This window comes from Phragmites australis, chromosome 11 (genome assembly GCF_958298935.1).
Source record: "Phragmites australis chromosome 11, lpPhrAust1.1, whole genome shotgun sequence".
In the NCBI taxonomy this organism is placed as follows: Eukaryota; Viridiplantae; Streptophyta; class Magnoliopsida; order Poales; family Poaceae; genus Phragmites; species Phragmites australis.
In genome coordinates this window covers 6,960,794-7,032,623 of record NC_084931.1, presented here as the reverse complement: position 1 = coordinate 7,032,623, position 71,830 = coordinate 6,960,794, and the positions used below count along the sequence as shown (strand labels likewise).

Genomic DNA, 71,830 nt, shown 5'->3' with positions numbered 1-71,830 from the left:
AGCCCCCTAAGTGGGATTTGGATAATTGATGATAAACGATTAAGGGACTAATGAGTTAAATAAAAACATGAACATGTATTAGTCCTATTGAAGATGTTAAAAGGCGTTGGCGTCCCTCAAAAAGAAAAAAGAAGCGGCATGTAGTTACTCAATAGATTTAATTCATTTTATCTTTGAATTTGAGTATAGGTGTACCGTACTATCAAGAGGGATGTGTTTAGATTGATTTGAAGATGTTTCATTGCTCAAAGTACATATTTAGACCTAAGATGATAGACACAAATCACCCCACGAACACCGGGATGTTCTAAGTCTTTGTCTGTACCCGGATGTTACGGGCTGACCCGGATACTCCAGGTTGCCGAAGTCTCCGAGTTTAGCTTCGGCAAGGGGTGCTCAGTTTTGGTTTTTAAGCCAATCCAGATGCTCCGGGTTGACCCAGATGTTCCGGGTTACCGGAGTCTCCGGACTTTGCTCCGAGCAAGGGTACTCGGTTAATGTTTAAATGTTTTACCCAGAGGTTCCGTGTTGACCTGGATGTTCCGGGTCCTGGTGTTTCATCCGGACCCTCTGAGTTGAGTTCCGGTCAAGAGTTCTTGATTACACATTCAAGTGCCAACCCGGAGGTTCCGAGTTGAACCCAGAGTATCCGAGTTAAGTTAGGAAAGACTGTAACGGTTAGTTTTTGGGGGAATGGTATAAATACCACTTCACCCCCTCCTTTCATTTGCTGCTGAACTACCTTGAGATAAAAGCATTCATAGCCCTTAAATAGCTCTTCCCACTCCTCTAGTGCTTTAATTTTTGCAAGGATTTGAGAGTTGGGTGTGAGAGCAAGAGATTGAGTGCAAATGAGTTGGGTGTGAGAGTTTGTGGCTGCAGGTATTTGGTGAAAAGCCTCTAGGAAATCTTTGGAATCTGTGGTAACGTTTAGAACCAACTAGACTTGTTTAGGTGTTCTTAGTTTTCAATTTTGTGTTCCAGCCGGACTATCTGGGTTGAGCTCGGAACTTCCAGAACCCAGAAGTTCCAGATTGATCCTGGAGTATTTGGATTCTGTTAATCCGTTGTGAAGTTTTATTTTCAGGGAATGCCTATTCACCCCCCTCTAGGCGACATCTAGTACATTCATAAACATCAACAATGATTAAGTAAGAATGAGGATTAATGCAAATGAGTACCAATGCATGACTTACTTTGATGTGTGTGCAACACTTGGGTCATTGCTCACATCTCCTGATGTATTTTCTGAAGATGAGAGCCTCCTCTTTTGACTGGTTGTAAGACCTCCGTAGCAATGCTTGGATATATGGCCTAGTTCATGATATTCAGTGCATTCTCTTCTCTTCCTAGTGCCTGCCTTGTCAGATGCATTGATCCTCGATACTCTTGGTCTCCCAGGTTTCCTTCGCAATTTAGGCTTCTTGATTTTGTAGCCTAGATCAACACGTGGCCGTTTATGCTTGGATGTCATTGGATTGAAAACACCTGCTTATGCCTTTTTAAACCTCTCGACAGAGAAGTATTCATGGACAAAGTCATCCATCTGTACCTTCCTACTAATCTTTGCAATGAAAGCTAAAGCATGGTTACAGGGCTTTCCAGTCACTTGCTAAGCCCTACAACTACATGTCTTCTGCTCCAAGTTGATTGCATGCCTGATGGTGGACACAGTTACTTGAGCTATTCCAGCTCCACATGTTAAGACCTCATGGTCCTTCATAGCCTTGCTTTTAGCATTCAAAGCCTTTGTAGTAGCTAGGATTATTCTTCCCTCCATGTTACTACCAATCTTGCCGCTCAAATTAAACTCGGTTATGATCATCTGTCTTATCTTGTTATGCATGTCCACAATCTGCATGTCCTTAATTTTTGACACCTAGTTATTGAAACATTTAGAGATATTATTATTGATGTAATCTACCTTGCAGTCATTAGAGAATTTGCTTCTACTCCACACATATGGATGATTGTTATCCAACCAGGAAAGTGCATCATGACGTTTCTCCTCTATCTTCCCCATGTGGTAATTGAACTTCTCAATTGTGAAGCTCTTGGTAGCTGCCCACATATTCGAGCAAACAAAGAACCATAGTACTTCTTCTTCATGTTCTTCCACAAGTACCTCATACATTCTCTATGTTCCACTCCTGGGTACACATCATCTACAACCCCCTCTATCCTTTGCCTACATCTGTACTGATGACCAAACTTGTATGAACACAATAGTATTATGTTAGTAATTAAAAGATGAAACTTGAAAAATGAAACTTGATAGATGAAACTTGAAAAATGAACAAACATGTAGGAGTACCAATAGCTTTCTTCAAGTTCTGGATGAACTATGTCCAACTTTCCTTAGATTCTGTCTCAATCACTCCATATGCAACTGGAAATAGCCAATTATGAATAACCACTGCAATAGCTGATGCCAGCTGATCTCTTGACCTTCCTGTCAAGTGAGTGGAGTCTATGGCAATGTAGGACATGCATCCTTGCAAAATAAATGCATGGTTTAAGAGCAATAAAGAACCTCCTGAAACACACCTCCCCATTGTGCTCTTCTATGTCTAACTCAACGATACTACTCGGTACTGATTTGAGAAGCTTAGCTCGATAAGTACGTAACAAATCATAATTGTCATCCCACTTCCCATTTATCATGTCAAGTGCTCTCTTTGCCTCTGTAGAACCTGCCATATGGAACATCCATCTTGTACTTCTTCTTTAGCTCATCCTGCAACTCCTTAGGTCCCATTGTGGGTTTGTCCTGCAACAAGTCCACCACTCTGGCAGCTACCCATTTATTTGAGGCAATCGTGTCACCACACTTGTTGAATGAACCACAAGTGTGCTTTGGTCCACTCGTCTTAACATGTAACAAAAGAATACACAAAAGAACTATTTTGTGAGTAATTCTCATGTCAACTTAATGAACAAATCTTAAATGCAAAAAAACTACATATATGAATTTACCTTGTATCTAATGTACTTCTTGCTAGTAGATGCATAAAACTGCCACTTGCAACCCTTATATGTTCTCTTGCAAATGGCTCTAAATCTTTTCTTGTCTTTCTTGACGATATGGGAAGTACAATCATTCAAGATAGCATGATGGGTAACTGCTGACTTGAACTGATCCACATCTGGGAATGTCACATCATTATCAACACAGGGATCATCAACATCATATGAAAAGACAGGAGCATCGTCCTCGTCATCCTCATCAACTATTTCACCATCAGGATCATACTCAGGGTTAGAGCAATCAGAGTCAGAGTCAGATGATGCAGCCAAATAAGTGTCATAGCTGCTATCACTTGGTACCACAAGTGATTCAGTGTTAAAATAAATGCCCTCCTCATCAACTCCTACCGCCTCCTCATCATGTGCAACTTTTCTTTTGGACTTCTTGGCTTTCTTGGTAGGTTTCTTGGTTGTATCTCTCTCATTGGTGCTCTCTCATTTGTGGCTCTCTTAATTGTGGCCTCTCTTATGTCTTGAGTGGACTGGGTTGGATCAACAGGAGGATCCAAAGCTAGAAGTGGAGTACTTAGAGTTTCTATTTCACTATTTCTCACTATAGGGTGGCACCTTTGTTTTGTGGGTGAAAACTACAATGGACCTTCAAAATCATTGATCTGGGCATCGATGCCCACTACTCCCTTCTCTAGATTTAGTTAAAACCACTCTTGCAATTGTTCATCAGTTTTAATCTCAACAAAGGCATCATCTAAAGAATGCTAGAAAGTTATGTATTGCTTAGAACCCCACATAAAGTGCTCCGCTATGCGATCAACTAACTGCAACAATCCAAAGTGGTATCTATCAACACGTGGTGTTAAGGTTTTACTTTGCAATATGTCTTTGGCCCCCTATCCAGCAAACTGAAATATGACCGAACTTCAACAAGTTTCAAATCACTATTAATTGGCCTACAAATCATAGCAAAAGATATACAATTAGCTAAATCATCCTAAAGACCCAAGCTAATTCATCCTACAAACCGAATTGAATTGGCGTCCATGAGATCTAGGAACAATCAAAAGAATTTACCTAGCCTCTCCACACTCCATTGCTTCACAGCTACTGTTTCCTTGTCCTAGCAAAAAAAACCTGTATAAGCATGTTGTAACGAGTAAGTAAGTCCACATGCATCGTCCTAAAGTTAGCATGTTACATGTTTGATAGTTGCTCTGTAGATAAATGCTAAAAGTATGAATATTTTGATATACAACAAAAACCCTGTTTTGAATAAGTTAGGATCACAACACATCAGTTATTAATGATGCGTCAGCAAATCAGATGACCGAGCTTTGCATTCCCAATTTACAAACTAGGACAGTGGAGATACAAATCATACCGACAACATGAAAGTATCAATCCCGAGTCAATTTGAGTTGATCTATTGTTTAGCAGCAGCAATGAAGTACTTACCGAGATGATGAAGTCGACAAGCGCTCGTGCTCGCTCCGCGTCGCCGCCTGGCCTGCTCGCAAGCTACTGATGTGCCGCCGCTCGATAGGATAGGGTTCGACTGGCTACAACCGATGAGGAGAAAGAAACGATAAGGTTCCACACTTGCACATAGGCATTTTGGTCTATTTCTATCCCTTCCTATTTTCTAAAGGTTTTTTTCTTTTCTTTAATCAGATAATTGATTTGTACCTGAGTGCGTGAAAAACAGGGGCAGACGATCGGTTCACGTTCCAAAAATGAGGACAAAGTCACAAAGTTGTAAAAGTAAAGGTAAAATCATAGTTTCACTCTAAAGTAGGGGTAAGAATACAATTGCCACTAACCTATAAGGTTGTTATGTAAGGCCAAATTTAGAACGTTGAAAATGAAAAAATAACACGGATTGGAAATTACAAGAATTACATAAAAATGTCAGTGCAGAAAGTCGTTCCGAAAGGGTGTTTAATTGTGTGTGTAAAAGGTGTTTAGTTGCTTCATACAATATTTGCAAATTTGGAGGGAGAGGATAAGTGCAAGACAGCGAGCACGTTTTTTCTGTGATTTTTGTAAGACTAGCTTCTACTTTCTTCTATGAATTTGGCGTCATGTTAGGTTTCCAATTAGATTCCTTTGAAAGAAGCCGTCACATCAGAATTTCATAGGATTCCAAAGAAAACCTTTTCATAGGAATTATTCCAAACTGAGCCTACGCAGGTACGGTACGCGATTGGAATAAGCAACTGATACTCTGCTCTGCTGTACTGGACGCGTTTGAGATCAACATGTGGCATATAAATTTTTCCCAAATTTTTTTCTCAAATCTTTTGAGCAAATTTTTTCGTTAACTTTTTCTTAAAAAATTTTGCCCAAATTTTGTTCGTACACATTTTTTTGACAAAACTTTTCGAGTAAAACTTTTCTCATGCAAACTTTTAAAAAACAGAAAGATGCGGGAATTTTTTTAAAAAAACGGAAAGAGTGGAGGCTATTAGGAGGTTCGCTAAATAGAAACGTCCGGTCCTCCGCACCGTGTCAAAGCCTGCCTAAATTCATCCGCAGCTTCTGCTCTGCTAAGTTCCACTCCGATCAGCGGGAATTATTAGCAGAAGCCATCGACGAACAAACAGCAATGCGTGAGTGCCTTGGTCATGTCTGCCTCCATTTAACCAACAGCGAACAAACTGTGCTCATCACCACTCGCCATGGAAAATTCTGACAGAGAAGAGGGGAAACAAAAAGAAGAGTGCACAGAAGAAGCATAATCTACTCACGGCCAACAAATCGATCGTGCACGTATGCGAAGAACCTCATAATCAAACGAACCCACGAGGAAACAGAAGAACAAGCGTATTAATTAATAATCGATAAAATTGACCAGTTCAGAACTGAATTGACCTCACATACACCTTCCTCGACTGCCATAATCCACGGTACATGGAAGAGGCATGAAGTCCCGAGTCTGGTTGTACTGGCTAGCAGGGTATCTTGGAGGTGAACCAGGTGATGACATGGAGCTGCGCCTTGATGAGCTCCACCGCCGTCTCCAGCACCACCGTCACGCACAGGCAGCACAGGCAGATGCACGAGATCGGCAGCCTGCATCACAGCACAGCGCACGGGTGGTTGTTGGAAAACTCACATGGAAGCATGCAAAGAAAGATCGGTTCTTGAGACTTGTGTAGCCGATGATCCAGATGATGGCGCCGACGATGGAGATGAGGACGGCGAGCAGCGCGAACGGCAGGCCCAGGAGCCATCCCAGCAGCCGGCACTCTCCGTCGCCGCCGCAGCACATCGCCGCCCGGCCTCTCTTCTTCCCTCCCTCCCTTGATTGCTTGATTAGTTTGGTGCTGCGTGCAGTTGCTTTTCATGCTAATTCTTGAATGCGATCCGCCCTAATGTTTAAATTGATTTTGGTCACTGTGCAGTGTTACTGAGATACGGACATAAATATTGAAATCTAATTTAGATTTGAGTATTCGATTTGGTAAAAAAATATTTAGACATATAAAATACAACTCAGAATCTCATACAAGTGTCGAAATCTGACTCGGATTCTATGTGTCTAATTCGGAACGTGTGTCGCAATCCGACTCGGATTCAAAATATCTAATTTGAAAAAAAAAATAGACACGGATGTCAGGTAATATTGCCACGGTGGCCTGGTTGCTTTACATTATATGGCGGTACTTTGAGTGTGCTACTGCTGTATGGCCTAATTACCAATTGAAAACATGCATGCGTGATGGAGCTGTTTCCATGTCGCTTTCAGTTTCAGGGTACCCCCTTGATGTCAAACATATGTCGTTGGACAGACGAGCTAAACTGCAAAACCAAGAGTTGTACTTCTATTATTAAAAAAACGTTTGTATTTGCAAGTCCGTATTTTTCCAAAATGGAGAGCACTAGGTGGGGGGAAAGAGGACTGCAAACCAGAGTTGCCTGAACTAATTTCGTGAACTGCTTGCTACCCTCATTTTCTGAAAGTACACAAATTCCACTAGGTGCACCTAGATTCATAATATTCCTGTTCATGTTTTCTGGCGTTTACAGTACATTTTTGCCAACAAAGCGAAGCGAACCGCCTCTTCCACCGAAGGGTCATTGCCTGAATCTCAAAATGAGATGGGCAAATGTGCCGGTATTATTTGCTGTGCTATACATACAGTACAATTTACATCTATAGAGAAATGTACAAGCAAATTTTGGTACCTTCCCCTGGCAACGTTTAGAGGGGGAAAAATTCCTACAACCAAGCAAGGTCCAGGCCTTCATCAGGCAGCGGACAGGGGAGGCATTTTCCACCAAACTCTGAACCAAACAGCCCTTGCAGCATCATTACGATGCATCAGGGTTTGGGCTCGGTAGCGCAAGAGACGGGAGCACTTGAATATTTGGGTCTGGGGAGTTCAACAAATGGCGGTTGCCTCTGAAAAATGACTGCTGCGGCACGGGTCAAAATGTGTGCGGTTAAGCCCCAAATCACAAACTTTTTGCCCTCCGCCTCGTAGTCGAAAAACTGGACGGGGATGTCCACGCCCATCCAGTTCATTTCCTTTGTTCTCCGGTGGTCGTCCTGTGGATGCGATAGATTTGAGAACTAATCGAATCAATGTTCTAACTGACACCATCTATAAGAAGAATCAAACAAGTGAAAATGAACATTTATGAATTAGTTACAAAGCAACAAATGACAAAGAAAGAAATACCTTCAGAAACATCTCCAGAGGTGCGTCAAAGATGTCTTCCACTTCAGCTTTATTTAAGACAGGCTTGAATAAAGCTTTATCCGAAACCATGCCAATTACAGGAACAACATTGAGACCATTCTGCAAAATAAAGGCTGCAGCATAAGTTCTTGCCAGTGTATTATAGCACAAATATAGGAAAATAGACATGCACAACAAATGAAATTCTCTGTGAACCAACCTATGCATGAGTGACTAAAAATTTCCCTTATCCAAGGATTACAAATAGTGGAGCCAAATAATGAGTTATAGATGAATAGATCTAGATTGCATGAAACTTACAAAGAAAAGTCTTATGCAAAAAGCTCAAAGTTTCCTCCAGCTGCCAACAGTGATCAACTGACATAGGTAACAAGTAAACCTCCGCAGGTTGACTAGAGTGAAGAAGCACTCAGTATGGGCATGTTATGTTCATACCAAGCTTGGGTGTGATTTCAATGGACTTTGGTGGACTAATGCATTTGAATAATTAATTTGAGCATCTCCTCTGAGACACCAGCAACAGAAACACCTAAAGGCCAAACTATGCAAGAGGTTAGGATGCATTAACAGTTGAAACAAGCCACCCCATGACTACATATTGCCAACTTTGGCCTGCATCTACTTTGGTTTAAATTTACATGACGGCTGCTAATTGCAGACCAGTTTCCGACACTAACTTGTACCAGCTCACGAGCATGAACTAATAACTGGTTTGTGAATGCCATCCCCGGACTAAACAGTTTTTGAAAAACTGTTCCTCTGCCAACTTCTCCTTCGCTGGTACTCCCTTGCTTCCACTGTTACTTCGCTGCTTACTGTAGGCATAGTTTGGATAGATTAGCCAGAACCGTTCTGTGCACCCTGATTCTCATCAACCTAAACTAGTAAGCTTTTAAAACTTGCCCCCTGAATTTTCAGATAAAATTCTTAGGCCCTTATACTTGTCCTTTTAATATTTCTAGTCATTTACCCAATATACTCAATGACATGGCATCTAGTCAACAAGGCAGCAATGACATGATGTACAATCGATGAAGGAAAGCATCATGGGATTAAAAGCTAAACACAAACTGTATAAAGAAAAAGGAAATTGTACTCCACCACATATGCATCTTCCATATTAAGACCTACAAGTTAGTAGATTTCAGTTTAAAATTTTAATTTAACATTTTAATCGAAACATTGCACTATATTTGTAAATTTGATTGCAGAAGTTAGATTTCCGAATTTTGACCCTTATTTCAACATTTAATTTCTGGTCCAAGTTTAAATTGTGATTTTTCTGCAAAAATGGAAATTTAAAAGTTCAAAAATTCTCAACTTCTATGCCACAAAAATAATAATTCTGAAGCTTACAGATTTTGAAATTTTAAAATCTTAGGTCCAAATTATTAAATTTTCATAACATTGCAAAACTACCCTATGAATTTTCTCATAACCAAAGACCAACAAATCTAAGTCATCTCATCAACCAATAACGTTCCACATGATCATACTTATAGGCAAATGACCAATCAAGTAAAAGTAAGCTATAAGTTCAGTGGGTGAAGCGATACACATGCTTGCAAGTTTACGAGGTAAGAGCTCAAATTGCATGTTTAAGGGGGCCAAATGATACAAGCTTACGAGTTTAGGGGCGCAAATATGTGATTTTCTCTTTTCTCCAACAATTCATTTCTGGATCATAAATGTTCAACATTTTGTCCCAAGTGGACATGCATGTGTATTGTTCACATAAGTTGATTTGCAATACAAAATGTCTTGGCTTGAGCAATGTGGCCACAAACGATTTGCAATAGATGCACCATAAGATACTTGAACAGCAAGATATATCAAATCAACCAACAAGAATATTGTTGCCTATCTCTTTCTTGAGTTATTGTCTCTAAAAGCATCACGGTCGCGCATTGAACAACAATTTCCACAGCCCTAGTTTCATTATCGGTAGCTAACAGTAAACCCAGAAAAATAACCATGAGTTACCATAGTCCAAGCAGCAATTCAAAATGTTGCAATTGATGTTTTTCTTAACAAAAAAAAAAATCAAGCATAGATCTCAAATCCACATGACTTGCAAGATTCAACATCACGATACCACTGAAGTATAACTGCTGTTCCTGCCATTCCAACTTCTGCACTGCATACAGAATACAATCCAGTGTAGTCTATTTCAGGAAGATTTACACTACAATGACTAGAGAGCAATCCTCTTGTATTATAAGTAACTTGACTTCAATGCTTATGGAGTACATTATCAATCTATTACGCCATTCTTCATCAAGAATCGATTGGTAAGATCTAACAGCTCTTGCACAGATTTCCTGATACTACCAGAACAAGAATTATGATTTACCTTGGACAGGAAGGGCTCCAGAACTGTCACAATAGACACAAGCGCCGGGTCCAGCCCAATCTCTTCCTCCGCCTCCCGCAGAGCCGTAGCCTTCACGTCCGCGTCCCCCTCCTCCACTTTCCCTCCGGGCAATGACACCTCCCCTGACAATTTTCAAGAAATTGAAGAACTCAAATGACGGAATTGGCCAACACGGAGCCAAGAAAGGTGGGATCTTGGGCAAGCAAGACAGCTCCAAGAAGGTCACAGCGTTAGCCAAGAATCGTAGTGTCCTACCGGAGTGAGAGTTGAGGGAGGAAGCGCGCTTGGTGAGTAGGACACGGAGTCCGCTGTGAGGATCCTCGAAGAGGCAAACCAGAACGGCGGCGTGTACCTTGGAGGAGGCCGGGTTGCGGCGCGCGGGGACGGCGTCGGCGGCAGCGGCAGGGGCGCCCACCGAGGTGAGCTCGCCAGAACAGGAGGCGGCGGAGTTGAGGTGGCGGGTGATGTGGGCCAGCCGTCGGGACGGATAGGAGGAGGTGGGCAAGGAGGCCATGGCAAAGTTAGTGAAGGCGAAGACGCGGGCGAGGAAAGGTCTCATGGCTGCGTCGCAGCGGCGGCGAGACCGAGGTGGAGGTTTATAGGGGTTGCCGCCGTCCACCGTACCAAAGATTGTGACTCGCAGCTGCCAACGCCTTTGGGTCAAGGACGACGACAGGCTATCTAATCGGTACTCCCTATTGTACCTCCCTTTTCCTTTTGTTTTAAAAAGGATTTCACAACCATTAAAAAAAAATTTACAAATGAACTGTCAAAAGAATAACTCAATTTTACACCTGAACTAAATATGGCCAAATAAACCATTCGTGCCGGCTATGGCCCAAACGGCCTATCTACAGTAACGGGCTGTACCGTGCTGACCCGCGTGCTTTCCTCTCGGCCCACGGCACGGCCCGTCGGTGATCGTGCCGTGCCGGACTGGTCCAGGCACGATTTTGGCCCGACGGCCCGGTCAGCCCGACGGGCCAAAATAGATAAAAAAATATATATAAAAAATGAAAAAATATATAAAAAATAAAAAAAAAATATAAAAAATAGATAAAAATATAAAAAATAGATAAAAAAAATAGCTAAAAAATTAAAAATATATATATATAATAGAAAATACGTGCCGGGCCGGACCGTGCAGGGTCGTGCCGGCCCGTCGTGTTGCACACTCGGCCCCGACCCGGCCCGTCGGTGATCGGGCCGTGTCGTGCTTGGGCTGTGCCTACAGTGCCGTGCCTCGGGCCGGCCCAGTAGACACGGCCCATTTGGACGTCTTTACCCTGAACTATCACGTTTATCTGTTTAAAACCAGTTTTGAGGGCGATGTTGCCATTGTGGAAGGTATGTCATCTCTTTTTTCTTGTCACTTACATATCCACCAATGACGAAACCATCTCAATGCCAGTTTTAGGTAAACAAACCTAGTATTGGTACTTTAGCTCTAAAGTCTCTGTTGTATAAAACACGAGTTAATTTTTATATTATTTCTTCTTTTTATTCTTTTAGTCTCCTTTTATCTAATAAAAACCATTAAGTTTAAATAATTTACTCATCTTTGTTATTCACCCTCGTCCTCCAACTCTCCCCGCCTGCTACGGATATGAGACATATTTTACTAATAAAAATTAAAAAAAAATTAGAAGAAAAATTAGCAGATAATCTCCTCCTCTATTTTCGGATCAAATATGAAATCAAATTACGGTATCGCTCCTAATGTATTTATTGGACAGTGCTTCCATAACATATCCATATCTACATAGCTTGAGTTTATGCTCAATATTGTCCTATCTAATGTTTATATTTTCGTTGTAACACGGGTATTTAACTACTATAAAAAATACTTTAAGGGTTAAACGGACAGAAAATATAGTCAGTTCGAGGAGTAAATTTGCCACTTATCTGCCAATGGCAAAACTACTCTCAATACGGTCAAAATTTCACTCACCTCAATATTAGGCAGTCCGATTTTGATTTATGTAAAGCAATATTCATCTGTGTTTAAATGCCAGTTGAACTGTAAATGAAGCAGTAATTTACCAAATCGAAGTACAAAAGAAAAGAGGGAGAGAGATCAAAACGTGGCGCGACCAACCTATTCTCGTCAAATGGGTTCGCCGTAGCGGTCAATGCATCTCCCCTCCGCACCCCAAGAGCGCGACCTCTCCGGCTCTCCCCCGCACTTCCCTCGCTCGCGCCACACTCCCGAGCCAAGGCATGCAACCAGCCCCTTCAAAAGCTCCGCCCGCGCATGCACCGCCTCCTATTGACCCCCACGCGCCCGCAATGCCATCGCGACCACCGTCCTCATCCTCCTCGTCGTCTTCTTTTTCTTCTTCTCCGGGCGCTGCGGCCCACGCCCCCGGCGGCGCCATGCCCGCGGACGCACGCAATGCCACGGCGGGCGCCGCGGGCTGCCTCCCCGCGGACCAGTCCTGCTTCGCGCTCTCGGTCTCAGCCGGCGCGCCCTACTCCTCGCGCCGCGACGCCACAGCCGCCGCCGCCGCCGCGCGCGCCTGCTGCACCACCACCTCCTACATCGTCGTCCTCGGCATCAGCTTCGGGTCCCTCCTCGCCATCCTGCTCGTCCTCTGCGCCATCCGGTGGTACCTCGTGCGGCGGTCCGCGAGCCGGGAGGCGTCCGAGGCCGCGGCGGCGGCGGACGCGGGGTCGGACAAGAAGCGGTCCGGGGGGCTGGACGCTGACGCCATCGCGGCGCTGCCGGAGTTGGTGTACCGGAAGGAGGAGGAGGACGAGGGCGATGAGCGGGAGTGCGCGGTGTGCCTGGGCGCGATGGCGGAGGGCGACGCGGCACGGCGGCTGCCCCGGTGCATGCACGTCTTCCACCGGGGCTGCGTCGACGTGTGGCTCAGGGAGCACTCAACGTGCCCAGTGTGCCGTGCCGAGGTGGTCGTCAGGCCGGTCGGCGAGGGCTGCGCCGAGAAGGAGCGGGAGGTCAGCGCGTCGCGGGCGTCCACGTCGACGGCGCGGCCGCAGGAGAGGCGGGTGGACGACGGGGAGAGGGACCTGGAGGCGCAGCAGTAGTGTATATTACAGGTGCATGGTAGGGATTAACATTATGTTGTTGTTTTTCCTTGGCTGAATCAGGGATGTGAAATAGCAATTTGGATGATTTGTCTGGAATTTGGAGGATACATGTATGTAAGTTGGTTCTGAATATTACATATAGCACTGCTGATGAGAATAAATCAAGAGGAGAAAAAAGAGGAACATTCAAGAGTTTCACATCATATTTTAAGTTCTATGATCTTGTTTTTTATTTCACTGGAATGGAGAACCTTCCATGATGCATGATTCCGTAAAGTCAATTAAGCAAGTGCTGTGTAAGCGTCGAAATTTAGCAAATGGTACGTACTAATGAGGTCTAACGCTCCTTTTGTCGCGGTTTAGAAAGCGAGATTCATATGTATTTGAATTCTGTGTCTTGGATAAAAGAAAAGGATTTGCTCGTTTTCAGGCAACTAAAAAACATCGTATGCTTAAGTCAACCTTGTGATTCGCATTCAGCATGTCGTCTTCCGACAACGGTAGCATCTTGACGGCAGCGAGGGAGGGAGATAGGGTGGGATTTTATTTTATTTTATTTTTGAAGGTCAAACGCCCAAAGGGCTTGTATTCACTTAAATGCAAGAAATGGTACAAAGTTTGGCCCAAGAAGGCAAATTACACATCATTTCTTTCATAGGGCAACATCCATTATGCTTAAAATTAGAGCATGTAAAAGCAGGGTAAGCATCATCAGTTCCAAGTACACTCCTAGCTAGAGAATCTGCAATCAAATTTTGCTCTCTGGGAATGTAATTTATAGATCCTTGAACTTGATGCAGTAGATGTTGGATACCAATTGTAGTGTGACGAATTCTCCAATCCGGCATGTCTCCATGAGGATTCTTCAGGAAGTTCACATGAGTCATGCAGTCCGTGAAAAAGGTACATTCTTTTACCTGCAAATTATGAACAATGACCATTCCTAAATAGAGGCTTAGAGCCTCAGCATGGATTACAGAGTCTACATGATGGGTCTTTGCTTGAATTTGTAGAGACCATGAGGGCTGGTCATTTAGATTACTAATGTAAATGCCTAACCCAACCTGCATGTCCTGAGAGATAGAAGCATCAGTTCTGCAAAAACATTTGGAATTTGAAATCAACTCATCTTGCTCAACAATTGTTGGGTTTCCTAAATGGGACATCAGAAGATCCTCCTCAACATTGTAGGCTTCATATTGCTCCTTATGAGCAGCTTTGGCCTGAAAAATGACCGAAAGGACAGACCAATTTTTGTTGTGAAATCTGTGGTCATTCCTGGCTTTCCAGATATACCAAAGCATATAGAAGATAAGATCCATGTGCTCAGAAGAATTGGCATTTTTAATGATAGAGCTGAGAATTTGAGCGCAAGAGCCATGAAGGCTATCAGTTTTTATGCCAAAAGGAGAAGCAAACCAAACAGCTATTGAATAATCAATGAAAGAACAAGTGCTCATCATTCTCAACATTATAGCATCTAGAGCAGAGAGATGAAATATTATTGATTCTTCTATTAACTCTTTTTGCCGAGGCAATGTTCTTAGTCATGAGCCTCCAAACAAACATTTGGACTCTGGGGAGAATCTTATTGTTTTTTCAGTTAAGGTCGATGATTTCTCTAGCTTGAGGAGAAAAATTAAGTTTACTTACAGTGCTTTTGAATTTTCCTTTGATGGATGACGTTGTAAGCACTTTGTGCTGTCCACTTCCCTGACTTGCTTGGCTTTCAAATAAGAATGTCTTCTTCGTCAGACTGAGTGAGAGGAATCTGCATTACAGAGTTTGTAAAAGTTGGACCAAAAATAAATTTCAACTTATCTGCATCCCACCTTTTTGGTTGAGACAACCATAAATCCGAGATCTTAATAGGAAGAGTAGAGTTCATAGCTTCCGAAGTAATATATTCACGAACATTAAACCAAAGAGGGCACCATGGTTCATTCCAGATAGAGATATTACCACTAGAAATGTACCATTGGACTGAATTAATCAAATGTTTTGTTACCTTTAAAATTGAGTCCCAGGTCCAAGATTTGGGGCCATTGGAATTTGCACTCCAAAAAAAAGAGTTAGGAAAATAGTTACCTCTAAGAACTTGTGCCCATAAAGTCTCTGGCTCAGTCAGTAATGTCCAGGCCAAACCTGTAATGAGAGCTTCATTCAGGGAGCAAAGATCTCTAAATCTTAAGCCTCCAGCTCCTTTTGGAATACAGAATTTCTCCCAGGCTGAGAGCCATAGGGATTTGTTATTATTTTCGAAGCTATTGCCTTTCCACCAAAAGTGTCTGATGATGCCATTTAAATCATCAATAAGAGATTTAGGAAGGAGGACATGAGACATATAGTAAATGGGGGATAGAAGAAAAGACTGCTTTAATGAGAGTAGATCTTCCAATCACTAAACTTAGCTCTGAACTTATTTCTCAAAAAAGCATAAACCTTGGATTTAGGAAGGTGGGAGATAAAAATAGGATGCCCTAAATGTGTAGCATCATTATTCATTAAAGGGATCTGGAAAAGATTCTTAATGTCATTACAAACTTGAGAGGGGGTATTAGAACTAAATAAAATAGCAGATTTATCCCAATTAGGAACTTGACCTGAATCATTACAAAAGTCCTGTAGAATATGATTAATTACCTGAGCTTCCTGCATTGATGCTTGGCCACATATGATAAAATCATCTGCAAAAAGGAGAGAGTGAATGGGAGGTGTTTGATGGGTTAGTTTAATGCCAGATATTCTCCTATCAAGAATAGCGTCCTGCAACCTGCATATTAGTTCATTTATTGCAATGATGAAGAGATAAGGGCGCAGGGGGGCATCCTTGTAGAAATCCACTTGAGCTTTGAAAGCTTCCAAAAGATTGGCCATTCATAATGACAGAGAATATTGGCCATTCAATGCAAGCTGCAACCAACTCGATGAAGTGATCACTGAAACCAAGACAACACATAGAATATTTAATAAAGCTCCATTCAAATCTATCAAAAGCTTTTACAAGATCAATCTTTAGCATAAAAGCATGATTATCCCACTTTTTAAGACAGAAAGAGTGGACGATTTCATGGGCAATAATAATGTTTTCAGAAATTCTACGACCTCTGACAAAGGCATATTGAGAATTATTAATGCAAGATGGCATGTAAGGCCGCATCTTGAGAGCTAAATTTTTTGCAATGATTTTGTAAATGACATTACAAAGGCTAATAGATCTATAGTCGAAAGGGGAGATACAATGAGCCTTCTTAGGGATAAGAACAATGTTAGTTTTATTAATACATGGGGATAGATGTTTGTTGAGGAAGAAAGAATTAACCAGGTTGAAAACATCATCTCCAATCCAGGTCCAGGAGAATCTAAAAAATCTAACATTTAAACCATCTGGCCCTGGGGCTGCATTAGCCCTCATTGGTTTTAAAATTGTGAAAACTCCATCCTTTGTTGGTGCATCTGTCAGGTCTTCATTTGTTGAGTTTATACCTGAAATATCTCTACTTTCATGCAGGTTAGTTGTTAAGAGATTACAAAAATAACTAGCAAATCAATGTGCAATTTTTGCATTAGTTGAGACAGTATGTCCCTCTGAATTTTTGATTGAGCTGATTCTGTTTTTCCTTCTCCTCTTAACCACATTGCTATGAAAGAAGGAGGTGTTCCTGTCTTCTTGAGTAACTCATTTCTTCTTGCAACATTGCCTGTAGTACTTAGAGATTTTATTTTGAATGGAAGCATGTTTACTGGTAAAGGCATCGCGTCCTCTAGAGAATGATTATAAGAGGTAGGAGGAAGTGCCTAGAGATTAGCAATCTCATCCTCAACCTGCTTAAGCTGATTATTAAGAGATTGCTTATTCTTTTTGGACCAATTTGAAGGTGAAAGCCTAACTGTTTGGTTCTTTTATGAAAAGGAAGGTGAGCATGCCTGTTCCAAATATTATTACCTCTTAAAAATCTTTCTCATAAAGCCACCAATTCTCAAATTTGAAGCTTTTTCCCTGCGGATAGCAAGAATAGGAGCATGATCTCCATACAACAAAGGCAAATGATAAACATTAGTATTAGGAAAGATGTTGCACCAAGCATCATTTTCAAGGCACTTGTCAAGCCTTTGAAAGGTGGCTTTCGAAGCAGGTCTCCTATTAGTCCAAGTGTAAGCAGGACCATTGTAACCAAGGTCAATCCGGCCACAGTTATTAATAATAGAATAAAAGTAAGAGATGCGATTATAATTAGGAAGCTTCGAGCTTAACTTCTCATTAGCATTCAGAAGCTCATTTAAGTCACCTATACAAAATAAAGGGTTGTTATCAGAAGTAGCAAAAGCAGCCACATCAGACCAAATACTTTTAGTTCTCACATGATAGGGATCTCTATAAACACATACTAATCTAAAAACTAAACCATGATTAGTACTTACATTAGCTAGGCTATAGTTAGGACTAGACTTGACTATTACTATGTCAACATCTTCAGTCCACAAAAGCCATAAACTACTAGAGATTCAATCAGCAGAGACAATGTAACTATCATGAACAGAAACGTTGAGGATTAGATCATTAACTGAGAATTTATTGGTTTTTGTTTATGATATAAAGATTACCTTAGCTTGTGTTGAAGCAATGAGCCTTTGCAGGTGGCGCATCCTAGAACTGCGGAGGGAGCCACCACCCCTCTGCAGTTCCAAGAAAGGAGATTCATGGCGCTTGTGGTGCCTTAAGGGCTGGCGCCAAAGCCCCATCATCACCATGTTGTTTAGAAGCAGACACAGGAGTACCTCCATAAGCACCCAAAGTTGGATTACCATGACTTGCAGCATTGAATCCATCACCCCCGGCAAGAATACTACCCGGATAGGAATGAGCGACAATTCCATCATCTTGAGCTCGACCACTATGAACAATAGGCTGTTGAAGTAGCTTGCTGCTCGAGCTACCGTCAGCTTCTCTATCCCACCTACTAAACTGACCTCCATTGCGTCTTCTTGGTTTCTGATTGGGCTCCAATTGGGCTATTGAAGAAGAAGGTAGAGGAGAAGGATACTTAGGTGGGTGAATAATGGGGGACTAGTAGGTTTCTTAGAGATAGGCTGAGGCAGGAGAGAACCTTGTCTCTTGAATGAAAATGAGGAGTTAGTTTTTTTCCTTATAATGTTAAGATAGGATCTTGATTTCTTATATGCCTTACTCCATTGTGGAACGTGGAGGGTCTCTTGATTTGTGAAGAAAGCATCAAACTTGCCAGGGGAAAATGTGACTAGCAATTGATTAGATATGTCAAATGGGGAGCTTAGAAATTCCTGCACAGGGTTGTGAGTAGTCATCTCAGGAGGGGGAAGAGCAGGGATTGGTTTTCTGCACTTTTAGTCTGAATACTATGACCTTGCAGGTTGAAGAGGGAGCCACTTGGAAGACAAAAGGGTTTGCTTGTTGCTACCACTGTTGATTCTGATGGAAGGGATTCTGATATTGCCATTAAGTTTTCTGGGCCTAGAAATGATGGCTCTGGTAGTTGAAAACACCAACATTGGGGTTATTCATGAGCCTGAGCCTGGCTGCAATTGCATACTTTGATCCATCTGGTAATTCCCTTGATCGGAGCCAAATATTCCTTCTGGCGCCTCTGCTTCCCGCCTATATTCACCAACCCCTTATGGAGCCTGCCTAAGGCTTTCCAACTCTCATCTCTGATGCATTGAAAGGTACCATCTGCAAACTAGTGGGTTGCATTGACTGCCAATTAACAATTTTACAAGCTGAACCTATTGGAGGAACCGTTGCGCTGTTCGACGAGCTAGATGAACTTGCAATGTTCTAAAAATAATCTCTAAAAGTTTGAATGTAAAAATTCTATGATTTGCTCTCATGTTCCTCTCTAGCCTCAATCGGGATTTCCATTTCTTGAGTTCTCCATTTGCCACAAACATCTTGAGGAACTTTAGCAGCTTCACTATGACTTAATTTCCAGATGATTTGTTAACTTTGGATGCAAGTAGAACAATATGAAACAAGCAACCACAAAAATTGCAGATCTTGGCAAGCTTCTCATAGTGAACATAAACCTTGATTTTCTCTATTTGAGAGATGCTGATGGTGACACTATCTAGGAGTGGTTTCTTCACATCTAAGGTAACTCTAGCAAGAACAAAATCCTAAGGCTTGAACATAATGCTCTCTGTTAACGCAGCTGATTCATCCTTGAACCCGATTTTCTCAATGATCTTGTTGACTAAGTTCATGGATCGAAGAGTTTTTGGGATACCATAGAGATGGACAGTCACTGGAAGGTACCTGAAAGTGAAGGATTGCACTAGCCTACCCCTTGCGGATCAATCCACTCAACAAGCATGGTTTCCCTTTCTGCAATCCAAGGCTGATGTTGCCAAATCCACCTGAGATCATCTTCCTCTCTGAAATGAATTATGAACAAGTTGGGGATAATTTGAGTGCTCTATAAAATATGTGGCCCCAAGCCGATCTCATTGCTTTCTCAAACATCAGGAGTGAGATGTTCTCGATGGAGGTCCATCAAGAGGTCCAACTTTGAAGAGCAGATTGAAAGGGATAGATAATTGATCTTGACTCTGCTCCTTAAGATCAATTTGGATTTCTTCTTTTTGCAAGATATTTAAGCTTTGGAAATCAAAGTCTATGGTAATTGTAGGATTAGTTATAGAGGATTGGTGAGGATCCATGTTAGAGGGAGGGCACAGATGGAGAAAGTTGATAGAAGGATCAGGATTTGGATTGGTTTGGGTGAGATCAAGAAGAGAGGGGAAAACAAAAACGACATCACACCAACACCTACTCAGAGAAGTTCCTCATGAATTTGGTGGAGATTCGATTGGTGAAGAAAGAGCTATGATAGGGTGGGATTAGGGTTCGGAGTCCATCAGGTGTTGACGTGGGGCTGTGGGGGAGGTGAGGTGGCGTGGCTTAAGGCGGAGAGAGAGAGAGAGGTGTAGGCAATGGGGAGAAGAAAATGAACAATACATTGCTATAGAACCATTCTTATATGTTGGCCCATTATTGTCTGTTTGTGAGCCACGCGGGAAGAATCAGTTATCGTAACTTATGAACCGACAATGATAAGGGTCATCACTGCCGGCCGATGGCTTGAGCTGGCAGTGATGTCCAGCTCCATTATCACTACCGACTAAATTCACCGATCGACAGTGCTAGTTGGACATCACTATGGCATAGTGGTATAAGCCAGCAGTGATGTGCATAATATAAAATAGTGGCACTTCCCTAAGCCCGAGCACAACATCGTCCCCGATGACCTTCCTCGCCCTCATCGATGCACCACCGCTTTTGAGCCCTCTCCGTCCAATTTCATTGCTCAGTGAGCTTCACATTGCCACACAAAATCTTTTGCGCGTCCTAGTTCGATCATAGCCCATCGTCATCCCAGTGCTCTGCGTAAGCTGGTGTTGCCGCACTACCTACCTCCCTGCCGCCGCTAGCTGTCTTCTGACCATGCTTGACTGCCCCTCCTCGCCATTGCAGTGCAAGAGCTGCTGGGAGCTACGCCAAGAGCTTGTCCACTACCTCCCTGAACTGAAGCCCTACCGGAGCTCCCACGCATGCCCCTTCCTCTTCCTCGCCAGCCACCACCGCGAGCTCACCCACCTCACCGACGAACTTCGAGCCGTGAGCCTCCTCTACCCGAGCCGAACGCACGGTGAGCTTCACCGTGGTCCAGGGAACCTTGCCGCTCCCTTCCCTTCCACTCCCTCCCTTTGTAGCGTGCCACCAATATCGGCCTAGCTCCGTCGCCCGCCATGGTCGCCGCTGGCCGTGCTTGCTGTTGTACATGCCACCGCAGACCCCTCATATAAGTTTACCACAGTGCGTTGAGCATTTTGGTACCCCTCCCAGTCCAAGCTCTGCATCGTTCGCCACCAGCGACTGGTCAAAGTCGGTCAACAGCGATCGAAAAATCCAGAAACTGTCGAAAGGATATTAGTTGTATTGATAAATCGGCTGAAATAATCTATAGTTTGTAGAAAATATCAAGAGCTTAGAAAAATATGAAACCAAGTTTGTTAGTTTTGTTTTGTTATGATCTACATGATAAAAATACATGCATGTATGAAATGTCCACTAAAATACCTCTATTTCATTAAATATGTTGTAACTTGTTAATCCATAATTAAATATTGAAATATCCAAAATTGGTCAATCAAACTTTATTAATCTTTTTTTGTCATGATCTATTCAGGAAAAATATATTTCAAGCATGAAATGCTTATTTAGCACCAATTCTTTGTTAATCTTGATTAAGCCTTTTAAACTTGATTAATTTCCACATAAATTAATAAAAATCATAAAATATGAAACTAATTTTTTTAGGCTTCTCTATGTATACCTTACACAGTAAAAATACCTTTTGCAATGTTGAGTATTTTCCTCATGTGAGTTTATTTGAACTACCTCATTTAATTTTGTGTGATATCAGTGATATCAGTGATTTTTGTTTGTGGGTGTGATATCAGTGATTTTTGTTTGAGCTGATTGTGGTACGGGCACCATCAGTTGAGGTACGATTTGTTCCATGGGCAGTCAAAACAGGAATATGATGTTAGGATCACTATCTCTTTTGCGGTCTTCAGGTTTCGTTATTAGTATCTTTAGGTGTAAACCTCTGTAGAGAGTAGATATATAATATCTAGAACGATAGGTGTCGGAGGATTAACTTCAGTCGCAGGGATCTCGAGAGACCCTTTTTTAGAGATTCGGCCGGGGGATGATCCTGAATACGTTCGTCGAAGAAATAAATAGGAATGAATGCAACGGCCGGTGGTGGGGGTGTGACCTAGTGCAAGAAGAAGTAAATGCATCAGAATTTAGATAGGTTCGGGCCGCACGGAGGCGTAATACCCTACTCCTGTATGGATACTATAACTGTCCTGAGGAAGTCCCTCAAGGATGTTGCTGGTTACAAGAATCCTGATCTGTTTAAGAGCCTGGGGCTCCTTGTTCTTCGGACTGTCTCGTGCTTCTCACTACTCAGCCGTGTTTCTCTTGCGCTGTGTTCTTGTCTATCCGTTGCCTCTAAAACCGTCGTCTCCTCTTTTCTTTCTTGTTCCCCCTTCTTTTGTGCCGCCGGTTGCTTTAAGTACCCGCCGGCCGCAACGTGCCCCGAACGGAAGGGGGGGGGCACGAGTTCCGAGATACCATAAATGGAAAGGGCGTCATCATTTCCTCTGGGCGAAGTGACCGGGGGTGGAAAATACGGCACACGCCCGGTCATCCGTCACAATAAATGCACTTGCAACGGGCGCCGTGGAGAGGGCCCACCGGGCAGCCGCAGAGCGACCCGGCGTGCCCGTCCTGTCTTGTTCCCCTGCCACAGCAGTGCGGCAGACGGAACGCCTTGGTCCTTACGACGTTATCCTGAGACAGGCCGGATGGCACGGGACGGGACCCGTGCAATTAATAACCACACGCCTCTCTGCCAGAACGTGGCAGGAACTGACGCTGAGCACGGCGAGAGCAGTTGGAGGTGACAGGCCACGCATGCTCTTTAAATGCGGCATCGAGCCTTTGACTGATTGACACCTCATCGGTGGGCCCCTAGGGGACCCTCACCAGGGGACTTTCTGGGTCGTCGGGGTACCGAGTGCTCGGTGGTACTGTTCACCTCCCCAAGCACTCTCTCCCGAGAACGTCCTTTCTTGTCCTCGGGGGACCGAGTGCTCGGGGGTACTGTTCACCTCCCCAAGCACTCTCTCACGAGAACGCCCTTTCTTGCTGTCGGGGGACCGAGTGCTCGGGGGTACTGTTCACCTCCACGAGCACTCTCTCCCGGGCACACTTGTACGGATCCTTGGGGAACCTAGTGCTCGGGGGCTGCTACACGCAGCCCCGAGCACTCTCTCCCGGAACTTTCTTCGGTGAGTCCTCGGGATACTTGGGTGCCCAGGGGTCACCGCCCGGCGGCCCCGGGCATGTTTCTCCCGGTACTTAACTCTACTGGTCGTTGGGGGACTAAGGTGCTCAGGGGCCACCGTATACCTTCCCGAGCACTTTCTTCCCGGTACTTAGATTTCATGGATCATCGGGGAACTGGGGTACTCGGGGGCCACTGACTGTGGCCCCGAGCGCCTTCTCCCGGGACTTGATCTTTTCTCATCTTGCAGGAGAGACTCCGCAGGATGGCGCCATGTGGCGGATGGCCGACCTGGTCTCGGGATTCGGGGACCCCCGGTTCCTGATACACCGATAATAGAGGATTACACAATTGTGATATTTATTGCAGATTTGTCATGAGGTTTTGTTGTTTCACCCATAGATGTTGTTTGCATTCTAGCATTCTATTTAGTGATTGAGTCGTAGGGTTGGGGTTGACATTGGTTCCAAATTTAGGAGAATTTCTCTGTCCTATAGTTCCAAATTTAGGAGAATTTCCCTGTTCTAGACTGCTGCGTTACAATTGGAGGCAGAATTTTACCATTAGTTTTAGAGAGACTTTTGATGTTATTGTGTTATAAAAGAGGCCGAAACGGTAATAGCATTTGAATTATCTCACACTAATTTTTTCATGTGTGGTTTTGTAGTTATGTACTAATAGATACTCCATTTGTCACTCTATAATGTAGGAAGCTGAATGTTGTTGTAATAAGAGAGATATATTGGCACAATCTGATAACCTAAGTTCACTGCATTTCCTGATCAATCTTACTGCATTCATCTCATGACATGCAGATAACATATGTAATAAAAAATAGACATATGTCATGCATGCTAAAGCCCACTGCATTGAACTCGTGACATTTTAATGGCCTAACCACATACACATGCTTAAAACCACTCAATCCTAAACATGTCAACTTTCGAAATTGCATCTCAAATTGCAAGTGAAAAAGAACATACCTGTAACCATAGAATGGCTGGAGTAATTACGCCATTAGGAGAATTTTGCACAACTCCAATAGTCCAGTATTTTATTCCAAAACTATCTATAAGAATCTAATTACAAAATGCTAACTTGAACCAGCTGTACAGTAATATGATAATTGAAAGATACCTTTTCGAAACATGATTTTGCAATACCAATAAGCAGTTGCAGTAAGCATGACTCAAATGACTTGGAATCCGAATTTCAGAAAACATAGTGTCAAGAGAAGCTCCCAAGTGAAATTGGTGAAAAAAATATTCGTTGCTTATCGATGGTAACAGGAAAAAGGATAAAATTATTAGCATGCAGTAAGACATAACTGCATATATGGATAAACTATAAGAAAATTTGTTCTTTTTTTAATTGGTAGATTCTAAAGCAGCATGTTGAGCTGTCATTTGTAGTTAAAATTCCTTCATTTATCAATATATGTATCATAGAGTGGTAACCGGTAAACATGGAATCAACAAATCTCAAGCACTTTTCTAAAGAATCATAGTGTGCTAGCACCTGAAACTTGCCATCGGATTTTGGTTGCACAACTGAAATACAAAGATGGAAAAGGGGAACACATAATGAGGTAAACACTTAAGTCCATTAAAAGGATTGCACCATGGATATTGAAAAAATATGTAGAGATTGCTTGCTTTGTATTACAACTCTTATGATCAATCAAGAACAGAAAGCTCCACCAGTCTTCCAAAAACTTAAATGAGTATCTTTGCAGAAGGTGTCTAGCAGGTACTGAGCAAGGTAATGACCACATGGCGATGAATTGGAGATTTACCAATAGTGAAGCAAATATAGGCCGTGCAATATTTGGAACCATAGCTGATAGGGATTCAAGAGGGAGGTGGTCGTGTGACTGTTTTGAGAAGGGAACTGTACTGGGGTGCCCACATGGGATGCTGCAACGTTGAACTGGAATGTTGCGTATGTTACGGAGGACCACACCTCGTTAGCAGGGTCTCCTATGGCAATAGAGGGAGGGCCTCCTGTGTTATTGGTTCATACTCGTATGACTTCCATTCATAGCAGTTCACTTGCTGCTTATCCATGAGCACTAGTGACATAATTCGTCAATAACTGATAAAGAAATATGAGCTCCTGGTACTTGAAGAATTTAGTTACACGGTGGAGGAGTAGTGTTCTCAAAATAGCCTTATAGTTCAAGTTTCACATTAGCTTTCTTGCACCTCCAAAAATAGCAGGATAAGAACTTCGGCCGTAGAATGTTAATAGAATATAATGGTTATTTGCCTGGCCCAATTGTTTCTTTGCTTGTCATCAGTTCTTTAATTTGCTCTCCTTGTGCAGCTGAGCATCGAGAACTCTCATCGAGAAGCATTGAATTGAATATATCCTCTTATGTGTAAACCCTGGAGAAAAATTCAGGTCCTCAAGCATCAAAAGATGTTGCCGCTGTTTCAGATTTTACTCCCATGCGACCATATCCATGTTCCAAGTAATTGAAAATAGAAATCTTTCGGTTTCTGTGTCTGCTGGTTGCCTGGCCGAGCTGAGTGACGTGCGAACTGTGCTACTTGATACAAGAACAAAGTATGGATTGTTTCCTATTACTTTTTCTATTGGGTTGTTAAGGTACACTTGAGAAAGCAACATTCAGGGGAATTCTGATTGCTGTTAGGAAGCTGGACAACAATATAATCTTGGACAAGAACATTTTTCAATGGATTGTTTCCATTGAAAAATAATTTTGCTTGTTTCTGGTCTTTGGTTTTTAGTTCACCGAATTGTACCTTCCATCCCGGTTGTGCAAATGAGGTTGTGTGTGAGACTCAAATCAGTGACGTGTTATGTGTGCAATTGTGCATGATTTTCCCCCCCATTGCTTTAGCTCTTACTATGGTTGTGATACAAGAATCAGCTCCATTCAGTCAAGTCTTGTCTGAAGAAAATTTATCTGTGTTACAGTCTCTTGATGAAATGGTACAAACACTATATATTCATCAATGAATGTTTGTGCTTTTCTTTGTTGTTTGTCATTTGAGTCTGACAGTATATGAATACCTGCATTATGGTGACATTTGTTAATCACATGTGACGTTTTCAATTCAAAAAAAATATTAACAATTGATTAAAAAAACACGCGTGACATTTCACTGCAGTTTTATTACCAATAAATTTCTCTATTCAATTGCCATGTACTGTGAATAGTTATCAGCTGTCATTATTTTGTTCATTTTTATGAGTGGATAGGATATATTTGTTTTACTATGACTCACTACTGCAGATACCTTTATCAATATCGGTTTAAAATTGTCATCAGTAGTGGATTTTGAACCGACACTGATTACTCGGCACTGATAGTCACAGACTATCAGTGCCGGGTATAGAATCGGCACTGAAAATCATTATCAGTGCCGGTTTGTTTTTACCAACCAGCACTGATAGTTATTTCCTACCCTTTTCAAAATATGGCGGTTGCCGCCAATAGCGTGGCATTTTAATTTTAAATTTTGGCCGTTACTGGCAATAGTATACGATATATTTATAGACACGCACATATAAATTTTATTTACGAGACGTTAAGTTTTATCTCAGCATATATACACAAGCACATATAAATTTTATTTCTAAAACATCAAGTCTCATCACAGTATATATACACCGCATACATGTGAGGTTTCATTACAACAATGAAAACAAGTATAAGGTTTCTTGCTAATCAAAGGTTTTGAACTCTGCTTTTTCTTGTTGGATGAAGGTAACGAGAGAGACGAGCCAAATTTATTGAACTCGCCGGTTGGACTGATGACTTGGTCATTGATGAACCTAACAAGTTGTTCTTGAAGTGCGTTGATTTCAATGGCCATGAGTCGATCTCTGGACAACACGAGGAGTTGCAATTTCAAGAATTGAAGAAATCAATCCTTATGAATTCGTGTTGGACTTGAAAATTAGTCATCAAGATGTATGTTGCATACCTCAGCATCGACCATCTGGTATGATGCGTCTCCATTGAATCCGTGCATGAATTCCATTATATAAAAACCACATAAATTATTTCCCGGGTCCTGCTTCCTACACGGAAAGTTATGTCAGATAATCCATTCTTTCGCGAATGGCCGGTATCTAACACTCTTCTTGATGTATCATAGGTACATTCTGCATTTGTGTGATTATTACCATAAGTAGACTTAGATTCAATCAAATCAAATATTACAAGAGCAATAACGAAATGGTTGGGTTTTACCTTTGTAGCAAGTCAATGACGGGTTGGTATGTTTCTTTTGGATTATTTTGTGAGTCGAAGACAATGATCTTGCTAATATCTGGCTGGATGACAACGAGGATCTAGTGATAACTGCACATAGGTCACAATAGGTTAGTTGATCCTAATTTCTAACTATGTATTGCTCAAAAAGAGTAGAACATTCATGGAGGAAAACACATACCCAAAGTGATAGGGAAAAAATATGTATTTCTTTAATTGTAGCTCCAGAATACACTTCAATGCATAGTCCTCGGTTCCTTTTGGATCGGATTGCATCATTGTTGGGTTTACATGATGTGGGTCGATGAACCAATATAATATTTGTTTGATTGTTCTAGAATTTGCTTCAGAATTTAATTGATGGATAAAAGTGAAACATATGCAAGTGCACACCACCATCTGGAGAGATTCAAGGAAGCATCATTAACTTAACTCAGACCCCAAACTACCCTATTCCAGGTACATTTAACAATTATTGGGTTATGATTTAAGGTCATAGATAGTGTGATAACATAGTTTCTCATAGATCAAAGAGTTTCATAAGGAAATATAGGCATTATATTTAAAAGGTTATTTATGTCTTCTATACATCTTATAGAGCCTCGTTTGTCGACATTAGGTTAACAATTACTTAACAAGCGCTAGATGTAGTAAAAAATGAAAGCTACCGTGACTTCATCTGAAACCCAATCCATATTTATTGGATAATGTATTTTATGACCTTGCACTACTATAGAACCGGGCTTATATGTTGACCCATCACTGCCAATTCCTTACGGGCCTGCGGTGATGGGGTATCATTGCCGGTTCGTAGACCACACGGGAAGAATCAGCCATCGTGGTTTATGAACCGACAGTGATAAGTGGAATCACTATTGGCACGGTAGTGATGCACAGTCACCTCATCACTGCCGACTTAAGCCACTGATTGGCGGTGATAGCTGGACATCACTGCCGGCTAGTGGGATGTGCCGGCAGTGATGTGTATAGTATAAAATAGTGGCCCTCCCCCAAGCCCGAGCACAACACCGTACCCGACGACCTTCGTCGCCCTCAAGGATGCATCATCGCTTTTGAGCCCTCTCCGTCCAATTCCATTGCTCGGTGAGCTTCACAGTGCCACACCGAATCTTTTGTGCGTTCTAGTTCGATCGTAGCCCGTCGCTGGCCCAGTGCTCTGCCAGCCGCCACCGCAAGCTCGTCCACCTCGCTGACAAACTTCAGGCTATGAGCCGCCTCTGCTCGAGCCAAATGCACTGTGAGTTTCACCGCGGTCTAGGGAACCTTACTGCACTATCGTCCTAGCTCCGTCACCCACCATGGTCATCACCGGCCGTGCTTGCCGTCGTACATGCCGCCGCCAACCCCTCAAACGAGTTTGCCACATTGTGTTGAGTATTTTGGTACCCCTCCCCAACTAAGCTCCACCGTCGTTCCCCACCGGCAACCAGTCAAAGTCAGAAAATCCAGAAAATACCGAAAGGAATATTAGTTGTATTGATAAATTGGCTAAAATAATCTATAATTTATAGAAAATTATCTAGAGCTCAGAAAAATATGAAACTAAGTTTGTTAGCTTCATTTTGTCATGATCTACATGATAAAAAATACATGCATCCATGAAACATCCACTAAAATACCTCTATTTCATTAAATATGTTGTAACTTGTTAATCCACAATTAAATCTTGAAATATCCAAATTGATCAGATCCAACTTTGTTAATCTTATTTTGTCATGCTCTGTATAGGAAAAATATATCTCGAGCATCATGGAATACTTTTTTAGCACTAATTCTTTGTTAATCTTGATTAAGCCTTTTAAAGTTGATTAATTTCTATAGAAATCAATAAAAATCATAAAATGTGAAACTAATTTTCTTAGGTCTTCTCTATGTATACCTTACACAGTAAAAACACCTTTTGCCATATTGAGTACTTCCCTCATATGAGTTTGTTTGAACTACCTCATATAATTTTGGATTTAAAAACATCAATCATGTAATTTGGTTAATTAAGTGGGCAAATGAACTCCAATTCATGTGATTCTTCCTCTACTACATTTATAACCTCATGCACTATATCTCTACCATATTTCATATCATTTGGATCACATCTCATGACATTTCATTCATTCTCATTTCAGTGCACTTTATCGCTCTTTAGAGAGTGACGTCGCGGAGTGTCATGAGGTTGATCCCGAGGGTGAATGTGATGTTTAATTTTGGTAAGTTATCGCTATATGTATATCATGCATGTAAGGGTTGATTAATAAAGAAAATTTCTAGGGATAGCACCACTAAAAACTCATCGGACCCGACTAACAAGGAGGAGGGCCACATGGCTCTTCAAGGAAAAAGAAGGATTATCGGAGTGGAGAATGTCGTTGACGAGGAAGACTACAATCAATTCGACGTGCTACCTCCTTTCAGAGAGGACGTCGACCTAGGTCCCATGGAAGACACCGACCAACCTCCATATGTATGCCGTGATCATAATGAATGGCGAATTGTTAAGACAAAGTAGCTAAATTGTATTAATTACTATGTATGAATTTGTTTTAGATGCAATTATACCTCACTTATGTTATGTGAGTTTCAATTTGTAGTTTATAGTGGAAGATATCTTTATTATTGGGCATATATATTTTTGATTTTTAATAAATTAGCAATAGCACAAACACTATTGCTATGTATTACTATTTTTATTTTTAACCTATTAGCAATAGCACTAGCATATTGCTATTTGGAAATTACATGATTTACATTAGCTATATTATTTATTTTCAATTTTTAATGATTTAAAATATTTATTGATGAAATTAAAATATATAGCAAGCCCCAATATAGAAACTTAGGTATGAACAGATTTATTGATGAATTAGAGAATTGAAAGGGCACACTGAATAGAACTTATGTGCAAAAAGGTACAACACCAGATATCAACAAATGGTCGCAACTTGAAGATCATTGGCAAGCCTTTTCGAAGTATAAGTTGTCAAAAGAAGTACAGAGGTTGAGTGAGGTGAACAAAGCAAACTCGAAGAAGAACCACTACACCCACAAAGTTGGCAGTCATGGGTACGTGGGGAAAGAACGGCAGTGGCAACAACAGCTAGATGAACTGCGAGAAAGAGGTGTCATGCCTGAGATGGAGGGCTAGAGTGAACGATCGATGCGCTTCCTTCTTAGGAGGGGTGCTTCTTACTCATCTAATGGAAGTTTATACTTTACGACCTCCAAAGACCAGAAAGTGACGTAAACTCTTGTCAAAAAGCTTGCGGAAGTCCACGAGCAGTCTACACAAGGCTCTTTCAAGCCAGGTAGGGATATGGATGAGCTCACCCTGGCACTGAGAAACTAGGAGCACGATGATCGCACATGAGGCGTTGAGGTGATGGGTTAGAAATATGGATTCCCAAGCAACGTCGGCAGTTACAAGAGTCAAAAGAGATCCCAAACAGATCAAGATGCAGAAGGAGAGGCACAACAAGCTAGGATGATAGAAATGCTTGAACAAGCGCTACAAAAGGAGAGTAAACATACGGAGAAAAAGATAGCACAAACAGTAGAGCAAGCCTTCATGTGTCAACAGGGCACCATTGTGAGCGAACAGAAACAACTGATAACGTCTCCTAATGTTACGTGCTCTAGCCTCGGTGGTCGTCAGAGTAGTTGTGTGTACATGGGAGTTCTGAGAGCTGACCCCATCACTTATCCCATAGATCTCATCATAACACAAACACCGTGTGAACTACATATTGGTGCTAGAAACATTACCATCAAGGTGGCTTTCGGCATGGCTTATCCTCGTGGCTCCCATGAACATTTTCACGGATGTCCGATACTGGAGGGTTACACCATAGTCGAAGTAGATGAGGCAGTTAACTAGTACCATCATGTTGAGGTGGACTACCCTGCAGAGGAGGGGCGAACACTATAGGAGAGAACGAGCACACATTCATCACATGGGAGAACGCATACATAGTATTTCCACCAGGGACAAATACCGAGAACCTTTACTCTCCATGCACCCCGGGCCACCATCGCCTCGAAGATCTCCCTCTCCTCAGCCATCTCCTAGAAGAAGTCCACCTCCCCAGCCATCACCTCGAAGAAGCGATGGTAGAAGTGCACCTGCTGTCAGTGCACATGGTCCAGAGGATCCTGTTGTGACCTTCGACCAGCTTTCAGAGTTCGTACCGTCAGACGACCCTTCGATAGAATGGCCTTCCAACGATGATGCAAAGGAGAAGCAAGAAGCAGCGGCTCGTAACAATGCACAGGAGGATGAGGATACGAGGCTGGCCCATCAACTGTGCGCTGCGGAGGAGCAAGAAGCAACATCCAATAAGTGTGCCCAGGAGGAGGAGGATGAGAAGGTGGCCTATCACTATGTTCTGGATGAGCATGAGAAGGTGGCCCGTCAGTACGCTATGGAGGTGTCGAAAGGCTCAAACTGTAGTGACGTTCAGGCATCTGACTTTGACGTCTTTGACATGCCGACAAGCTTGGAGCATAGGCGATGTTGTGGTCGATCAGGCATAGCTGGGTCCTCCGCTCCACCACCATCGCCCCCGGTGTCCCCAGACGTACACACACCATCAGCCGTCTGTGTGGAGACACGGTCCACATCGCGGGAGAGGTAGAGGGATACTAGACTTGCTCAACTCGACCGACTTGTCGAGAGGTGACCTATGAGAACTATTATGTATATATGTGTGTTTATCGATGCACAACATCTTCATTGTATGACATGAATTACTATGTATTAATTAAGGTGCCTTTATTATTGATTCACATTAAATATGTCTCATGTATGCATGTATAGAGAGGGAGGGAGACAGAGAGATCGAAGAGAGAGAGGGTGGACAAAGAGGAAAGAGAGAGGGAGGAGAGGGAGGAGAGGGGAGGGAGGCCGGAGAGGTAAAACACAGCCGACAGTGATGCTTTGGGAATCACTACCGACTGAAACCACCAGCTAACACTGGTTCCTAGGCATCACTGCGGGCTAGAGCCTTCAGGCGACAGTGAAAACATCTTTCACTGCCGGTCCTTCCTGTCGGCAGTGATAGTCCCTGACTATCACTACCCATTACTCACTGCTGGCTCCAAAACCGGCAGTGAAGGGGGTTTTAGACCCGGTATTGATAGGGGGTTCTGCAATAGTATCATCTGGTGTAAGCATGATACAAATGTGACACACACACGCGCGCGCGCGCGCGCGCACACACACACACACACTTAACAGATATGCCTCGCTCTTACCTAATACGACACTTGTCAGCTTTTAGGTTATTACATTCCTAATGATGTCATATGAATCAATTTTTAGAAAAGAAACGTCCTCGTGATACAGCGCATCATACTACATGTTAGATGAATGAAGGCACTCATGATGTCCCCCTGATTTAATTGAATCAATAACCAATGATGATTGCGCTGCCCCTACTTTCCCTACTGAGAATCCATGTAGGCGAAAGTTAACATATGAGCAAATCGAAGCAAAGCGTGTGAGGGAGAGGACACGACATGCGAGTATGACACCCGAGCAGAGGTAGGAGAGATGTGATCATCAAAATGTGAGGCACAAATCCATAAGTGAGGAGTAAATTGAAGAAAGGCATGCATGCCAGAGGGTGCGTTGTGCAAATATAATACCCGGGCAGAAGCAGGCAAAGTATGATCGAGGAAACACTCTCCGTCAGTTGCAACGTAACACTCCAAGTAAAGATTCCATCGCAATGGAGAACCCTATGTATATCCCATTGGTTGGATCTGTAATCACTAGTGATTGGGCCATTCTTGCAATCAAAGGCTCCCCTATGTACATCCAGTCTGGTTCGGAGCAGATGCTAGATGTGGAGAACCAGGAGATGAATGCCAGTCAAATATCACATAGACAACATGTAACACCCGGAGAAAGGAAAGTATTGCTAGCCCGTCATAATGGAAGCTTTGTAATTAGACGGGACAAGAAAGCTTCTGTCTCGGAGGAAGAAAATTCAACCGTAAATTCACAAGCCACTAATGGTATAGAGTCTCCAACACAATCGATCGTGATTAATAACGATAATGTTCGTACCTGTATTCAGCTTTCACCAAATTCTAATATTAAAATATAGACCCTAAAGTACAGTACTCGTGTTGCATTGATAGAAAATACCTCTCCAACCCCTCAAACTGCCAACACCGCAACGCCTCCAACACAGTCACTAGTTACCAATGACGGTAATTTTATTCATTGTATTTATTTTATATTGCAAATACATTCAAGACCATCATATACTTATACGAATCTATATGAGTCGATAGGTGATGATGACGATGTCATATTCGAAGAGGACTCTGAAGAGGAGGATGGCTACATGTTCGCTGGTCAAGGTACTTTTGCCATTGTTTTCTCTCCAGCCAATATCTTGTGGAGCCTTATCTAACTCCTTTATGCTAAAAATAACTTCAGACGGAGACATCAATGAGGATTTTGAATTCGATGGAGTTGACGACACCTCTGCTCCTATCTCTAGCATACCTGATCCGTACGACCATGTGTATAGCAATATACTCCCAACCACGCATATGCTGAAGCTTGTTGAAAACTGCAAATATTGCGATGCGAAGAAGTTCGATCATGAGACGATGGGTTCTGCTACTGGAATGGAAAGATTAGACTGTCCACCCCAGATACGCCATCCGAGCTCACGAGGCTCTAGTCGAGTGCAAATGCTGATGCTAGGCACTTCCATGACAATATAAGTGTTTTCAATAGTCATTTCTCATTCACCTAACTTTATTATCACCTTGACAGTAAGACTACTAACATGAAAAAAATGGTATTTATACGTTTCGTGCCCACGGCTAAATGTACCACAACATACGATCATTTGGTAGAAATAGTTCAGAACCCAAGCATTTGGAACTTTACTTCTGTGATGACAATCCCAATCTAGAGCACTGGTATCACCACTGCTACCGAGAGCAGTACCAAGAAGACAAGGAAGTCATTACAATGCTGGTTGACATACTTCGTGGTAACCCGTACTCTGAACACCTCAGGAGTATGAGACAGGTTGAGGACCTCAAGGACTATGTGTGACGCTGAACCTTGACCATAGGTTGGACCAGAGAACATATAACGTGCCAACCACTTCAAACGTGGCCGCTGTGTGGGTCGAGGGGTGCGAACGGCGAAGGAACTTCGATAATAGCATTATCCTATAGGGGAAGAATAAGCAAATATATGGCATCTAGTCGTATCATGGATTCTATGATGCTCTGTCATACCCTCTCTTCTTCCCTAGAGGCGAACTCAACTGGCATCCCGATATCCCAAAGGTTGGTGTGTCCATGGATGTTGCGAGGGTGGCTCGTGTGACTCATCAGGCTCATGCGGCTCATGGTGATAATCAGGGGGAACCAGGTTTGTGTTCTATTTAAATGATTTTTGCAACATCAATTGTTGTCATTGTATTCACTTAGTTCCAGCACTAACGTTTAACGTCACATTCCGAGTGCAGATTCAAATGGGAGTCTATGTGTGTCCGTAAGGGATTACTACTGCTACAAGTTCTAGATACGACCAGGGGTATTCAACCCAATATTGTTTGGGAAGCGTCTTTTCCAGCAGTTCACAGTCAATACATACATCAAGATCAAAAGCTCGTGCCTAGACTGCATATAGGCTCATCAGAAGGAGTTAAGGACGGACTTGTACCAAGGCTTGGTGGACAGCATCCATGCCGGGGAGGGTAGAGCGGACGTGGTCGGCAAATGAACCGTGTTGGCTACATCATTTATCGGAGGACCTCGGGATAAGAGGCGTCGGTACATGGATGCTATTGCTTTAGTGCAGAAGTATGGGAAGCCGGACGTCTTCCTCATAATGACATGCAACCCAAACTAGGAAGAGATCACGTGCGAGCTCTCCCCTGGATAGATACCCCAAGATTGTTTGGATCTCGTCGTGCATGTTTTCAGGGCGAAGCTAGAGGAATTAAAGAAGTAGTTGCTTGATGGCACATGCTTGGCAAGGTGAAGTCCTATGTCTATGTGGTGGAGTTCTAGAAGAGGGGTCTACTGCATGCCCTCTTTCTGCTCATCATGCTAGGGCGGTATAAAGTTCACATGTTCAGAGCAGTATGATTGTATCATATATGTCGAACTCCCAGACAAGCGTAAGTACCCAGAGCCATACAAGATGGTCACCAAGCATATGATGCATGGCTCTTGCAGTGTGCTGAACCACGATTGCCCATGCATGAAGGACCGCCCGTCATGCAAGAATCATTATTCGTGGCCTTTCAACATGACAACTTTACAAGGCAAGGACTCCTACCCAGTGTATAGGAGACGTGATGATGGCTGGCATGCAATGGTTCAAAAATGCGAGCTAGACAATAAGTGGGTCATCTCATACAACCCTTACCTCCTATGGCTGTTCAATTGCAACATCAATGTTGAGGTATGCTCGAGCATAAAGGTCATTAAATACCTATTCAAGTATATATACAAGGGCCAAAACTGGGCATCTGTAACTGTGAATGAGGCTGATAGCAACGGCAACATCGATGAGAGTAGGCAGTATAGGGATGCGAGATGGGTGAGCTCTCCGGAAGCCTTGTGGAGGATATACGGCTTTGACCTAAGCAAAAACTCACCATCATTGATGCAACTACAACTTCATCTTCCGAATATGCACATGGTTTCATTTCAAGAGGGCCAAGATATCCAAGAAGTGCTCAATTGGGAAGATACTAAGAAGTCAATGCTGATAGATTATTTCGAGACGAATAGAGTACATGAGCATGCTCAGGGTATCTTGTACCAGAATTTTCCTGAGTGGTATACTTGGCAGAAAGGCAAAAATAAAAAATTCTGGCAACGAAGTAGATGAGAAGTTGGATAGGTTGGTAGAATCATGTCAGCTCATCCAGCAAAGGGGGAACACTACTATATGCGGGTTCTCCTAAACCACGTGATTGGCGCCACCTCTTTTGATGACCTAAGATGGTTGATGGTGAGGTCCTACCTACCTTTCGTGAAGCCGCAAAGAGAAGGGACCTGATCAAGGTAGACAACACATTGGACAAGTGTCTTACAAAAGCCAAGTTGTTCTAGATGCCACCATCGCTCTGAAGGCTCTTTGCAATAATACAGGTATTCTGTGAACCCAGCGACGTGTGTGGACTCTGGAACAAGCACCTGGAGGCAATGTTAGAAGACTATCACCACATTAATCCATGCACACTTGTGGTCCAACAAATGGTTTTAATAGATATCAGAAACATGCTACAGTCAATGGGTAAAGATATATGACCGTTCCCTCTCCCTGAGATCGACGAGGCACATGACACGACAAACGATGTGCCTAGAGAGATCTTTGAGGAGTCCACGATCAAGCTTGACCACGAGGATGCAACTCTATCAAACTCCCTCAATGACGAGCAGAAGGCTGCCTACAATGAGATTCTATCAGCTGTTGACAGTGATGAGGTAGCGTGTTTTTCGTGGATGGACCAAGAGGGACAGGGAAGATTTTTCTGTACAAGGCATTGGTCGCAATGATACGTGGGCATGATAAGATTGCCGTGGCAATAGCTACATCTGGTGTTGCAGCTTCCATAATGCCTGGAGGAAGAACCGTGCACTCGCGCTTCAAGATACCACTAAATATTGACAATGGTGTGTATTGTAGCTTAACAAAATAGAGTGAGACTACCAAGCTTCTGCAAACAGCTTGACTCATTATTTGGGATGAAGCCTCCATGACTAAGAGACAGGTGGTGGAGGTGCTGGACAACAGCATGCGTGACATAATGAGTTGACCAGAACTACCGTTTGGTGGGAAGACAGTTGTGTTTGGTGAAGATTTCAGGCAGGTCCTCCCTGTTGTCCGAAAGGGGTCAAGGGCTCAGATAATCGATGCGTCGCTACGTAGGTCGTACCCATGGGATTGCATGCATCATCTAAAGCTTGTACGCAACATGAGGGCACAGAGCGACCCGTGGTTTGCGGAATACCTACTGCGCATCGGTTGTGGCACCGAGGAGGCCAATGGTGATGACGATGTATGTCTTCCTGATGATATATGTGTGCCGTATATAGGGGAGGACACGAACCTTGATAAACTGATAAAGAATGTTTTTCCAATGCTTCATGATAATATGTCGGATCCAAACAACATCACCTCGAGAGCCATCACACGGAATGATTATGTGGACCAGATTAATATGAAGATGATCAATCACTTTTGAGGGGAGGAGGTGGTGTATCATAGCTTTGATCGTGCAAAAGATGATCCCCACAACTACTACCCCCTTGACTTTCTTAACTTGTTGACACCTAACGGGCTGCCTCCACATGTTCTGAAGCTTAGGATGAACTGCCCTATCATATTACTTAGGAACATTGACCTTGCGAACGGACTTTGCAATGGGACAAGGCTAGTGGTCCGAGGGTCTAGAGAAATGCCATCAATGCAGGGATTGCACTGGGGCAGCATGCTGGAAAGAGGGTTTTTCTGCCTTGGATCCCTCTGTGCCCCTCTGATGACAAGATGTTCCCTTTTCAGTTTAAAAGCAAGCAATTTCCTGTCAGGCTTAGCTTTGCCATGAAAATCAACAAGACACATGGGCAAACCATTCTCAACGTTGGCATTTACCTTCTTGAGCCGGTGTTCTCTCACGATCAGTCATACGTTGCGCTATCTAGAGCCACCGCCAGAGTGAATATCAGGATCCTCACCATCTCGACTGATGACAAAAAAAGAAGTGCTCAAAGCAAAGTGGGACATACAAGAGGAACATCATCTACAGAGAGGTTCTCACAGCATAGGTGAGATATTCCTTGCTTATTTGTCAATTACTCTCCACTAATAATTATATATTCATATAATACACAATGTGCCACTGTTACATTGTTGAATGCTTAGTGACATTTGTTGGTAGATAATGTTATTGCTTCTTGTTCCTTGCTCTTATGTTTCACCTTTTTTGTCTATCTATTGACGTATGATAGGAATTCATGTCGATTCATGATACATGTAGGTGTACGAGAATATCTTAGCCGCATCACAGGCAAGACGTTTGAAAGAGATAGTTGTGGGAATATAGACCATCGAAGAAATCTATTTCCATGGACTTACCAAGTTGCAAGCTCTACCGAAAAGCAATTTTGTTGTTATATGTCATGTGACTACGTACCTAGATAGTCCCATATAAATTACTCATGTGTGTTTGTTATTTACTTTTTTTATTTAATTATTATACCTATCAAGTATCCTGTTATTTGTTATTTTTGTTCCCTCAAGCATCATGATCTAAGAATATATTAAATCCTATATCTATTGTACTCAATAATTATTTATTATAACTGGTTTGAAAAGTTAATTATTGATTACCAGGACTGACGCGCAAGCATCAACTTATTTTGTGTCTTGTGGCACCTAGTCTCATGCAAATTTTTGGCTTCCTTTGCATTGCACCGGCATTTAACTATAGATTCATTAAGCCAAAAATTCTTTATATGTGTGCTTTTGATGTTAGCTTCTATGTTGCATGTGACATTTTCATTTTAAAGATGCTCTATGCTTTAGATATACTTCATGCCAACCACATCTGGTAATGATGCTCATGTTAGTACATAAAGTAATCTCACATTCGAGTCTGACAAAAATATTTAAATGCTTCACTTGTTCCTTTGATGCAAATTCATATGCTCGACACAATGTTAGTGTGCAAAATACAGTTTTCACGTATAATATGAGTTCATGTTGTAACGTAAAGATGCCTAACTAGTAGAAGAAAAAAGTCCTTTATTTATCATTAAATAGTTGACACCATGTGTAAAAAACATACTCGTTGATGGCAACAAATTATTTAATTTTTTCTCCGTGCTCTCAAATTCATACTGCTAAAAAATAGATGAGTTATGGTAGATTCAAATAATTTCTACCGTATATCTTACACGATCAAACTATCTATGATCAAAGTTAGTCCACTGTCTCTTCCTCTCTCAATTGTTTGAAAACTTCCAATTAATTTGGAAACCTACGATTAATAGACGCTATCAGTATTAAAAAGTATTAATACACTATTATTTCCTTTCATTTATATAAATAACTATAATCAATCTATTTTTCTATAATAATTTGATATAGAACACAATAGTTTATGCAAGAGCTCTTGATATATACCGTGCATAAGTCTTAACACACGACTTCAAATTCGTATTTAGACCCCACTAATTACATAACGTAATTAAATTCCTTGATCCCCTCTCCAAGCAACAACCAATCACTTCTCATATCTCGTATGATCACATCCAACTTCGATCCCACTTCATCCTGCTGTGTGTTAGAAGTTAAATTTGACCCCTGCCTTTCCTTTTCTTTCATTTTTGTGATATTTCGTTTCTCTGTGCAAAGATGGATATATTTTCGTTATCTTAAGGCGAGAAGCTTTATAGATCTTAGTTTTTGTATTTTTAATTATTTTTTTTTGTAATTTTTTTTATTTCTTATTATAATATTATTTATTTCAGGTATGGATGCTAGTACATAAAAAACAAGAGAAGAATTTCAGAAACACATTTTGTTCATTTTAGATTAAAAATTAATGGTTCCGACGTGACCGTGTTTAATCGAGATTCGTTGGCAATTTATGAACGGCTAAAATATTTTTTTTTTCTAGATGAACGGAGAAAGTTAATTACGACAGCGAGACGGGAGAATCCGACCCGCCCTCGCTTCTCCCTCCCCCGTCTGCCGTCCGCGGCCGCTCCCATCCCACCCGGATCTCGCGCGCGACGCAGACAACCCCCACCTCCTTCCAGAAGCTTCTAGAATCCCCCTTCCTCACCCCCTCCCGCTCCTGCGCGGATGAGCAGCAGCTCGGGCCCCCTCCCCTACTCGATGCGCGATGTGGACGCCGGCGGCGCCTACAACAACGCCAAGTTCCGCCACCGTTCTCGCCTCAAGGTGCCTTCTCCCCCTCCGGATCCACCTCGCCATTTCATTGCGAAAAAGAAGTTTTTTCCCCTCTTCCCTAGACCAGAGGTAGCTCTAATTGGGGGTGAAGCTTGATCTCCTGAGGCGATTGCCGCGGTGATCTCGAATCCGTGCCGCGACTCGATTCGTCTGGGGAGTGAGTTGGTTCGATTTGATTGGTTTGTTTTGTTTGGGAGGCCGCGGCTTGGTGAATTTGGCTTGATGAGGGGGTCCGTGGCTTCGGATCTGTGGGTTTAGTCACTGTTGAATTTGTTCTGGTCAATCCGTGGTATTGATCTCTGTGGCGTCGAGCATTGCGCCGCTGCTCTAGGTTGTTTCGATCTGCTTGAGGTCATTCATTTTATGAAACAATTGTTTTGATCCAGAGTTGCGTGTGCTAGTCAGCGTACGCTTGGTTTGTTGTAAAATAGGCGATAAATAGAGCATGAAAATTATTCCATAGAGGCAATTACCATAACAGGAATTCGAGCTATCTATACACATAATAAAGTAATTGCACAACTGAAAAGGGACAGCAACAACATTATTCAACATGTGTACCTTAAATAGCCGAATTGCTGAGCAGAGCATATGAGCAATTATTCCAAAAGACTGACAACAGAATAATAGAAGGTAATAAATTGCTCTCAGATTTTCACATAACAATTGGCCCCAAGACTCAAATGTCTTGCTCCCAAATTGTTCTACAAATTTCATCATTGATTGGGCTATTGCTAAGATCTCAACTAGCAAATAGAGTTTGGACATTATATCAAAATAAAGCACTGGACAGTGAGCTGCAAAATCACAGAGGACTTCTAACTGAATGAATTTTGTAATTACAGAGCTAACAAAAGCATACAGGTAGTGAAGCCTACAAAGGATTGCTATCACCACATTCATCCAGTAAAGACAAGAGCTTGCCATCTCTGTATAGCTATGGCCAAACATCAAAATACCATCAGCAGCCCACAAGTCCAGAGCATCACAGCAGCTCATAAATCCAGAGCACCACAACCCTATTGCTATTGTTCTTGACTAATAGCCCAATCTCAGATTATACCAATCATCACAGAGCAGAATTCAGACAGAGGGATAAGGGAGGAGATTACTCACAGCGAAATTCGACCAAAATCGAAAAGAAGTGAGGCTAGGCACGACTCGTAAGCCGCTGTCCCAGAAAACCTAGCACCCGCCGTTGTCGACGACGTGAAGGAGATCGGAGATACAAAGCCTCTCCACACTGCCACTACACGCGTGGATGAACTTCAGCTGTGCAGCTCCGGCCATCAACAAGTTCCTCGTCCCGGCCCCAAGAAATCAGATCGAGCACCCAAGAGATCAGGACTCAATCTCCCCAGTGCAGGCCGGAAAGGAACCAGGGAAAGGGTGAGAAATCCACTCAAAATCGGGTGTCCTAGAGGAGAGGAGGAAGCACATAAGAAGGGGAGGCTCACGCAGCACATCCTGGCCGACGAATCCACCCCCGAACCGCATACGCGAGGGAAACGGACATGGCAGTTTCGCCGCCGCCGCCGCAATTTCCCCAGCCAGCCTCATGCTTATCCACCCAAGGACCCCCGCTGTGCAACCCTAGAGCTGGCTGCTGCTTTTGCAGCACGACGAAAGGGCCAGGGCCAAAACAAGCGAGAAAAAGGCCGGCCCAACCAGCTACCTGGAGACAGCCCAATAGTAAAATTTCTGAAAAAATGCAACATGGTTTACCTCCAGGATTCAAGTAGTTAGTACGGCCTCACATTATCTCATGATCGCCATTGCTCTCGCGTGTACATGAACTTTGATACCTCAACCCTTGCTGGAGAGATGATACAGCTAGTGAAGTGGATATGATGACCATCCCGGATAATTGCTCGAAGCATTTGCTGATCATGTCACCTAACTTCAAAGTTGACAAATTGTGGCTTGCTGAATTAAATCTGCAATTTTTTAACATATTTTTTGCTCCATAAGGCTTAATTTTCCTAAAAATTGGCAATACCATTTTGGTGCACATTTTGGGAATTGCAATTAGTAATAGGAGTTAATCAAACTTGATTCTCTGGATTTTACACTCGAGTGTTATTTTGTCTTGACTTCATATCTTGGATGCTATCGTGTGCTGCACAGTGAACTTATTTCTGGGAACTGTAATACTGTCCTTTTCATGTTTGAGAAGAACTGTAGTAGTTTAACAATCTTTGTCTATCCTCTCTGATAATGGAGCAATATCCCTTTACTTCAGTTGTTTTTGTTAGTAGGAAACCTGTTTTCAAGGCTGATATGGTCCCATTGATTTTTCCCTCTAAGCTTTTGTACTTCTCCTATGTAGATGGTTATACAGGCCCTTGCTACTAACAGCAGCAAATACCGCTGTGGAAAGTTCACTGTTGGTAAATTCTTGAGTCTGTTGATGGCTTTTGGCATAATATACTTATTTCTGCACCAAAGCTCGGAGGGTTTTGTGTCTGGTGAGGTACATGACAAAGAAGTACAGAATAAACATGTCAGGAAAGCTCCCAATATTCGCACATTTTGGAGAAAACCGCCAAGGCTGCCCCCACGTCTCTCCCCAAATGAAATTTACAAAAATAATTCACTGGTTCAGCAGTCTCCATCTGAGTGGACATCCAGGCAGAAGAAAGTTAAAGAAGCATTCGAACATGCATGGTCTGGTTACCGAAATTATGCAATGGGTTATGATGAGCTTATGCCTTTGAGCCACAGAGGCACAGATGGATTAGGAGGTCTAGGGGCTACAGTTGTGGATTCTTTGGACACAGCGATAATAATGGGTGCTGATGATGTTGTTTCTGAAGCATCAAAATGGATCGAAGATAACCTAATGAAAAGAATCAGTGAGAAAGGACAGGTTAATTTATTTGAAACTACCATCCGTGTCTTGGGAGGGCTTCTCAGTGCATACCATTTAAGTGGTGGTGATCATGCAGGAGCAGGTGACTCCGGGATTCCGGTAACATATAAAAAGGCAAATCCAGAGCAGCTTTTGGAAGTTTCAAAGGATTTAGCTGACAGGTTATTATTAGCTTTTACATCGAGCCCAACAGCTATACCTTTAAGTGACGTTGTACTCCATGACCGCTCTGCCCATGCAGCCCCTGATGGCTTAAGCAGTACCTCTGAGGCTTCAACGTTGCAACTGGAGTTCAGTTACCTAAGCAGAATATCGGGGGATCCGAAGTATGACAGGGAGGCAATGAAGGTGTTAGAGCATATGCGAACACTTCCAACGGTGGAGGGTCTGGTGCCTATATACATTAAGTATGCATTGTTTGGACCCTTCTATATTGTGCAACTAAATTGCTGTTGCATTCCATCTTATGCTATTCCATTGTATTGTTTTTAAAGGCATTAAGTTTTAGAGGAAATCTTTATGTTCTTATTCTTGCTTTTATATGCAGCCCCTCCTCCGGTCAATTTAGCGGTGAGAATATTCGATTAGGATCTCGTGGTGACAGTTACTATGAGTATCTACTAAAAGTTTGGGTTCAGCAAGAGGAATATCGTGACAGTAGTTTGAAGTACCTATTTGAAATGTATACCGAAGCAATGAGAGGGGTCAAGCATCTTCTTGTTCGAAGAACTGTTCCAAATGGGCTGGTCTTTGTTGGGGAGCTTCCATATGGACGAAATGGTGGCTTTAGTCCTAAAATGGATCACCTGGTATATAGCTATCATTCAATATCTATCCTCTTGCACTCGGATGAGAAATTGATCACCCTTATATTGTTTTTTTAGTGTGCAAGCTTTTATGACCCTTCTTGTGTTGTGCAATACTTCCTCAATAACTAGCAATGGGATGTCTTTATTTTGCAGGTGTGTTTCCTTCCTGGTACCCTTGCTCTAGGTGCAACTAAGGGTATCACCAAGAAAAAAGCTCTTGAAAGTAATTTGTTAACTAATGAAGACATTGAAAATCTCCAGCTTGCCGAAGATCTGGCTAAAACATGTGTTGAGATGTATTTTGTGACCTCTACTGGCCTTGCTCCTGAAATCGCTTATTTTCATATTGAGGTAAGTGATTTGCTGAATTACTGGATTCTCCTGAGTTCTATCAATGTTACCTTTTATTTTCTTGTGTTTCAACATATATTTTCATTCTGCAAACGAATCACTAATGATGTGTGGTTTCTACAGGGTAATCCGGAAGGGGGACCCGATGGTGGGAACAAAACTTCCAAATATGTCAATGATATAATAATAAAACCACTTGATCGTCACAATCTTTTACGCCCAGAGACTGTGGAATCACTATTTGTTTTGCATAGAATCACAGAGGATTCCAAGTATGATTTTGTGGAATTGCCTACTTTTCAGTTTGCATCGTGTCACTGTTGGCTCATCTTTTTCTTCCTTTTTCATAAACAGGTATAGGGAGTGGGGTTGGCAGATCTTTCAGGCTTTTGAAAAGTACACAAAAGTTGATTCTGGTGGTTACACTTCCTTGGATGATGTCACGAGCCTACCTCCTCATAGGAGAGACAAAATGGAGACTTTCTTCCTTGGAGAAACATTGAAATATTTGTATTTGCTGTTTGATGAAAACAATACTCTTCCACTAGATAAGTTTGTATTCAATACAGAAGCCCATCCTCTTCCAGTCATGCGGTCTGCGAATCAGGCTTCACATTCTGTATAGTTTCCAAGTGTATCACTGTTGTACTATCATGACAGAAGTCAATTAACAGATCTGTGAGAAAAATACTCGAGGACAACAATAGCTGGAGGATTGAGAGTCCCTTGCATGAGCTTGACACGACACCAGAATCATTCTTGGAGGCAAGCTCATGATCGTGGAATCGTCACGGTTGATTTTGGTTTTCTACTTGTATTTATTGGAAGGCCGTAAAACTGTATACTCTGTACAATCTAACTTCAAATTTTGAAATCAGTTAGTGATTACAACAAGATTTTATCTTAATAAAATGTATGATCCTGTGCCAGCCATCCTTTCTTGTACTTTAATGTTCCACCAAGTTGCTCCGTGGCTACCTGGTGAGTACAACTAGTATCCTTATCATCTCCGGTTATTGCTAATATGTTGTTCATTTCATCTCGGGCCTTCCCCATTGTCGTTGTTGTGTAGTACATTGCAACTAAATCTCTTTAAAAAGTGCCTGGATCTTAAATATACGTAGTATCTTCAAATTTCAGGGTTATCATAATCGAACAAAGCCTTATCACGCTTGTGGTTTAACTTCATGATGAAGCCTTATCACGCTTATGGATTAACTTCATGATGTGGAAATTGTTAGAAATATAGAGTCTTATATTTACTTATAGGTTACTAAAGTCATTATCATATACTCTATATATTGCTCTAAAAACTACTATTAAATAGAAGTTATTTTATATAAGTTGTTATTCCTAATATGATATCAAAACTAGATTTTCTTGGACACCGTATAAGATCTATTCCACCATCGTCTCTCCCTCTCTTCCTGTCGGTTCTCTCTTTCTCTGGCCAGATAGGCGAGCTGAGGTCTCGCCCACTGCTGGCTAAGCCCGCCATCGCCCATCGGCCTCACGCTTGCATGCCGTTGGGAACTCTTCTCCACCGGGTTTCACCCTCTGCGAGCTTCCCTCCGCAGCAGGGGAAGCTGAGCCATGGGAGGAGGCCGAGGTGGAGATCGTCCGCGACATCGAGCCCATTGTGGAGCTCGTGAAGGACATCGTTGTAACTCCACTCCGCAATGGCAATCTACTCGAAGGCCTAGAATCTCGCTGCTGCTGGCACTTGCCGTCGCACTATCTGTGCCTGCTGCGAGAACGGAGGGTGAGGCCATGCTGTCCCTCGACGCGGTCAGTTTCAATGACGTCGTCACCAAGCACCTATTCATGGTGGTCAAGTTCTGTGCCCCGTGTTGTGGTCCCAAGCTCTTGAAAATGAGGATGTGCATGGTGTGGACATTGCATAACTACTCCTTAAGCTTGTTGCCATGGGGCTGCTCTTCTAGTTCGTTGCTCTACTGCTGTTGTGGGATCTAGGGCATTTTGTGTTGCGTCTTAGGTGTGGTGGCCTGCTACTATGCTAGGTTGTGTTTTGGTGCTATCTGCTGCTAACTACATTTACGTCTAGTTTTAGTCATTGTTTTCCGCTACATCCATATCCAAGTCTCGGTCTCTCTTTGAGTTCTTCTATACCGTGCGAGTCCATATTAATTAGAATACTGTTTGTACGGTTCCTCATAGCATGTCATCAGAGATTGGTTTAATTAAGTAGCCTAAACAACGCCCTGAGCCAAAGCATCCTTGTTTCTTATACTCACTATCCGGGTCTATGAAGTCTTCATCACTGTCATCTTCAACCAGAACTGAATCGAGCAGCCTTATCCCCTATTTCCATAGCTTTACTAATTCTCTACTAATGGATGTGTTATGTGGCAATCCATAGTTAAGAAAACGTACCTTTCTAATCCTTCAATTGCCCTAGTGAAGCACAGATTTGATGATTTCCCGTATCAATAGGATCGCCTGCTACTATGCTAGGTTGTGTTTTGGTGCCATCTGCAGCTAGCTACATTTATGTCTAGCTTTAGTCATTGTTTTCTGCTACGACCATATCCAAGTCTCAGTCTCTCTTTGAGTTCTTCTATATCGTGCGAGTCCATATATTCCTTCGTCTATTCATCAATTTTCTTTCGTGATTAGCTAATTGTTCATCTTTGTTTAGCTAATCCTTCTCCTTTGTTATTGATGTAACTGTGCCATCTAGGTCTTTTCGTAGATTTAGTAACAACTTTTTTGTTGTCTTGCTACTCATTGTCGCTTTGTTGTGATCCTTGACCAAGCACATTCTTTGTTGTCATCATCACGACTCTACTCCTGTGTTTTGTATAGCACTTCTTCTATTCGACAGGATTATAAGACTCTGCTCTATGATGGCTTTGAAGAGAGTTTTTTGGATATATTAGTTTAAGTTTTTTACTTAGTGCTAACTCTTCCAAATGCAATGCTACTGCATACATCTTGCATTTTAGGTGGGTGTTAGAAATATAGAGTCCTTATCCCTTACGTATTATAGGTTACTAGAGTCCTTATCATGTACTATATCATGTACTCTCCATATATTGCTCCTGAGAGCTACTATTTGCTCCTGAGAGCTACTATTAAATATAAATTGGTATTCCTAATAAAAACATGCACGGTAGTAACATTAAAGATGAATTAAGAATCCTTGTTTCATGAATCTTTCATGCACTAGTTTAATTACACTGCATCATTATACTGCTAGCCAATTGAACCAAAATTATCCAGGGAGCTAACATTATTTTGAGAATTATCTCAAAGTACTTGTGTTAGTTGCACTTAGAACCACATACCTAGTTTCACTTATTTTTGGAACTACTATAGAAATAGTCATCAGTATCGGTTTAAAAATGCAATTAGTGATGATTTTTGAACCAGCACTGATTACTCGACACTAATAATCCAGCATTATCAGTGCCGGTTCCTTTCGGTAGTTGTTACTAACCGGCACTGATACATATTTCAAGGCCAGAAAAAGCTCGTATTTTAGAAACAAAAATGATTTCAGTTTATGCAGAAAACTTGACTGAAGTTCTAGTTCAAGCAGCTCGCTCATAGCATTTACATTATTCGATACACATATTTACATGATATAATATATTCCAAATGATTCAATAAAAGAAGATAGACTGGATCTGTGTCACTTGCCAACTTGAGACAGACCTACATCATCAAGCTTATAGTTCAAGATGCTTCGGAACGAACTGAGAAGGTACTACACGGCCAAAATTAAGAAGAAATGATATGTGTACATGAGTATAGACCAAAGTTCAATCGAGTCAGATGTCTAACCAATGTTCAGTCGAGTTAGATCTTTAAGCAATGTTCAATTGAGTCAGATTTGTAACCACAATTTCACGCAGGCCATGAACAGGATAGAGTTCCTCAGTTCGTGTTGACGGGCATATGACAACATGATGGTGGCGTCAGTTTCACGAGACGGCAGTCGGAGCACTACCTGGATCTGGTCGGCAACGAAGCAGACTGCATACACTTGGTGGATGGCAAGCTCTAGCAGATTTCAAGTGCAAGTAGGTGAGGTCCCATCTGTGACACAGAGTAAGGAAGCCAAAACAACAAGAGTTGGGTGGAGGAGCTCACCAAGTCACGAGATCGATCATGTCTCAAGTGCGCATCCACGTCAGATTCTTTGACACCGGTTTCTACATCCACTTCGAGTCGGCGGTGGTCATCTTCAAATCACCTCCTGTTGGAGCCCAGAAAACCTTCGAAACTATGGTTTACTGCTGGGACAATCAGGGTGGATTTATCCACACTGGTATTCTCGAGACCAGCCCATTGGATGCATACCGCGAGGTGAGGAACCTCAATTGGGATCCCAAGGAGCCTAACATTCTCCAGTTCATTGACACCGATAGCGATAGTGAAAGTCAGGACAGTGACAACGGTGGCTCCATCGATGGCAAGAGTAGTCGAATAGGTCAACTCGTGTTTATGGCCAGAGTTAGTGAAGCACCCATCAAGCAAAATGCTGGAGATCCGGATGCTATGATGAATGATGATGCTAGAATCTCTGAAGACCCAGCGATAGCGGCTGCTGCTGCAGGAACCGGCACCACTAGGGCGATACCACTGGGCATTGTCCCTGATACAACTCTTCATCGACGTGCCGTGGGATGTCAGGTGCCTCCTGGTCTTCAATGATGACTTTCGGTAGGCACGCCTTCACCAGTAGCGGCCCAAGGGTCGAGGAACGAACCCCCTCAGGATAACAACCACGGGGCGACATCGGCACAACTATAACTGAGTCTAGGCAGCGATGTTTTCAGTACTCCAGAAGCCAATATCTAGGTTTCCCATATGATTTTAAGATCCTTTCCTGAGTTGGATCCTGCGGACCCCTTAACCCATGTGGTTAATCAACTCAAGACTTTGCTCGGTGCAGCTCAGATCCAAGCGGCTAGAGCAAACAACCCAAGCAGCTCTAGGCACCCCAGTCGGTAAGGTGCCAGCTCGAGGAGAAATAGACATAGGTATCCCTGGGTCGAGGGATCTCAGATAGGAAGCTCGAGTGGTCAAACTCGAGCATAACCCTATGGGTCGAATTGTAACTGCCATATCCATAGGCTCAGAAATCAAGAAGACTTAAGGAACTGCATTCCTCACAATCGACACGATCTATGGAGAGTGATAGACAACCGCCGCGAGGAACTCTGTGAGGATAATCGTCGTTATAGCGGCCAAAGAACTCTGAGATGAGATGGTCCATGCGGCTCCCCAGGTCAAAGGAATAGGCGTGATAGTCCTCCGCCGTCTTCACTCGAGGAATTCGATGGAGGCTATGAATCCTTCATGTATGAGCTTCGGTCGATACGATGGTCTAAAAAATTTAAAGTGGGTCCGATCAGAAGTACGTTGGGAAGCTCAATCCAAATGAGTGGTTGCAAATCTATACCACTGTTATTCGAGCAGCTAGCGGTGATAACAGGGTGATGGACAATTACCTGTTAACTACCCTCGACGGACCTGTGAGGTCGTGGTGGCTGAACTTGCCACCCAACTCGATTCAATCATGGGTAGAGCTAAAGGCTCAGTTCATCGCTAATTTTCAAGGTACATTCGAGCGCCCAGGAACAGAAGACGATCTGCTCCAACTGAACCAAGGTAAGGACAAATCCCTTTGAGATTTCATTCATAGGTTCAGCGATAGGCGTAATACGATCCTGGACATCTCCAACGAGTCAATCATCATTGCCTTCAAGCGAGGCATGAAGGACACAGATTTGGTTAGGAAGTTGGATACCGAAAAAATTTGTGCGGTTAAGGAGCTCTTCAAGTTGGCTGACAAGTACGCAAAGCATGCCAAAGCCTAGGTACAGACCAAGAACTCTCAGTCTGGCAAGGACAAGCCCGAGTCCTAGAAGAATGAGGGGAATAAGAGTAAACCTGGTGACAAGCGCAAGGGTCCAGACATGATTGTACCCACGGTCGATAGGAGCAAGTTGTGCAACACTGGAGATAACAAAGGCCTAAGCTGAGGTGACGGAAAGTGGTGTCCCATCCATCAGACCAACCAGCACGACTTTGACGAATGCCATGCCATTAAAAAGAAGGTCGATGATAAGCTCAAGGCTAACGTTGCTGAATATCACATCAAATAGGTGAAGCCAAACGCTAAAGATGACAGGCTCGAATTCCACGAGGCTGATCAGAGCTTGGTGCACATATTTGGACCATCCGCCTCGTATGAGTCTAAAAGACTATACAAGGTAGTCGAAAGGGTGGTCAATCTAGCATCGACCGGGCCTCCTTGGTACCTCAAGTAGTCAGAAGTCAAGATCACCTTTGACCAAGCTGACCATCCAGTCGTAGTTCCACACTCGGGTCGGTATTCGGTGTGGTTTAGCTGACTATCCTCAATATCAAAGTCTCTTGGACCTTGGTCGATGGGCGTAGCTCTCTCAACCTTATCTTCACCAAGACACTAGACAAAATGGAGGTAGAAAGGTCAGAACTGAAGAAAGGAGCTGAGCCCTTTCACTGCATAACTCAAAATTCCTCGACCATGCCCCTTGGCCAGATCGAGTTGCCAGTCACGTTTGACGAGCCTGACAACTTCCACACAGAGAAATTAACCTTTGATGTTGCGGACTTCGAGACGACTTATAATGTGATACTAGGCCACCCAATGCTCGGCAGGTTCATGACTGCAATACACTATGCAAAACAGACGCTCAAGATCCCAGGCCCTAAAGGGGTCATAACCATCAAGGGAGATCAATGTGCAGCGATCAAGTGCGACAAGCAGAACCTAGATTTGGTCGAACACTTCTGTCGAGTGATGATCACTTCGAAAGGCACAGAGTCCAAGCGCCAGATGCATCAAGCCACCATCAAGATCAAAGATACCAATCTCATGAGCCTCGCTGATGCTTCTAAATCTAACGACGCCACCAAGGGTGAGACCACTGACAGTGCTAAGGACAAGAAGGCAAGTGATGGTGTCAAAGCAGTGCCCCTTGACCCGTATGAGCCAGCCAAGATGGTCAAGATATGGGCCAACCATGAACCCAAATAGGAACTCGAGCTCATCACTTTCCTCCAGGCAAATCAAGATGTGTTTGTGTGGCAACCGTCCGATATGCCTGGAGTCCCTATGGAGGTGATCAATCATCGACTACCTATGAAACCCGATGCCAAACCTGTGGTGCAAAAGCAACGAAGATTTGAGGAAGACAGAAAGCAAGCCATCTAGGAGGAGGTCAGCAAACACCTAAAAGCAGGCTTCATTCGAGAGGTTCATCATCCTATGTGGCTTGCAAACCATGTCCTAGTACAGAAAGCCAACATCAAGTGGAGAATGTGCGTTGATTTCACCGACCTCAACAAAGTTTGTCCTAAGGATCATTTTCTTTTTCCTCTTCCTCGTATCGACCAGATTGCCGACTCTATGGCGATTTGTGAATTACTGTATTTTCTATATGCCTATTTGGGGTATCACCAAATTAGCATTGGGATAGAGGATGAAGAGAAATCTGCTTTTATTACTCATTTTGGTGTATTTTGCTATGTAAAGATGCCTTTTGCTTTAAAGAGTGCAGGTGCTACTTATAAACGGTGTATTAATAATTATTTATAGCCCCAAATTGGGCTCAACGTTGAAACTTATGTCAATGATATTGTAGTCAAGACTAAAACCAAAGACGCACTGATTGTCGACCTCAAGAAAACATTTGACAACCTCAGAAAATATCGTATGATGTTTAACCCCGAGAAGTGCACGTTTTGCATTCCGTCCGGCAAACTTCTCTACTTCCTTGTGTCAAGTCGTGGTATTGGGGCCAATTCAGGCAAAATCGAGGCTCTCGACCAGATGTGGTCACCTCGAACACTAAAAGAAGTTTAAAAATTGACATGATGCATAGTAGCACTTAGTCAATTTATCTTCAAGATGGGCGAGTGAGGGATACCCAAGGCCTTCTTCAAGATTTTTAAGAAGAACGACCGGTTCTGTGGATGGAATATAAGGTATATTTAGGTTTAATTTAATCTATAAATACTTTATAAGTAGAAATTGATAAACTGATATGATCATATCGTTAGAGCATAATCTAGGTATGTGTACTAAATCACTACATATGACTAGATCTACTATACTCAAAATTACGAACTGCAGGAAATAAAGTACGAGAAACATGATTTATATGTACTGGTCCTGCGTGGTGAAGGTTGCTGAAGATGCTGGTTGCACCGTGTTGATGGCACGATCGATCCTGTTGACGACGCGCCGAAATTGTTGACGATGACAGCGTGCAGCGCCCAAGCGACCAGGAAGACGAGTCATGGTGAAGAACTTGAGTAGTCGCACAGAGCACTTCCCAAAAACCTTATTCGTCCTCTCCCGGTGTAAGATCTCAAGAGTGAGGGTTTCGGAGACCTTTTCTCCCGGTTGCCGATGCACGTCGACGCCGGGATGGAGTAGACTACAGCGGCATCACAATAGAAAGAGAAATAGGCAAAACCCTAACTCTTATATAGACTCACTAAATGAGAGCATTCCTAATTTTAAGGTTACTCTCAATTAGCAGTCTATGTTGTACTTGTTCTCAAAGAGGTGAGGATCCTTGCATATATATATAGGGGAAACCCCTAACTCCACCTCCATTAGCAATATGATACTAATAAAAGGTGGATCTCAACATGGATCACCTCTTCACAATATAGGTACATTGGCTAGTCCCAATAATTCTAACAGGGCGACGACACGATGGCATCGTAAAACAGCAGATCTAGGAGGGACGTGCAGGCATGCGAAAGAAGAAAACGGCGACGAGAGGAAGATGGAACCTACCTCCGGATGGCGGCAGGAGTTACTGATAGTGATAGGCAAACTCACTTGGATGACAAAATGGTGAACAATGGTGCTCATGATCCTCGAGGTATGCTGCCATCCCAAATGCTAAGCTACATTTCTGTTGGATCCTGTCCATATTGCTACGGGTGGCCAGTGTTGTAAGTAACAGATCATCAGACACAGGAAATAGTTTTATTTTTTTGGCTAACTCACGTAGTTAATCATCTCTCAGTCAATTCTTCGATCATCCCTTTATCCCTCAAACAATAAATCCCCGAATCGAATAATCAATTCGTTTGAGAGCAGTTTCAAGCTTCATATATCGAGTTGTAGGATTTTAGATGGACATTGTTTGTATCAATCACACACTTGTTTATCCCTTTGTTTCAATTGGAAGCAAATTTTGTTGGACTATATTTAGAAAGTCTCTCGTGAGATTTTATATATATCATTTATTTTATGATTCAATAGTTAAAGTTAAAGAGAAAAGAGAATAAATATGTATCATTAAAAAAATTATTCTAAGATAGAATTTTATAGAATTTATTTTTGTTTCAACCACCACGAAGTTGTAGGATGTTCTGAGCCAACCTCCACACTACGGGGCTACTCCGATATCAGTCTGAAAGCTAGCCCTTGAAAGAACTAGATAAATGTTGATTCTCTTCTGGCCACACCGCACAGAAATGCCACAGTATGTTTTATTATCTTATACACTACTTAAAAATTTGCTCATTTTAGCGACAGCATAAACGACTACCTCGACTTACGTACTAAGCTAGCGGTTCTATGACATTTTGTTCACTGGAGTCGATCCTAGGAGTCTAACTTGCAGAATGTTGTCGCAATTCCATTTCTACCGAACGCTTGGTGGGCCCTTAACCGTAAGAAATAACTGTTAATTCCTTGGGCGTGCCATTTCAGTTGTAAAGACCATTTTCCTCTTAAAAAAAGTTACAAAGACCATTCATTAGTATATATATAAGTGCTAATCTACAGCTAGGGTATAGTTACACCATTTTGAACTACTGACATTGTAATTTTGATGCTACGGATTTATCGTGATAAATACTTTTCATTAAATATAATAATTTTTGTTTGAAAATATAACAATTTTTCATCTTTAGAATATTTCGATGTCCTAAATGTCTTGTATTTTGAATCAGAGAAGGTGTGCCAAGATTAGGGGTGGAAATGGATGGCAGGAAATCCGAATTATCCGATTCCGTATCTGTTAAAATGCGAATATGGATATCCGTATCCGTATTCGTTTCTGAAATGGATACTAAAATGGATATATCCGAATTCGTTTTCGAGATTCGGATTCAAATGTGGATATCCGAATTCGAGATATATCCGATTCGTATCCGTATCCGCCAACCAGGGAACCAAATTTTGCTAAAGTTTTAGAAATTTCAGATATGAACGAAATTCCAACCCAATCAAATTGGAACAATTTCAATCAAATTTCATCAAATTTCAGTTAAATTTGATCAAAAATTTAAATTTCCAACATGAATTTTGAACAAAATTTGTAAAATTCCGGCCCAATCAAAGTAGAACAAATTTTATTTGAATTTTATCAAATTTCAGTCAAATTTTTTTAAAAATTTAAATTTCCAACCTAAATTTCGAAGATCGAGTAGATATCCGAATGCGAATTCGTATTCGAACTATCCGATTCGTATTCGTATTCGGAGATATCCGGATCCGTATTCGTATTCGGATTAAAATGTGGTAAATCGTACTATCCGAATTCGATTCCATGCGTATCCGATCTGCTTCCATCCTTAGCCAAGATATTGGGATTTCACAAGTTCCAAAGCCAAATTTTGAAACGTGAAAATGTACTATTTCAGGGTCAAAGGAATCCATCGCTACACAGGGTTCCAACTTGCATCCATGGGCAGAAACCGAGCGCAAGACAAGACCAGGACACGAGAGGAACGTCCTGAGAGGAAGTGAGGAACGTGGAGCGTGGCCCGTGCGAGGAAAGCCAATGGAACCGCTGCTGCGCTGGACGGGGGACCCGGCAGACGCGCGGCGGGCACGGCCCGTGCGAAGTTGTTGACGCGTCGGCCCCACGCACTCACCCGCGGTCTGGCTGGCCTGCGAGGTACCCGCACCAACAACGTGCAGCAATTCGTCCGCCCCGGGGGCCACGGGATGGGCGGCATCGGCATCGCGGTCACGGGGGCCTTGCTGCGTCGGCGCCGGGCATGGAGGGGGCTGGACCTGGACCACGGCGCGGACGGACGGACGGACGACCGATTGACTGCCCACCACGCCAGCCGAATCCTTCGCTGGGAGAGAGGGACGGGGCGGCGGGGCTCCCCGTGCGGCTGCGGCGCCCGTGGGTTTCGTAAGGAAACGGCCATGCGGCGTCAGTCCGTCCGTCCTTTGAGAAAGGGACCGGGTGCTGAGAATGCTTCCCAGTAATAAGCTTCTTTCTTGTCCGCTGTTCATTGGCGGCAAGATTGGACAAGCATGGTCCATGTCAAGACTTAAATCAAGCCAAAAGTTGGTACGAAGATCCTTCTTACAAGGGAAGGGCCCGAGTAATCTTACCTTTCTGTTAAGGGTTCTGTAGAACTCAGCTCCATAAAAAAGTGTTAACTCAATTGACACAAAGATATACCAGAGATAGTTCCCCGTGTGCCATAGAATATTAGTGAAGTACTCCATTTATCATGAGAAGAGTGATGATTCCTTCTATGCCATCAATCTAGTTATTTCATCACATGTGTGCCATACTCCTTTTCCTTTTTATGCCATCCTTTTTCTTTGATAATAATCCTTTAAATGAGATGCCTCTGCCGACAGTGCCATACGGAAAGGAAAAAAAGAAATGAAGTAATGGCAGACAAGCGACAATGACTTTTCGATGTCAAATCAAGAATTTTGATAACACATGTGGAATTGTCGCGAAACATAAATATATGAGTTTCTAGGTGATTGGCCTGCATTGACTTTCCCTCTTTTTCTACTTTTCTATTTTGGTTGCAACACCTTGCAGATATCTCATGATCTTGTTTTCTCTTTCTGCAAATCGAATTTGAACATGTGAAGTTTTGCTAAGCGGTATATGAATGAGCACTCCATCTCTCCAGTCATTTGAGGGCCTTCGAAAATTTGAGGGCCTTTCGCTCTCAAATTGTCCACTGTTCATCGGCTGCAAGGTTCGACAACCATGGGTAGCACCTACAATGGTGGTGAGTCTGAAACCTCAAATCGTCCATTCAAAGATTTTATCGAGCCAAAGGTTGATAACAAGACTTCTTCTTTTTTTTAAGCGAAGAGCCCCTGAGTAGTCAGACTTTCGTTTAATAGTTCTGCGGAATTCAACCCTAACAAACGAGATAAAAAGGTGTGAGATTCGAGGTGAGTGGCTCATACTTCCATCCCTTTTCCTTCTACTTTTCTATTTAGATTGCGATACCCAATGAATATATATCTCACCTTTTTGAACAAACTGGCTACAGATTGTGCCAGATTTATTTATAAAGAAGAAAAATTACAAACATGTCTCCCTAGCAGAGAGCATGCAGGTAAGAACAAAAATACTAGTTGGATTGGCGCACCTACGACGCACCTATTTTTTTGCACAAAGCATGACAAAATAAAATTAAAAAATTTTAATTCACTATTTTTTGACATCTCAATATTTATTTATGAATTTATCAATATTTAACATATTCATTTAATTATGGAGAAAATAGTGGTATTTTCATGCATACACATAATTTTAACATGTAGAAGACAATAATACGAACCTAATTAAGTTTATTTCATTTTTTTAAGTTTTAGATATTTTCCTATGAATTTTAGATTATTTCAGTTGATTTATCAATATAGCTATTATTCATTTCGCCATTTTTTCTGGAATTTCAAAATAATTATTGGTACATGTATATACTTATACATATATGTACGCATATGTATACTTATGTATGTGTATATATATATATATATATATATATATATATATATATATATATATATATATATATATAGGAAAACTAGTATGTACTCCTGGGTGTATGTACTCCCACCTCTCATATACCACTTTTACACGTGTGTTATACTTCTTTATCACTTTAAATATACTTCATTAGTAATTATAAGATACTACAATACAAATTCCACGAAAAATTTTATGAAATTCCATGATTTTTATCATAATTTGCGTATATACTTCTTTTATGTATAAAAAAGAGTATATAGCAAAAATGAAAGGCTAACATTGAATTTTTTTTCATACAACTCATATTGGAGTATCTTAGAATTAGTATTAGAGTATACTAAAAATGATAAAAGAGTATAAAGTGTTTGTTTAGGTGATATATTGCATGTGGGAGTACATACTCCTAGAGTATAGAATAGGTGTCCTATATATATATATATATATATATATAGGAAAACTAGTATGTACTCCTGGGTGTATGTACTCCCACCTCTCATATACCACTTTTACACATGAGTTATGCTTCTTTATCACTTTAAATATACTTCATTAGTAATTATAAGATACTACAATACAAATCCCACGAAAATTTTTATGAAATTCCATGATTTTTATCTTAATTTGCGTATATACTTCTTTTATGTATAAAAAAGAGTATATAGCAAAAATGAAAGGCTAACATTGAATTTTTTTTCATACAACTCATATTAGAGTATCTTAGAATTAGTATTAGAGTATACTAAAAATGATAAAAGAGTATAAAGTGTTTGTTTAGGTGGTATATTGCATGTGGGAGTACATACTCCTAGGAGTATAGAATAGGTGTCCTATATATATATATATATATGCAGATTCGTAGGACCCATTTGAATAGCAGCTGCAGTAACTTAACCCCTAGAATTACTCTAATTTTCTATCCTTTAATATTATAATAGATGAAAAGGAAGGAAAAACAAAGAAAATACTATCCTCCTCGTAACTGAAGCAATCACTTTACCCCGCAAAATGCCCAGGTCGTCGCTTCCTCCTTGATTTTGTTGACGAGCGAAGAGGCAGGAAGCTTTTTGTGCTGGAAAACTCCGAGTTCCATTCTTTTCGTATCTCCCAGCTGTTGAGGATTATGAGTTATTGAATGGCCTTCTTTGGGACACCGGTTGCCGATGCCAGGCCAGTCCACCATTCCAGCATCTTATCACTCGGCAACCAAGAGGCGGAATGTATCTGCGCGTGAGAGACCCAGACCGCTATAGAGTTCTACACATGTCTTGTGTATTTGCACTCCGCAAGTAGGTGGACGGTTGTTTCTATAGCACGGCGACACAGTGGGCATGTGGGACAATGCAGTCACCCATGCACCGCTAGGCTATCCGAATTCCAAATTCAGTTTTGTAGGATAAGGCAGGCGAAGAACTTGCATTTTAGCAACGCACATGCATTCTAGATTAGGGTTAGGTAGATGATTTTTGAAGACCTAAAGAATTAGGCCGTGTAAGCAGAAGAAGCCTTGTATTCGCCACGTTAGGTTAGTTTGCAGGTGATGTTATCTGGTATGGTTCCACATTATTAGAATCCCCGTGGAGTGCCGTTAGCGAAAATATCCAGAAGTTGACCACTTGACTTTTCTTGCTACAGTATCCTCTGACAGATTTACCAGGTGTTGTTTTTAACGTACTTAGGTACTGTTCATAAAATTAACGTAGCTAGCTATGTTACTGAATTCCTGTAACAAAAGATCTAAAACGTCCATCTCCATCCAGCTGCTGTCGAAGAGGTAAAGGCAGAGGCACTGTTTGCCCTGCCTTTTCTGCTGCAGGGGATACAGATCCATCCTACACATAGGTAACTGTCAGAACTCTGAAGCAGTATCCTACACGCATAAAAATGTAAAAACCTTCTAAAAATCACTTAGATTTTTATTTTCTTTCAAAAGTTATTTTGTTGTAAAAAAAATTCCTCAAGATTCGACTTTTTTTAAAAAACACCTCCAAAAATTCAAAAAAAATAAAAATAATCAAAATAATTCTAAAAAAACCTAGAGACAATTTAAGATCTTTTTTGAATTTTTTTCAAAAATAATATTCTTTACATCATATTTCATGGAGAGTAAGTTTGAAAAAAGAAAAACGTGCAGCTCATTTATTAATTCGAGTTAAATGCATAGTTAATTATTTACTAATCCAAAAATCATGAAAATAATTTTTTTAGTCTTCTTACGTGATCCTCTATCTTCTAAAAATACATGAAATCTTGAAATAGTTATTGTAACGTGCAGGATTGAGTAAATGTGTTGCAGATAGATTAATTCATAACTAATCCGTAACACCCCAAAAATTAATGAAACCACTTTTATTAGTTTACTTAAACAATGATTTGTGTAGGAAAAATAATGGTAGACATGACAAAGTTAAAATAACATGAGTTAATAAATTAGCTGCATGTTTTTCTTTTTTTCCAAACTTACTCTCCATGAAATATGATGGAAATGATATTATTTTTGAAAAAAAAATTCAAATAAGGTCTTATAATTGTCTCTAGTTTTTTTTAGAATTTGTTTGTGATTTTTTATTATTTTTTAAAAATTTTGGAGGTTTTTTCAATAAAGTTAAACTTTTGAGAGGTTACAAAACAACTTCTGAAGGAGAAAGTTAAAATCTAAGTAATTTTTAGGAAGGTTTTGCATTTTTCTCAGGATTCAATGTATCATACATACACCTACCTCTCCGCTCTCCCATATGTATATAAAGAGAGGCCACCCCCTTCGTCTCCCTCCCAGTGTGAAGCCTCTCGAGCTCAAAAGAAAGCCATCCTCTCATCCTATGCTTCCCTCCTCTTTTTCTTTGACATACATACACTATAGCATGGCGACACAGTGGGCATGTGGGACAATGCAGTTACCCACGCACCGCTAGGCTATCCGAAGTTCAAATTCAGTTTTGTAGGATAAGGCAGGAGAAGAACTTGCAATTTAGCGACCCACCTGCATTCTAGATTAGGGTTAGGTAGATGATTTTTTAGACCTAAAAAGTTGGGCCGTGTAAGCAGAAGAAGCCGTGTATTCGCCATGTTAGGTTAGTTTGCAAGTGATGTTATCTGATATGATTCCACATGATTAGAATCCCCCGTGGGGTGCCGTTAGCGAAAACACCTAGAATTTGACCATTTGACTTTTGCCACTTAACAAAGTATATGAGACATCAATACGGTCTCAATAAATATGTTTAACTATTTCTTTTGAGAACTAACTCTCGATAAATGTTGATAAAAATTAAATGATATTAAAATATTTTTTATGATAAGTTTACTACTATTATTTTTATATATCAAATTCTAATAATTTTGTGTATATTAGTAATTAAAGTTTTTAAAATTTAATTACACATATTATAAAACCGCATCTATTTAAGAATGGATATAGTAATTAGTATGCAAGATATCACTACAGTGCAGTGTATCCTACACGGAGCGTATCATCTGACTTTTCTTGCTGCAGTGTTCTCTGACAGATCACTATAGCAGGTGTTGTTTTTACTATAGCAGATACTGTTTATAAAATTAATGTAGCTAGATATATTATCGAATACCTGTAAACAGAAGATCTAAAACGTCCATCTCCATCCAGCTGCTGCCGAAGAGGTAAAGGCAGAGGCACTATTTGCCATCCTACCCACAGGAACTGTCAGAACTTTGAAGCAGTGTCCTACACGCATCTGGGATTCAATGTATCATATATACACCTACTCTCAGCTCTCCCATGCATATATAAAGAGAGGCTACTCCCTTCGTCTCCCTCCCAGTGAAGCCTCCCGAGCTCAAAAGAAAGCCTTCCTCTCATCCTCTGCTTCCCTCCTCTGTTTCTTTGACATACATACACTGTGCAGTGCAGTGCAGTGTGCACCCTGAGTAACGTCTGTAACCATGGTGGTTCTTGCCAAGGGCGAGCTGGAGCAGATCGCGCTCCCGGCGATGCAACGCGCGGCGCCGCCGATGGCCGCCGTGCCGGAGGTCGACCTGGCTAAGGCCGCGGCAGGGGACGACGGCGCGAGTGGCCGCGCGGCGGCCGCGCGCGCGGTGGCGGCGGCGTGCGAGGAGCACGGGTTCTTCAAGGTGACGGGCCACGGCGTGCCGGCCGCGCTCCTGGCACGCGTGGAAGCCGCGGCCGCCGCGTTCTTCGCGCTCCCGCAGCGGGAGAAGGAGGCGGCCAAGGTGGTGGCGCCTGGCGGCAGCCCGTTCGGGTACGCCAGCAAGCGGATAGGCGGCAACGGCGACCTCGGGTGGGTCGAGTACCTCCTACTCGGTGTCACCGCCGCCGGCGCCGCCGCGCCAGTGGCGTTGCCCGGCGCGGCATTGTCTGTGTCCGCGGAGGCGTGGCCCTGCTCTTTCCGGTGAGTTCACTCATTACTTGACGTATGTCATGTTTTGACAGTTCTTTACTCAAAAATGGTTGAATTAATTTGAATTGCCTTTTAAATGATTATTGATACTTCTTTGCCGTGAAATATACAAATTTCCTTTTGAACGAGTTATAATAATTTTGCTGATTTTTAATTTGTAACCTGATAGTTGGAAAAGTTAGTTTGAAAAAATGGCTAACAAAGTAGTAGACAATAACGGAACAAAGCTGTAAAAAACTATCGCATTGAGGATACAACATTCGGTAGATACTAATAATTGTCAGTAATGTTTACGTAAAATTATGATTTTAAGTTTTTGAAGGTCAGCTGTGTGGAGCATTAAATAAAAATGTTAAACATAAATGAGAAATAAATTTGCATTTCAGAGAATTTGATCTCTTATTTCTTTGAGGTCTCTATTTCCGGACTCACTTATCTACAGTAGCGTACTACTATTTATTTATATATGTAATTACCCCTAAAAGAAACGAGCAAAAAAAAAGGAGAGAAGAAACAGTGATTTCTTTTTTGAACGTTGAGAAAAGAGAGATCCAGAGAGGTGATGGAATCTCTGAACTGAAGCTCTCTCGTCACCACAGCGGCTACACCAGAAAATGATCTAGCACACCATTGTGTCCTAGTGTCTCATCCTGAGAAACTCGAGTCCATAGATCTATCAATCTATGGATAAACTTCGAAATGCAGAGAACTTAGAAAAAAAATTGGAACTACAAAGTTTAAAGAAAAGAAGCGGTCTCTCATGCATGCACCTCGTCAGTCATGAGAGTCATCACATGGTCGCACCACCGGGCTCTCCTGCTCCCGGCCGGCCAGGGGCAGGCCCACTAAAGATTATGGGTGTACATATATGTTCATCCGGTACTAACTACTGTTTATTGAACAAATTTGATGATTAAGAATGCTAATTTGTAACTGCCTATTGAGTATTGACTGCTATTCACTGAATGCTATATAAATTATTTAATATTTATTGTTATCAAATAATTTTTTTTAGTTATGTATGTTAAATTTGAAAATACTAGGCCAGCCAGAGTGTAGGCCTACGTGTCATCTGGGCGGCTGGCTCAGTGATCATTGCTCGCTTACTCACTGTTCTTATCCTATTCCTCTTCAAGTCTCTTTTTAATAATAATAAAATTGCTTTTATAAAGTGGAAAATATTAGAAACCCTGAGCTGGCCGACCGAATCTTTTCGCCTTCCAAGTTGCACACGTGCACGTAGGTACGATTGCACGGTTAAGAATTTGCGTCACGTGTGTTTTGCCTACTTCGAGCTGGCCTTCAATAATCAGACCTTTCCGCCTGCCGACTTCGTCACCGTCAACTACTATTTTCCATCGACACTCCTGCTCAACATGGCAAAGAAATGTCGGCCCACAGGTGACATGCGTGACATTTTTAAAAAATAAAAATTAAAAGCAAACATCTGTTGCTGTTAACCTGATGAATCTAACTCCATTTTGAGCTATGTAGTTGTAAAAACTGATATAGAAAATTTACTTACTCGAACGAGATGAATTGATAAATTACGGGAAATATTTACACTACAATCTCCTTGTTGACGCAACTTTGTTTTCTGTACCTGCAGTGATCTTCTGAACGAGTACATTGCAGCTGTGAGAAGGATGACATGCGAGGTGCTAGAGCTGATGGCGGAAGGGTTGGGTCTCGCCGAGAAAGATGTGTTCACTAGGTTAGCGATGGATAAAGATAGTGACTCTATACTAAGGGTCAACCACTATCCACCGCGTCCCGAGTTAAAGCAGCTGAGGCACAGTAGGTTGATCGGGTTCGGCGAGCACACCGACCCTCAGATCATCTCGGTCCTTTGGTCCAACGACATATCAGGGCTAGAGATCTCGCTGCGTGATGGCAACTGGGTGTCAGTGCCGTCGGACAAGGAGTCTTTCTTCATCAACGTTGGCGACACATTGCAGGTGTAATTTACTTGAGTTTTAGGATTCAATCATGGGTTTTCAAAAGTCACAACTAGCATGCCATTTTTCAAATAAATATGGATCAATTTACCAGATTCAACACAACTTTACAACTATTAATGAAAGTGAGTTCTTGGACACATCAAGTCACTACTTTTGAAAAAAATTCTTTGTTTAGCTGTACGGTACAGGAGCCCGCAATGTCATTCGGGTTTGAGCCGGGTCCATGGCTGTCCTGTTTGAGTGGACGTGTGGATGTCAAATAGAGGTCTAAGTTTCTATTCGACTCATCGGGTCTTCATCTGTCCCGTCTCAGTTAAGGTAAGATGGAGTGGGGCACCGGTTAGGACAGTGTAAGATGGGGTGGGGCACCAATTCGGGCGAGGTAGGGGTGGGTCAAGGTTTGCTCGCCCCACTCCATCCCAGAATATATGTTATTTGCACGGTTAGTGGGATATTAAGAATTTATTATTCCTTTCTAATGAAATTTTTAATAAACTAATGCATATATATAACTATTATCATGTTATGTTAGGTCTTGTGAATCTTAGATGTGATTTTTTTTATTGATTTGTATGTTGTGGTAGCTATTATCTTAATATGATCTAGAACTTTTAACGATTTTAATCGAAACGGAGCAGGACGGGTCAAAATCGAGGCTCCATGAAGCGGGGTGGAGAAAAAAAAAATCACCCGGTCTTGAATCGGAACAGGTCAGGATGGGGCGGACACACGGGTGAGATCGGGTGGAGGCAAAATCCCCCCCCCCCCCCCCACACTCCACTTTATCTAGATCTCTAATATCAAAGTGGTATTTCCATCCCAATCAACCAACCTTCTGTTGGAACCTTGCAGCCAGTCATTGCTTGTCAACAGGCAAATGGATCCGTCGTTTTTCAGATCTTTTTAGAACAAACCAAGCACCCCACACCGGTTACATAGTGATCGCATTTTCGTAGGTCCAACCAACCCGCACGCAAAATCTGAAAACTAGTAGAATTGTAATGAGCAAGATAGAAAGATGAACCAGTAGTTTGTTAGGGTTCTCGTGATAGAGTCTGTTTATCCGGATTTGAGTCTTAAACTTGATATTATTGTTCATATTTATAATATATATATATATATATATATCTTTGATGTCTTAATGTATTATAGGTATAGAGGAAAATTGTACTTACTTTGTTAAAAAAAGATAAACAGACGTTGATTCTTGATCTCACTCGTTGAGTTCAACGCAGGTTCTGACGAACGGGAGGTTCCGTAGTGTGCGGCACCGGGTGACCGTGAACAGCGCGCGGTCGCGGGTGTCGGTGATCTTCTTCGGGGGCCCGCCGCCGCGGGAGAGGCTGGCGCCGCTGCCGGGGCTCGTCGGCGAGGGCGGCCGCCGCCGGTACAGGGAGTTCACGTGGAGGGAGTACAGGACCTCGGCGTACAGGACCAAGCTCGCGGAGAACAGGCTCTGCCACTTCGAGACCGCCGCGACGAGCTGATACGCTGCTGATTTCCGACGTGTAGAAAGAAGCCTTTGTGCGTGTGATTTGATTTTCCATTTTAGGTGGTATATAAAGGTTTTGTGTTGATATAGGCTGCTGGGTAGTTGGTGACGTCGTGTACTGCTGCTCTGTTCCCGTGAGAATGTAAACGGCCATGGCTCCGTCAGAAATGTACGTGCATTTGGCCGGTTTACGTATGAATTTGAACTGTTAAAACTTAAACGAGAAGGAAATAGCTCGAATGGCCAGTGCCGCGAGGCGAGGCGTTCGGTGGGGAGCCTCGGGGCTACGGACGGGATGGAACGGCAGGTGCTCGATGCTTGGGTCGAATACAGTACAACAGTGCGAGCTGCGAATTGGTGAGTAGTCCCAAGAGAGAGTTTTTTTATTTTTTTATTTTTCTATTCAATATTTAAATAAATAGACTCACGATAGTAGAATTTACAGAAATAGATGTCTACCGCCCTCTGAAAGGGCTACAGCTTTTTCAGAGGGCGGTAAAGATGCCACGGTAGCACTGCCACCCCTTACTGCACTCTTAGAGGGTAGGTCAGGCTCACCCCGATGCCCAGTGTCCGGCGCCCTAACCGCTCTCTCAGGAAACGGATAGGGACCTCCGCCGCACCTGCCACCCTTACCATCCTCTTAGAGGGAGGTTAGCCCCCTTAACGCCATCTCAGGGAGCGATTAGGGGCCGCCCCCGCCCGTCCTCCTCTTCTCTCCACCCCTATATAAAGTCTAAAATTCAGAAAAAAGACTTATTTTAATCTTTAAAAAAAAGAAAGGAAGAGGAGAGGAGAGGAGGAAGAGAAGAGAGGAGAGGAAAGGGAGGCAGCGCGGTGAAGTCCTACTTTTTTTATCTGCGGATTTTGGATCTCACTTGTCGGTAATTTTTTATACTTATATTTTTATTAGTAATTAAAGTACCACTAGATCTAGGGTTTAACGGTATCACAATAGTTATATTAGATACGACCTATGGTTTAAAAATATAGGATATGCTGTATTTTGTAGTATATTGTAAATATTAATTACGACATGGTAGGATAGCCATCAGATACATAGTAGTATTTAGAGTATGGTAGTTTCGAATATCTAGATTTTACATAATAATGATGTAAGTTATAATTATAGTTAATTAAAACTTTATTAAATAGATGGAGGGTTAATTAGTTTGCTTAAGGGCAATATTAAATAAACCTATTGTTAGTGATCATAGGGTCGGTAATTTTGTTAGAGTTTCGATAATCAGAAATATAGTTTTCAGTATTAACATTAGATATATTTTCGGATGTTTCCAGGGTTGTCAGATAAATTATATTTTCAGATATATTATGATGAAGGTCAAATTAGTTATGGTCCTAGCGGTGTAGATCTCTCTGGATTTCAGCATATCGTTAAGGGACTTAGTAGAGCCAATGGGAGGATCATAGTGGGCAGTGCAAGTTGCTGATGCGCTATTTTCAACTGGATCCCCAGCAACATGAGCTTAAGCTGAGAGCTGTGCTAAGCCGTGCTAATCAGGGGTACTTTGGGGAGCTCATCCCCATCAATGCGACATCTACTTGGAGGCAGTATGTAGATATATCATGTGATCATGGTCTCTCTCTTATGCTCTTAGCTGAGGTGTACCAGAAGGATCCAACAGAGATAAACTCTGCGGAAGCAATAGCGGGAACAAGTCAGACAGTGGTAAATGTTGGGGACGAGCAAGATGTTGGGGATGTGTGAGATGCAACCGAGGGGTGTAGCCGATGAGGGGGAGCACATCCCTAGCATAATTGAAGAGATAGAGATGGAGGATCAAGAGCTGGAGGAATCCATTGCCGATGAGGATTCATCCAATGAGGAGGGAAATGCTCCTGTTCCTACAGAGTGGAGGAATTAGAAATTTTTGAAGCTAGTGGTCAGTGAGGCTCATCGAACACCGTGAGAATATCATGAGAACAAGGTCTCCCAGGGTGTTATGTACCCTAGTAAGGAGGCTGTTATTGATGTAGTTAAATTCTGGTCGTTGTCTCTTCGGAGGCAGTTCAAGGTTGTTAAGTCGAGTAAAAGGAGTACGACGTCAAGTGTTTGGTGTCTGATTGTCCTTGACGGGTGCACGCATTCATGGGGAAAGTGGGTTGACTATTGGGAGTGCTCAATAGTCAGGGAGTATAATTGTCACATTGAGGAAATAGAGTTCTCCCACTGGAACCTATCATCTTCTTTTGTTGCCAATATTATGTATGGGGAGATTGTGGACAACTTGAAGTATGAGCCACGATCAATAATCCATATTATTGAGGAAAGGTTCCAATACACAATAAACTATACCAAGGCATGAAGGGCGAAACAGAAGGCTATTGAGATGAGGTTTGGGACATACGAAGATTCATATAACAATCTACCGCATCAATTAGCCATAATATGTGTAAGAAACCCTGGAAGTTACTATGATATCAAGTATTACCCCTCGACTGATGTGAAGTATAGCGGGAAACGAGTATTGCAGTGTGCTTTCTTTGCATTTGCGGTAACCATCAAAGCATTTAGGCATTGTCAACCCATCATTTGCTTGGACAGGACGTTCCTCACTGGGAAGTATAAAGGACATATATTGTCTACAATTGGGGTCGACAGGAACAATCAAGTCCTGCCACTGGGGTTTGCCTTCGTGGAGAGTGAGAACAGGGACAGCTGGTATTGGTTCCTTGAGCGGGTAAAGCATGCTATTGTAGGTTTTGTTGGATATGCAATATGGTAGTGTTCGACGGTGTGTTACAACAAAGTGGCCTGACTTGAAGAGTAGGTGGTGCATGAGGTATATGGGTGCAAACTTTTACAGACAATTCAAAAATAAGGACTTGATGAATCTTTTCAAGAAATTGTACAGCCAAAACCAATAGAGAAAGTTCAATACCCTATGGGCAAGACTAGATGAACTAACCATGAAGTAGATAGCTGAGTTAGAAGCCACAGGAGATGACCCGATTGCTCTTGGACCTCTCCCAACAGATACTCCTCAGATAGTAAGGAGGTCAGGGTCAGCTATCAGGAACATTTCACAGTGGATACAAAATAAGCTAAAAGAGAAATGGGCTTTGATGTACGACATTGGAGGGGCAAGGTATGGGATAATGACAACTAATCTTGCTGAGGTCTACAACTGAGTCATGTGGGGTTTGAGGTCCCCCCCCCCACTTGTTGGAATTATAGAAGGTATTATGCATGGGACTTGCAGATATTTTATTGATCGCTACACAACTGCTTCGAAGGCAATAGAAGATAACTATATACTGTATGGATCGATGCTATGTGAGTACATGGAGAAGGCCACAAAGAAGGCACATATGCACTGCGCCAATCAAGAGGGAACTGCAGAGCACAGGTTCAGTGTCTTGTGTCGTGATAAGGGTCGTAGGGGTGGCAGACGTGAGCGGCATGTGCAAGAGTGTGTGCTTAGGATTGGAACATGCATCTGTATGTGTCAGATGCCACAATTGCTATACATGCCATGTACACACGTCATAGCTGCATGTGGGGAGCACAATATGCTACCCAGGCAATATGTTTCTAAGTACTTTACGAAGAATCAGATACTGAATGTATGGAACAATGAGCTGTATGGCTACGGCATTGTTGATACATTTACATGTAATCCATGTCCCTCACGAATCTATGTGCTAGACTTTGAGAGGATGAAGAACACACCGGGACGTTGACAAACTCGGCGTATTCGAAACGATATGGATGAATCCGAGGCGGGTCCAAGGGTGAAGCTATGCAGCAAGTGTAATGAAACAGGTCACACATACAAGTACTGTCCGAAAAATGTACCTGTTGTGTAGGTGGGGTCATGACGGTGGTTAAGTGTGTATTTAGCGTATCTTGATGTTATATTTGTAAGGTATTCGCATTAGTTATCTACGTTGCATTTGGACCTTACATTTGTATCTAATTGTGTACCTACATGTTGTAATAATTGTGTACGTGTATGTTATATGCTGTTTACGTAACTATGTGTATATTTCATGTAACAGACTGTTTATATTATTCATGTATATTTGGTTGCAATGTATATTTGGTTTTAATATATATTTTCTTGTCTACATGTTGTAACATATTCATGTATATTTGGTTTCAATGCAGATATCACGCACCCACTGACCCCCTGAGCTTCTTGACCCTACAGTGGACAAGAAGCACCGCAACTTCTTGTCTGTCGTTCACCTGATGAAGTTAGGAGTTTTTCAACCACGTGGCCCTGAGGAGCTACTTACGATCGACAATTATTGAAAGCACCGGTATGCCGCTAATTAGCTACGTATGTGCCAATTTATTTATTTATTGCATGCCCCACATTCACTTTATATTTCAAATGGTGCAGGTTGGCAGCATCTGGACTCCTACCGTTGTGTTGTTTGGTGGAGGCCCGAGCGACAGAGAATCCTGAGGCAGCGGCGAGATGATTTTATATTGCCCGCTTGCTGATTGCTGCACTAGTTGAACGGTGGAAGCCTGAGACTCATACGTTCAACATTCCCTGCGGCGAGATGGCTTCGATGTTGCAGGACGTAGCCTACATGTTAGGCTTACCTTGTGTCGGAGCTGCCGTTGGAGTCATCGATGTGGATGCAGACTGGATGAACGTCATGCATCAGCGGTTCGCCCCTGTTCAGCGGATCCGCCTACGTGCTCGAGTTCCTGTCGGATCCGCGAGGGCCCACGAAGAAGTGGATCCTCTAGTTCTAGGTACCTTACAATTTACCTTCCCAATTACTTTATGATTTTTAAGATATTTTACTCATCATCATTTGCATTACTTGTAGCCTGCATACATGCACCTGGAGGCCGGCTTGTACTCGGTCTCGAGGCACTTGAAGGCCTACCTGCTTTGGTTGTTCGGCTGGGTTATGTTCACCAGCGGCCAAGGCCACCTGGTGTCGAGGATCCTTATTCCGTACGTGAGGTGGATAGCAGATGCGGAGCTCGATGATGTCCCCCAGTTGAGCTATCCTCTACAGTCCTTGTTGCGATGTATCGGGCCTTGTGCGACGCGTGCACGAAGAAGGAGAGACTAGCCACATTTGTTGGGTGCCCACTACAGCTGCAGTTGTGGTCTTATGAGCGGTTCGTGATAGGCCGACCCATTGTGGACCAATTCCCGTACCCTGAGGAATGGTACGGCGAGCCCGAGGAGGATGGGCCCACCATGGGCTCGATGTGGTGTCGACGCCGGGTACGTATGAAATATATTAATGCTTCACTTGTCACATGTTTTAGTTCTGGTTTCTTACTATGTTTCTCCACAGTCGCATTGGGCGCATGAGCAGGCCCATAACGCGTACGAGCTTTTTAGGTCGCAGTTCGACTATCTTCATCCAGACAACATGGTCTGGACCCCCTACAGCCACTTGTTCATCCAAGCATGTGCGCCTTTCGGTCTGTCTTCATTGTGTAGCCGCGACGAGGAGTACTGGATTACGAAGAAGTCGCTCATCTTCGACATCTACGTCGAGGAGTACTCACCCCACCACGTCATGAGGCAGTTTGGACGCTTCCAAGCTCATGAATTTGCATGAATTTTGTTTCAATTCATGCAAATTCATGAGAATTATGTTCAATCCAACGCAGGATTAGTTCAATTTCATGCAACTTGTGGGCATGTCCATCCATATATGCGCTTAATTGCTCATATTCTTCAAATTCGTGATGAATTCATTCAATTTTTGCTCAAATTTCTCTCAAATTCAAGCAAAATCCGAGCAAATTCATGATCATATGTTAAATTTAGAACCATACCATTCACATTGATCATGTTCTAGGGCATGTTGATCTACATTGCGCCGAATCCTTCATATGTAGGTCAAATTTCTTGCAATTTTTCTCAAAATTCAAATGCCTTTGATCAATTCGCTAAAATTCAAGTCATATCTTTTGAAATTGATCTTGTCCTATATCTATCTTGAATCCTTAGCATGTTTGTCTCAATTCATATCCAAATCATGTTTTAGGGTTCAATCTGAGTCAAAATCATGTCTCTTTCTTATACTCGTTGCAATCGCTCATTGAGTTTTCATCTTTTTGTCTGTCATATGGGTCATGAGCGCAGTGATAAGGGCAAGGGAAAGGGCAAGGCCATTGAGCAGCCGAAGAAAAAGATAAAGTCTCAGAAGGAGTGGGACAGAGCCCTTGTTGCTGTAGATGCAGCAAATACACAGCGAGGCTTTACGATCAGAGACGACACCACCCCTTCTCAGCGTCGATCCACCCGCACCCGTCCTACCACTGGGTCACGCTTGATGCCTTCCGGCCAGTCAGGAAGCCGGAAGAGGGCTTGTTCGGAGCCAGAGTTCGAGCAGGAGGAGGAGCAGACTGAGCAACACCAGACAGAGCAGCCACAGACACAGGCAAAGCTTAGACTGCGTGACTTGACATCTTACAAGGGACCAAGGATCAAGAAGCTAAGGTTCGTCCCTATAGATGAGTGGTTTCCTGAGGTCAGAGAGGAGGGGGTTGATCCTCAGTTCTGGACATTGATGCAGGAGAGTTTCTTTCACTCATATGAGAGGAAGAAGGACAGCTTGAGCCTGCACAAGTCGCTCAACTGGTACTATATGCAGTTGGCTACAGGGGGAGTGGACGTGAGGCAGCACTTTGACGCTTTCCCAGGATTTACTGCTCTGGTCACGAACGTGGATAGATATGTTGCGGATTGGATCAGGGTGTTCTATGCCACAATATGGATTGCACCAGACATGACATTTATTCATGTTCATGTTCCAGGGCAAGACCTTCAGATTATACAGAAGCTGCATGCTCGAGGCTTTGGGGGTTTAGGTGAGTACCAGGTTTTTGCACGATGTCATTCATCAAAATGCTGAGCCCCCTCGCTGTCCTCTGGTTGGTGGTATCTTCCCTACAGTGATTTGACACAAAA

The 71,830-nt window shown here is 42.4% G+C and overlaps 5 protein-coding genes across 6 annotated transcripts; 4 read left to right on the top strand and 1 right to left on the bottom strand.

The window, feature by feature from the left end:
* Window positions 1–6,945: 6,945 nt before the first annotated feature.
* Window positions 6,946–10,739, bottom strand: LOC133885507 (nudix hydrolase 15, mitochondrial-like). Of its 2 annotated transcripts, none has more exons than XM_062325230.1 (4): window positions 10,318–10,739; window positions 10,042–10,184; window positions 7,668–7,787; window positions 6,946–7,589 (listed from the first exon to the last, which is right to left on the bottom strand). In XM_062325230.1, exons 1-4 carry the CDS (start codon window positions 10,619–10,621, stop codon window positions 7,368–7,370), a joined length of 789 nt encoding a protein of 262 aa, XP_062181214.1. In that variant the 5' UTR covers window positions 10,622–10,739; the 3' UTR covers window positions 6,946–7,367. The 2 variants fall into 2 exon arrangements, with proteins under 2 accessions (XP_062181214.1, XP_062181213.1); XM_062325229.1 differs by having other exon boundaries at window positions 6,946–7,534; window positions 10,318–10,735.
* Window positions 10,740–12,351: 1,612 nt separating this feature from the next.
* LOC133883987 (RING-H2 finger protein ATL8-like) lies at window positions 12,352–13,276 on the top strand. Its single transcript, XM_062323400.1, has one exon. The coding sequence runs from the start codon at window positions 12,352–12,354 to the stop codon at window positions 13,108–13,110; it is 759 nt and encodes a 252-aa protein (XP_062179384.1). The 3' UTR covers window positions 13,111–13,276.
* A 26,676-nt stretch (window positions 13,277–39,952) lies between these two features.
* Window positions 39,953–45,198, top strand: LOC133884689 (mannosyl-oligosaccharide 1,2-alpha-mannosidase MNS3). Its single transcript, XM_062324202.1, has 6 exons — window positions 39,953–40,228; window positions 42,567–43,516; window positions 43,657–43,918; window positions 44,072–44,269; window positions 44,393–44,541; window positions 44,624–45,198. The coding sequence occupies exons 1-6, from the start codon at window positions 40,130–40,132 to the stop codon at window positions 44,892–44,894; spliced, it is 1,929 nt and encodes a 642-aa protein (XP_062180186.1). The 5' UTR covers window positions 39,953–40,129; the 3' UTR covers window positions 44,895–45,198.
* Window positions 45,199–60,771: 15,573 nt separating this feature from the next.
* LOC133885403 (gibberellin 2-beta-dioxygenase 3-like) lies at window positions 60,772–65,127 on the top strand. The gene is made up of 3 exons (XM_062325114.1): window positions 60,772–61,445; window positions 63,064–63,412; window positions 64,651–65,127. Exons 1-3 carry the CDS (start codon window positions 60,979–60,981, stop codon window positions 64,900–64,902), a joined length of 1,068 nt encoding a protein of 355 aa, XP_062181098.1. The 5' UTR covers window positions 60,772–60,978; the 3' UTR covers window positions 64,903–65,127.
* Window positions 65,128–69,925: 4,798 nt separating this feature from the next.
* Window positions 69,926–70,472, top strand: LOC133883986 (serine/threonine-protein phosphatase 7 long form homolog). The gene is made up of 2 exons (XM_062323399.1): window positions 69,926–70,129; window positions 70,203–70,472. Exons 1-2 carry the CDS (start codon window positions 69,926–69,928, stop codon window positions 70,470–70,472), a joined length of 474 nt encoding a protein of 157 aa, XP_062179383.1.
* Window positions 70,473–71,830: the final 1,358 nt, after the last annotated feature.

Bases quoted from the DNA above. Each gene is read 5' to 3' on its own strand.
- LOC133884689 (XM_062324202.1), top strand. From the start codon at position 40,130: ATGAGCAGCAGCTCGGGCCCCCTCCCCTACTCGATGCGCGATGTGGAC. The intron at 40,229-42,566 runs GTGCCTTCTCCC...TCTCCTATGTAG, and splicing joins GCCACCGTTCTCGCCTCAAG to ATGGTTATACAGGCCCTTGC. The intron at 43,919-44,071 runs GTATATAGCTAT...TTTATTTTGCAG, and splicing joins GTCCTAAAATGGATCACCTG to GTGTGTTTCCTTCCTGGTAC.
- LOC133883987 (XM_062323400.1), top strand. From the start codon at position 12,352: ATGCCATCGCGACCACCGTCCTCATCCTCCTCGTCGTCTTCTTTTTCT.
- LOC133883986 (XM_062323399.1), top strand. From the start codon at position 69,926: ATGTATCGGGCCTTGTGCGACGCGTGCACGAAGAAGGAGAGACTAGCC. The intron at 70,130-70,202 runs GTACGTATGAAA...GTTTCTCCACAG, and splicing joins CGATGTGGTGTCGACGCCGG to TCGCATTGGGCGCATGAGCA.
- LOC133885507 (XM_062325229.1), bottom strand. From the start codon at position 10,621: ATGAGACCTTTCCTCGCCCGCGTCTTCGCCTTCACTAACTTTGCCATG. The intron at 10,185-10,317 runs GTAGGACACTAC...GAAAATTGTCAG, and splicing joins CTCCCTCAACTCTCACTCCG to GGGAGGTGTCATTGCCCGGA. The intron at 7,788-10,041 runs GTAAATCATAAT...TTTATTTTGCAG, and splicing joins TGGAGCCCTTCCTGTCCAAG to AATGGTCTCAATGTTGTTCC.
- LOC133885403 (XM_062325114.1), top strand. From the start codon at position 60,979: ATGGTGGTTCTTGCCAAGGGCGAGCTGGAGCAGATCGCGCTCCCGGCG. The intron at 61,446-63,063 runs GTGAGTTCACTC...CTGTACCTGCAG, and splicing joins GCGTGGCCCTGCTCTTTCCG to TGATCTTCTGAACGAGTACA. The intron at 63,413-64,650 runs GTGTAATTTACT...AGTTCAACGCAG, and splicing joins ACGTTGGCGACACATTGCAG to GTTCTGACGAACGGGAGGTT.